The following is a 72,089-nucleotide window of genomic DNA, read 5'->3' on the forward strand; positions in this document are numbered from 1 at the left end:
TGATGAGTGCAGGGAAATAAACACTCAGAAACAAAAGTTATAGTTCTTGAGACGGATTTCAAGGCCTGTGTCTCCAACCTGACTTTCTATCCTCACTCAAATTTGCTACTCCCCACCTGCTACACAAAACATCTAAGAAAATACAGGACCTTTTGAAGAAATGTTTCGATAAAACAGTTTAAACACCATAAACATTTTGCCAACTGTTCTTTTTATATCACTGAAAACTTTATAATGACACTCTATTTTCCAATCACTTATTTTTCACTCAACTATTTCTGACCTTTCTAGTAGCAGCATTTTTATCTACAATTTCCTTAAAAACACCAAGTAGTATTAAATCCCTCATGCACACGTTACCATCTTTATAACTTGTGTTGTCCTCCCCATCCTATAATTCTTTTCCTTTTGAGGAGAAACATGCTTAGCGCTTTCACTCCTATGTTGTTTGTTTAAATATCCCACACTGCTAAATAAAAGATTATTTTTCCAAATGACTTATATTTTTCATAGTTCTCCCTCCCCACCCCCCCCCCTCTCATTTCTGCTTATGATATTACTAGAGGCCTGGTGCATGAAATTCATGCATGGGGGGGTGGGTCCCCTCAGCCCAGCCTGCACCCTCTCCAATTCGGGACCCCTCGGGGGATGTCCGACTGCCGGTTTAGGCCTGATCCCTGGGATTGAGCCTAAACTGGCAGTCGGACATCCCCCTCACAATCCTGGACCACTGGCTCCTAAATGCTCACCTGCCTGATTGCCCCTAAATGTCCCCCCTGCCAGCCTGGTCACCCCCAACTGACCCGCCCACATGCCTGGTTGCCCCCAACTGCCCCTCCCCACTGGCCTGGTCACCTCTAACTGCCCCCCCCCGCTGGACTTGTTGCCCCTTACTGCCCCCCTGCTAGCCTGGTCACCCCCAACTGCCACCTCTGCTGGCCTGGTCACCCCTAACTGCACCCCCTGACAGCATGGTCACCCCCAACTTCCCCCCCCCCCACTGGCCTGGTTGCCTCCAACTGCCCCCCACCAGCCTGGTTGCCCCTTACTGTCCCCCCTGACAGCCTTGTTACCCCCAACTGCCCCCTCTGCTGGCCTGGTTGCCCCACACTGCCCTCCCTGCTGGCCTGGTCACCCCCAACTGCCCCCCTGCCGGCCTGGTCACCCCAAACTGCCCCCCTGCTGGCCCAGTCATCCCACACAGCCTGCTGATCAGTCATTTGGCTGTCCTTCCCTAACGACCCTGCCAGCCTGGTCACCCTACACAGCCTGCTGTTCGGTTGTTACTGTTACTGTGACAGCGTCCTGGAAATTTGCATATTCCTCTATTATTAATATAGATCTCTGCCTGACAATTCCTTGATATTCTTTTCACCTAACTAAATTCTATAGTTTATTCAAGGTGAAGGGTACCAGAACTTGCCATTTCAAAAAGCTTCTTTGGCATGCGGATTATTTTGAGCTAAAGGCAATAGAGCATAATTTCCCCCTTTTGTAGAGGAAATTTGTATTTATAAAGGAAATCTCCATTTGTTCAGAAGTCTCCACACCAGAAAGACAGCTACTCAAGGGAGACAACTCATTGCCTAGGAAACTCTTATCGCTTCCCATAACTTGTCTCTCCCATCCAGAATCTCAACACCTCTTTTCCCTGGTTTAGCCTATGATCCTATCTAATAAAAGAGTAATGTGCAAATTAACCATCACTTCACGATAAAATGGCGGCACCCACAGCCAATAAGGAGGGAATATACAAATTGACGTAACAAAGATGGCGGCACCAGCCAGAGCCACAGAACCGGCTGGAACAGGCGGGAGGCTTGGCTTCCTTGGTCAACCCAGCTGGCTCTGTGGTTGCCACCCAGAAAAAGCCATAGTGGCAGGGCCAAGGTAGAGGTGGTTAGGGGCGATCAGGCCAGGAGGGGAAGGCAGTTGGGGGTGATCAGGCCAGCAGTGGGGGAAGTTGAGGGCAAGCAGGCCTGTAGGGGGCCAGTTGGGGGCAAGCAGGCCAGCAGGGGGGGCAGTTGGAGTGAGCAGGCCAGTAAGGGGGGTCAGTTTGGGGCAAGCATGCCAGCAGGGGGGGCAGTTGGGGCTGAGCAGGCCAGCAGGGGGTGCAGTTGGGGGCGATTAGGCCAATGGAGATTGGGCCTAAACTGGCAGTTGGACATCTCCCAAGAGGTCCCAGATTGGAGAGGGTACAGGCCAGGCTGAGGGACCCCCACCCTGTGCAATAATTTTGTGCACTGAGCCACTAGTGGTATATAAGCATCATTCATTTGACCACCTCATTCTGTCACTTTTTTTGTTTTCAAACTCCCATGCGCATATATATATATATATATATATATATATATATATATATATATGACCTTTCCCCCTGATCTTTATCTGTCTTTTGTCAATTTTATTTTAAGGCCCAGCCATAGAACTTAGGAGGTAGAGAAAGAGGATTTTGTTCCTCCTCTACAAAGCTCCCCCCCCAAAAAAAAAAAAAAAAAAAAAACACCAAAAAAATCTAATGCCCACCCTAAACATTGCTTCCTTTTCAGAGTTTTTCCCTCTTGATGTTTTTAACATGTCACTGTTATAGAAGACTGGAGAAAAACTAAGCAATGCTTAGAGAAATGGAGTTACACTTTATTATTATTACTAGAGGCCTGGTGCATGAAAATTCATGCACTTGGAGGGGGGGTCCCTCAACCCAGCCTGCCCCCTCTCACAGTCTGGGAGCCCTCAGGGGCGGGAGACAACCTGGTGATCAGGGGAAGGCAACACCCCCATCATACCTCTGCTGCTGCCACTGCTGGCCCTGGTTACCTGCACCTCGGGCCAGCCCTGGGCAGCTGGGGGGCTGAGGGGACTGGAGGACTCTGGAGGCAGGTGTGTGAAGTGGCCAGACCCACCTGGGGGCGGGCCCAGCCATGCTGCATGCCTGCCACCCTGGAAGGGCTAAGGGGACTGGGCGACGCCATCTTTGAGGGCGTGACAGTCAATTAGCATATTCCCTCCTTATTGGCTCTGGGTGCTGCCATCTTTGTGAGGGCATGATGGTTAATTAGCATATTCCCTCTTTATTAGATAGGATTATTACGTGCGGGCTCAGAGAAAAATGTCTTTCAAATTTCTGGGCAAAAACATGGAGGAAGCTTTCCCTATTTATATTTTTTCCAGTTCTTTGTCTCCCAAATAAGGGTTTTTCCAGTCCCCTTTGCAAGTTCTTAAAGAGCCCTATGTGCTGGGGTTTTGAGACCTCAACCAAAGGCCTAGCCTGGCGCCAGCACTGATAACTTTGTCTGGGGAAGGTTTATAAACAGGTCTTGCAGGACCAAACAATTAAAGGAGCAGTGGCTAGATTCAGATTGCTAGGCCCCCAAAATGTCTCATTTTCCCCATCACCAGCCCCCTTTGATCCTCAAGCTGATTTTTCAGCCTTGGGGATTCAATAGAAGACTCAAAGCTAGGGAGTAGGGTGTTTAGCTGCTCCAGTTTCTTTTATCTTTATTACCCAAGGGACTGCCTGCCTGTAGTATCTGCTCGGTTAGGTGAAATCCTCACCTGTAGCGACTCCACCCAGGCCCACGCCCTAGGCTTCAAGGCTCACCACAGCAGCCCTCCTACTCGTTGTGACCCAGACTGCATGGGGTTCCGCAGGGACACAGAGGCGCCCTCGTTGCTCCCCTTCTGACCAACCGCCAGTGATGGTGGGGTATGGGCCTGACACTCCAGCGCTAGCTATTTTCAGGGCTACCAAGCAGGATACCAGGCTTTCTCCGTGGCACTCTTATTGGCTTCAAGTCTTCAGAGTTCAGACAGGGCTCTTTAAACATGATATTCCAGCCAAAGTTTTCTGTCAATAAAACCACTATTGGAAACCAGTCTTATTGAATTTATGCAAAGAAATGTATTGTCATGATTTATTTATTAAGTATTGCCAAATTTCGGAGGAATTATATCAAGAAAAAAATATACTGACCTGCTTTAAGATCTTCTGATTTTTCTTGCCAGTCTTTTCTATGGACTCTTCAGAGTAATATTTTTCTAAATGTATTATAACAAAACAGTAACTATTTTTAAATGACAAGAAGAAATTTAAAATGTGTAACCCCCTTCTAGGATAGCTAATATATGGCCATACCAATGGGCTTAGTGTGGGAAACTAGACACTTACCAGTTACTTCTAAAGTCTACTAAAGTCTGTAGACGAACATAGGTCTATAGTAATTAGTGGCAGCTGCATTCAAATCTGCAAGATAATTAAAGGTTAATACAATATTATTAACATAATGAAATATAATATTGGTACTGTGGCCACCGCAGGTAGCCATATCCCTTGCTATTAAACATGACACATGGTAAAGCTATGCAAAACACCTCTGAGGGAGGGCGACTAAATTTCACTATAGACCCTTTTATGCAAAAGTAAACTGTCCTTGACTCTCTGGAGTCAGGTCCATGGATAAGGAACCAATTAAGTTCATCACATAGTTTTCTGTAAGTCACAGTTATCTATTAAGTGCCATTGGCTCCTCTTCACTGGTCACACTGGACATCTGTAGGACTGTGTGTGGAGGACCATCCTTCTTTACTCCAGCTGCAAACGGTCTGTCCAATCTCCCTAGAATGTATTCTGGCACGGGAGAAAGTTGTTTTGCTGTACACAGGCAGCTTAACCCCTATACAACGGGGCTCGCACATCTGCCCAGCAAACTGCAGTCTACAAGTTCAACATGCAGCCTCCAGTCCTCCTAACCTAACAGGGTCTTGGCTAGTCCCTCAGTCAAGACTCCTCCTCTCTGGGAGAGTCTGAAAGTCCTGAGCCACTCTTAGCTCTCTTACTCAGGGAGAATGCCTTCCCTCTTCCCTCTCCAGTTAACCCTGTTTACTGGTTATAGGGCCTTGCCATCCCTGTCTTTCACCACTGCTTGGCTCCTAGTGGCAAGCCAAACACAGCTGGGGCTGCAGGGAGAGACAGTTTGCACATAGCAAAGCACTCCTGCCGTGGTGGCTTGGGCTTCAAGCCCTACTATACTGCCCATCCTCTTTCCAGGCAGCGACCTTGACTTTTCCCACAGGTTTCTTTGTAAGTAAGAACAGGGTATCTGCCCACCCCCGCCAACTGGGTGTCTTTGCCGTGCTGGCTCCCCCTCCTATTGTGAAGGAGAGGAAGACAATTCCCACAGAGAGGAGAAATAGAAACAGCGGGAGTTTCAGAGGAAACTACAGACTGCTTCTGCAGCAGTCCTCCCTCCCAGAGGCTGGGGTCCAACCTGTGGAGAAAAATTACTCTCAGTTGGACTGGAAAAGAAGGCAGAGGATGACAAGGGTGTGCAGGGAAATTTCTTATGGACTGAAAGCCTGGAGGGCCTCCTGAAAGAAAAGACCTTCAATCCAGTCACAGATGCTGTCAGGATCAGGAGTGAGGGAGGAAGGGAAAGACCAAGTTATGTCCTCTAGGAGGATCCTAATAAATAACTGAAAATGGCAAGCCAAACAAGACATACAAGATATATAACCAGGGTAGACGGGGTTCATGAATAGATGATTATAATAATACTAGTTGGATTTCCTTTTAACATTTCTCTTTTTCTTTTTATTATATACATAACTTTTACAAATGTTATACTTTCAAATTAGCCTTTAAACCTTCTTTCTATGTCATATATATATATATATATATATATATATATATATATATATAAAACCATACCTCAGACTTTCTATTATTTTTATTTTCAGTAACTTGTACTGGCCTTCTCTTTCTTTTTTCTTTAAATTGTATTAGAATTCCTTATTCTTAGAAACCTTAATCCTTTAATGCTTACCAAAAAGTAAACAGTCAGCATTTCTTAGATTAACATTTATGAACACACTTTAAATATACTTTTCTTACAAGAAAATACACCTTTAACAAAATAAGAGCAGGCAAATTAAAATGTGTAACATTTTATATTATGTTAGTTTTCTGTTTTGGCCTTCTGTTTTGGCTTATTTTTATGTACACAAATTTTCTGAGCCTTTTAAATAGTTTTATTTAAATTCTTTATTATACCTTAATAACTTTGGGATTTAGTCTTGACTATAGAATTATTTTTTTTTCTAGTAAGGCCAATAAAATATTATGAGATTTTATCTATATGTATTGGAGGGGTTGAGAGAATACAATGGGGCAGAGAAAGATTTATTGTGCTTTGCAGAAAGCTTGTGGCCTTGAGTTCAGCATAGCTCAGATAAGCAAAAATTAAAAAAACAAAAAAAACACAAAAAAAACACAACTATCTCTTCCTGCTCTCCCCACTGATGCCACCCCCTTTCTGCATTAACAATTTACTCTGTCCTTAGCAGGGGAAACAAGGTAAGTGATTTGAGATCCTGTATATTTAGGCTTTTTACACTTAAGGACACATCCTTCTCTCTCTAACAGCTGCTCTCCCTCCCAGATTTTTCCTTCTTCACTCTAAGCCCCTAGAGGATCTCAAATCCTCCTCCTCCTTTACACTTTTGATCTCTCCGACCATCCCCCCATTCCCCAGCCTCAGGCTCCTCCATCTCAGCAGGCTGAGAGCCTACCACCCTACCCAGTGAATCCCATCGCCACCACCCAGTCTCACACCCGCTCTGGAGCAGTTTTTGTCTCTCTTCCTCCCCCAGTCAGGGCGGATGCTGTCCCTAATAGAGACCCATTGTTAATCTATCAGGAAGGGCAGGCAGGTCGCAGGTCTTGGGACCACATGATTCTCTGCTGGCTAGAAGGGCTGAGAAAGGCAGCCCACAAAGCAGTTAATTATGAAAAGTTAGCAGAAATCACCCAGGAAAGTCATAAAAATCTGGCAGTCTTTCTCTCTTGCCTTACACAGGCCATGAGAAAACGCACCAAGCTTAACCCAACAAGCCTTAGCAGGGGAGAAAAGGGTAGTGGTCTAGCCTTTGTTTAAACTTCTCTGGGTTGCAACCTTTACAAATTTTATACCTTTAAATTAACCTTAGAATTTAAAAATTTTTAACCCAATATAACAAAATCATAAATCAGGGAAGAGCAAATTAAAAGTTTTTTACTGTATAAACATAGACAGAAATTTCATTAGTTAAGCGGGCTAATTCCCTCCGTGATAGAGAGCAAGAATGACCTTGAGAAAAAGAATTCTTAGCAGTTGCTTGGGACAGCTGCAGTCTGTCACAGCATTCAGCCTCACCATACACAATTAGGCTTCCCCCTAAAGCGGGGTTTGCCCTATCTTTAAACAAATTAAACAACAGAAAGAGATAGCAAATGCTCTCATATGTACAACCAAATGGAACAAAGTAGCTTTCGCTTCACACAGACTCTCACACTTACATTCATATACCAGACAGTCTGAGTTTTGACTTTTCATGCCTGAACTCAGACTGCACTTCAGCAGACTTGACTCAGTGTTTAAACAGTCCACCCGATTCCTGACTGATTTACCTGAGGAAGTCGTCTGACTTCCTGGGAGGTGATCAAACTCCTCTTCCACTCACTCAGAGTGGGCCTGACTGATTGAGGACCCTACCTTACCGATTCTGTCAAGAGGTCCAGATGTGTCCATCCACTCTCCCCAGATGCCAGCCCGGTCCTGGGCTGAGGTCCCGGAGTGTCTGGAGTCCCCCGGTTCAATTCTGCTAAATCAGCAGAGCAGCGCCTCCTGGAGGCCTATCTGGCACCCCCAGGCCCCAAACCCGGTCCACTCACCAGAGGCCAAAAAGGCCAGCACAGTTGGTTTTGCAGGCAGGGGACCAATAATGTTACAGAAGACCAGAGAAAAAACAAGCAACACTTAGAGAAATGGAGTTACACTTTATTATTATTATTATTATTATTATTATTATTATTATTATTATTATTACGTGCAGGTCCAGAGAAAAATGTCTTTCAAATTTCTGGGCAAAAACATGGAGGAAGCTTTCTCTATTTATAGTTTTTCCAGTTCTTTGTCTCCCAAATAAGGGTTTTTCCAGTCCCCTTTGCAAGTTCTTAAAGAGCCCTATGTGCTGGGGCTTTGAGACCTCAACCAGCACTTATAACTTCGTCTGGGGAAGGTTTATAAACGGGTCTTGCAGGACCAGACAATTAAAGGGGCAATGGCTAGATTCAGATTTCTAGCCCCCACAAATGTCTCATTTTCCCCATCATCACCTCACAAGTGAGTATGAAGTGATAGTTGCTTAATCTCCTCATTATTTCCACTAATAGAGGCTCAAAATTGAAGATCTATTCATAGCAAGATTCTAGAAGTAAAAGTTTTAAGGTTAAAAAGTCCACTTGTGTTACTAATTCATGTTACTCAAATTTCACTCCATTCTCATTTTTATATCCCATTGCCCTTTGTGCCGACTCCCTTGAAACAGTAACATGCACCTTGTCTCTCACTATACACGAAGGAGATGTGACTTTTGAGGCCCTGGCTAATTATCATTCAGGGTTCCTGAATGGGGAAGGAAGGAAGGAAGGAAGGAAGGAAGGAAGGAAGGGAGGGAGGGAGGGAGGGAGGGAGGGAGGGAGGGAGGGAGGGAGGGAGGGAGGGAGGGAGGGAGGGAGAAAAAAGGGATGAAGAAAAAATGGAGAAATGAGAAACTATAAGGGAGGAAAAAGTTTTCCTTGACACTCGTGTGATGTTACTGGATATGAAAATTAAACTGACAAAGATTAACCAAATAAAAACATACAAATATATTTAATATAAGTTTTATGTGACATGAGAGACTTCATAAGGAAAAGAAAACCCAAAAAAACAGTTAGACTGAGGATTTTATGCTAAGTTTGCTGAGGAGTGCAGTCATGGAGGAGTGTGACAGATTAAGGAGTGTGAGGTAAGTGTAGCAATTTGGGAAACTTAGCAAGGCCTGTTTGTCAAGATTCTTCTTGGCATCCCTTTGTCTCTGGAGAGTAGGATTTTCATTCCACTCAGCACAGGGAGGGCACTCTCATATGAGAATTTTCTAGCCGTTTCAGGAGAGAGGGATAAGGATATGGGGAAGGTCAGAATGACCTCCCTGTTTCTGCCATTTTCTCAAACTCCTTCAGTTTAAAATATTCAATATGTCAAGGTGCCACTTTGGAGTCGTGGGTCTTAAACTTCATAAGAACCATTCTATTCAAAATTCTAAATAGCTTATCCATCTAAACTTTGAGTTGAGGGAGAAGTATATAATCAAATTTCCACCCACAAAAAGAGTTAAATTTTTTTCTCTTCCAAGAGGCTTCTGTTTACTACATTGCAGCAAACTTTTGTATATGGAATTGCTCTTAACAGGAGGAAGCCTGCTTCTCCACAAACACTGGTTTATAGATTCTATTTTATTTCTGTGACTGTAAATCAGCTCTGTGAATCACTGTGGATGGTCAATAAACAAGAGCTGAACTGTGAGCTCCCTGAGGACAACTGTCTCTTATTCAGTGATATTTCCCGTGAACCTCATAAATACTAAATGGGCAAGATTACCCATATTTAATTGAGAATACATTGTTGTTAATTCTCTTAAGACCAATGGAGCATATGCTCTTTCAATGTCCATTCACACGACAAATTGTGGAAAGGAGAACACATCTCCAAATTGCTAATTTGATTCTTTTTGCTAGTAAATGCATGGACAAAGCCTAAGAAAACACTCTCCTTTGAGTGCTGTTTGCCTCAGATCAATAATATGCAGAAAATACAATCACAAGACAAATGAATATTATATTGCCTTTGACCACAGCACAAAAAGAAATAGATTTCTTTTGTCAAAAACAAAACAAAACAACAACAAAACTTTTGTCAAAAACAAAACAAAACAAAACAACAAAACAAAAAAACAACTACTCTCAGTTCAAACGCTTTGCTTTTAGAAGGCTGTGTTAGGTGCCTCCCATAGTTGTTTCTATCATATACTAGCAATGGCTAAGACTGAGATGTTCTCAAATGAGAATGAATGTTTAGGAAGCACAGACCTACATGCCCTTATGATTTGTTAATTTATTAAAAAACATTGTATTTTCTGGAAAAACAAAGTGAGGACTCTGACATGCTCCTAATGTTTTGTGGTTTGTTTGTCAAATTGACTCAGAGCCTCCCTCACTTTTTGCTTTCTTACCCTATACCATGATTTAATCTCAGGTTTAGTTTAAATGATTAATTGCTGAGCACAGGAGACTTGGTTGGAAAGTTTGTAAGGAGGACATTCTGAACATGAAAGTTTGGCTGAAGTCAGCTGCCCCTAATTGTTCCTTGACCTTTCCAAACAAGTCTGTGTATGTGCAGACCCTCGGGTGTTTACTGGAATCTTTATGCTTAATCTTTAGGTGTCCTTGCTTAAAGGACACTGCAGACACATGTGTCCTCCCAACATTATTTACCCTACTGACTGTATCTAAAGGATAAACTATCTCAAACTGCTGTTACAATAAAAGCCTGAAGAGGCAGGCGATTGAGGCTGTTTGGTTCCTTTATCCAGACAGTCCCTTAGCCCTCTCTTTCACAGCAATCGTGTGTCAGAGTAATCATTCATCCATTGCTCAGGGTCTGCTGGTCAGCCTCAGCAAATTGTCTTAGAAAGCTCATAAATAAGTTTTAAGGTTTATTAAAACATCAAATATAAGTGAATCACTCTCCTGGATGCTTTACATATTCTATCCAATTAAGCCCTTAAACAATCCTTCTGTGGCTTTTGCTTTTATTACTATTTGAACTCAAAGAAATTAAGAGTTGAGATCAAGCAACTGCACCTCCCTGCACCCAATTCCTAGTCAAACAAATCAGAAGTCATGTATTGGAAGCCCCATCAGAGTTTATGATCTTCCCCTTATACCAGACCTTACCTCCATGGTACCTTCAAATGGCATCTTACCTAATAATAGACAAACATGTAAGTTGACCGTACCTTCGCTATACCCATAGCAAATCAGAGTGACTATGCAAATTAACCCAAACAAGATGGCAGTTAATTTGCATACATAGGCGCCCAGCGCCTGTGTCCCAGGAACATCCTGGCACCCAGGTCACTGTGAGGTAAGGCCTGGGCAGGAGTGGACCCCCAGCAATCGATCGCAGGGAGCTGGGTCTCCGCTCCTGCTCAAGGCCAAAGGAGCGGACACCCTTCGATTGCAGGGAGCAGGAGCGGACCCCCAGCAATGAATCACAGGGAGCTAGGGGTCCGCTCCTGCCCAAGGCCGAAAGCCTCCAGCAGAGGCTTTTGGCCTGGGGCAGAAGCAGACCCCCTGTGATAGATCGCAGGGAGCTGGGGCTCTGCTCCTGCCCTAGAGGCTTTAGGCCTGGGCAGGGCCCAGCCTGCGATTGGTGTGAACTATAGAGGAAACACCTTTTCTGACTGCACATTGGCTAAGCTCCCTGTATGCCACTGGTAATATTCTTAGTAACTTGGGTAATAAGAATCCAAAAAGGTGATCTAGGGTTTTTCCACCACACTTCTGGAGAAAAAAAACAAGGTCCACTGCTGGAGGGCTAAGAAATGTCATATCCTGCCCTAGCTGGTTTGACTCAGTGGATAATGCCTCGGCCTGCCGACAGCAGGGTCTGGGTTGGATTCTGATCAAGGGCATGTACCTAGGTTGCAGGCTCCTCCCTTGCCAGGGCCCAGATCAGGGCTCATGCAGGAGGCAACCAATCAAAGTGTTCCTCTCATTTTGATGTTTCTCTCTGTCTTTCCCTTTCTCTTCCACATTCTCTAAAAGTCAATGGAAACATATCCTCAGGTGAGGATAAAAAAAATAAAGAAATGCTTATCCTATGAAAGACACATCTTGAAAATGCCTAAAGAAAGTTGTCATTTTTTTTTTCGTGAAGGGATTGGAGTCCGTATTGATGAAAACACCTTAGTGGCTGCGGTGACTGGCAGTGGCTGCAGCAGCGGGGTGATGGGGCTGGCTCCTTCCCCTGATCAGCCCGGTTGCCTCCCACAAAGGGAGGCCAGACTGTGGCTTAGGCCCGCTCCCCATGGTGAGTGGGCCTAAGCCATCAGTAGGACATCCCCTGAGGGCTCCCAGTATGTGAGAGGGGGCAGGTTGGGCTGAGGGACCCCCCACCCTCAGTGCATGAATTTCGTGCACCGGGCCCCTAGTCCTTTTATAAAGCATGGTCAAGCTAGTGATTTTTCTTCACCTAACCCCATCCCCAAGAAGAATTCCAAAAGGTATGAGAGCAATTTGCCTTATTCCTTCAATCTCTCAGTTGAACTAACCTCAAAATAAGTCCAACCAAGAACTTGGTTTATTCAAAAGCTCTGTGCCAGCTGAGGAATTATATGACCTGAGTTCCATCCACCCCTGACTCTAATTGGCTGTGTAACCTACACCAAATGGCTCAACTTCTCTTAGCCTCATGTCCCTCATTTTTAAATGAGAAGGTTAATCATCCATTGCAATAGGATATTTCCATTTGATTTACAATGGAAATCCTAAGAGAGTAGGTGTATTTTGTAACTTTCTAAAATTAGCATTTAATCAGTAAATTGCAAAGTAAAGGCATTGCCTACAATCTTAAAAAAAAAAAAAAGTATAGTCTCTCAAGTGAAATTTAATGTCATTTGGATTATGTTCCCCAAAATATCCCTTTTTTAAAAAATATAATTATTTAAAAAGAAAAACTCATTAACATGTTTTTGTTTTTTCAGCTGGCATTTAAAATGTTCTGCTTCTATGCTGTAATGCCTATAACTGAAGCCTACCAAAAGAGAGTGGATTCCTTAAGATGTTCCAAGCACAGCAGCACTTTAGCTATCAGAAAATAATAAATCGGGAATGACAGATAGTGCTGACTATGGTGAGTTCATGGTGAGAATGGTAAGGGCTTAGCAGCTTCCCATTAAATTAATGAGAATCCCCGGGCTTTTGGGACAGCAGGAGTGAGCAATATAATGGAGACAGCTAAACACCATTCTACCACCCTGGGAATGAAAGGCAAAATTGAAAGAACACCCAATTCAGTTAAGTGTTTGGCTTTCCATGAAATTTACCCCCTAAATCGGGCTGTTATTGCATTATTCCCTCAGTTTGGTTCTTAAGATCAGAAGCAGCTAAAACAACCTTTTAAAGGTATTTTGTGTTGTTTACACCTTATTTCCTGAGTACATAAGAAATAAAAATACAAGAAATCCCTTCAGATTTCTAAAACTGTCTAATAAAGGTATCTTTTAAAATTGAATTCATAAAGTGGGATTTTTAAAATGGTTTTCTTGCTTTTATCACCAGCAATTCTTTGGTCTACTATATAAAGGAGGGTATAGCAATTAAAGATAAACCAACCAACCAACTAGACTCTCATTGTGGGCTCTATCCTGAGAGTTAGGAACTGGGCAAGTTGTGCTACAAGCAAACTGTGCAGCCAGGAAACACGCACTCCTCTCCCATGGCCTCATTCACTTTGTTGGTGTGATGCTTGATTTGATCAGATGATGAATAAGTTTTTCCAGCACTTTAAAATACTCTGCTCTCTTTTTGAAAATAAAGAGAGAGAGATGGTTAATGAGCAGGTAGCTGATACTATTGTTGAAAACAAATATTTCAGGATTTATATATTGAGGGCATAGATTTTTTCTATAAATAGGAAGAGTATTCTCTACTATCTATTTTGCTATTACTGAAAATACAAACTGTAATCCATGAGAACACCATTTACGTATTAAAAAGGAGGCACCCAGAATCTCTTCACATTGCTGTTGCTGATATTCCTCACCATGTTCAGTCAACATCGATCAACTCATCTTGACACAGCTTTTTTTTCCTGATTTACTTTAGTCCATCATTTTCCTCTCTTAACTCCTGAGAAAAAAATCCTTAGAAATTATTTGAAATAGGTCATTTCTTATAATCTTTTTAAACATAGATCATGCAGTGACTGCATTTCCATTTAGTAGATTAATCCTCTATGTCTTTTCTAATTTCTTAGACTGCCTTGTCTTCTCATTAACATCTTACCCAGAGAATGGAAGTTTAAAGAAAGCTGTTGAAGACTGAAGATAATTTATAGGTTCAGATTAAAATTTTAAAATTATTGAAACCTATAACATTTACATTCAGATATACAAAAGGGTTTGTTAAATCTGTGTGACTTCTCAAAGAACTCAAGCCCCAGGGAAATAATAACAAGAAATTGTAACATGCAAAGTTTCTCTGTAGTTTTTTATAAAAGTCTAAAAGAAAGGAAATAGCAACCTTAATACCTACTACTTGCCAAGCATTTTACATGTATTAGCTTGTTTTATCTCATACTAGAAGCCTGGTGCACAAATTCGTGCATGAGTGGGGTCCCTCAGCGTGGCCTGCAGGGATTGGGCTGAAAACAGCAGTCCAATGCCGCCTGCCACTCCTGCCTGCCTCTCCCGCTTATCCTGGCCCCACTGTGCCTGCTGCAGGCTAGCACCCTGTCAGTCCTGATCAGGAGAGGCTCACGCTGCTGCAGCAGGGCTCGCCAGCCATGAGCCCTGCATCTGGTGCCCATCCCAAGGGGGGTATGGAGGGAGCCAGGGCACGATCAGCCCTCTGGGCAGACAGTGGGACACCCTTGCCAGCCCAGGATGTGGATACGTCCCGCTGACATTCGCGCTGGTTTTCGGGAGCCACCTGGCAGCTGCTTTTATATTGTTTCTTCCTTATGGAGCATCTAGGGAGGAGAAGAGGCCACGGTGCCCAAGGCCAACTTCCAGAAGGCCAGTGGGGATGTCAGGATTGTGCTGGTGGCGCCGGTCGATCAGTGCCTGGCCTGTTCTCTGGAGATTGGACCTGCAGGACTACTAAGGGAGTGAGTGGCTGCTGCCAGGCTGGTGGGCCACCAGGCCACTGGAATGGGTTGGTCAGATTAGCAGCACTCCCACTGTGGGAGTGCACTGACCACCAGGGGGCAAGCTCCTGCATTGAGCGTCTATCCCTTGGTGGTCAGTGCATGTCATAGCCACCAGTCGACCAATTGTTTGGTCACTTTTTTATATATATAGACTAGAGGCCCAGTGCATGAAATTCATGCATGGGGTGGGGGGGTCCCCTCAGCCCAGCCTGCACCGTCTCCAATCTGGGACCCCTCTAACAATCCAGGACTGCTGACTCCCAACTGCTCGCCTGCCTGCCTGCCTGATTGTCCCTAACCACTTCTGCCTGCCAGCTTGATCACCCCCTAACCACTCCCCTGCCAGCCTGATCCATGCCTAACTGCTCCCCTGTCGGCCCGATTGCCTCCAACTGCCCTCCCCTGCAGGCCTTGTCCCTCCCAACTACACTACCCTACAGGCCGGGTTGCCCTCAACTGCCCTCCTCTGCCGGCCCAGTCACCCCTAACTGCCTTCCCCTGAAGGCTGGTTCCCCCCCAACTGCCCTCCCCTGAAGGCCTGGTCCCTCCCAACTGCCCTCCCCTGCCGGCCTGGTCCCCCACAACTGCCCCCCTCTGCCAGCCCAGTCACCCCCAACTACCCTCCCCTGCAGGCCTGATCACCCCCAACTGCCCTCCCTTGCAGACCTGGTCTCTCCCAACTGTCCTCCCCTGCAGGCCTGATCACCCACAACTGCCCTCCCCTGCTGGTGGCAGCCATCTTGTGTCCACATGGAGGCGGCCATCTTGTGTGTTGGAGTGATGGTCAATATGCATATTACCTCTTTATTATATATGGAGGATTAGCCCTAAGAGTTTTTACTGTAAGTTCTGATTTAAATAAAGAAACTGAACCTAAGCAAAGCAAAGTAATGAATACATGGCCTTACAGCTAGTTAACAACAGAATCAGAATTTCCACTTTGGTCTTTTATGGTTCTAAAACTGTTACTCTTTTTTTCACTGTATATCACTGCTTCTTTTGCAAAAACCTATTAGGTAATCCCCTTTTTATTTTTCTTTTCACTTTTCTTTCTCTCTCCCTGTTTAAGCTCAAGGTGAAGGTTTTCATTTCAGCTCTTTCCCACCTGTCAAGAGTCTGAAACTAATAACAAACTGTCATTTTATTATTAAAGTTAGCATTAATTTACAACTATGTGGCATTAGCTCTTGCAAACATCTTCCTATTTAATATATGTTAGGGTTAGGTACTATAATAATTGTTCACAGATTTGAAAACTGTGGTTCAAGGAGATTTAGCAAATTGTCTATGGTAAAACTGATAGATTTTCTGAAGAAAAAAATTCAATTCTGCAAGAAAAGGTCAATGGGGGAAAATGGAGACATATATAATACTTTCAACAATAAATCATTTAAATTTAAAAAATTTAATTCTGTATCTGTCTCTTAGGTACTATGAAGAAATCTAAGACTAAGGAAGGAATGTAAGGTAACATTTATTTTATTTCAGTTAGGAGGGATGTAATTATATTCAATTAACATTTTTAATTGGTTGTCTATATTTACTCTAAAAAAGTCCCTCTAACATTTTGCTCTTCACAAAACTACTTGTTCTATACCTAATAGAAACAAAAAAGAACCATCAAACCAAATGCCACTGATATGATACACTACTGCCATCCAGTGGCCATCAAAGAAAAGAAATTGCAAATGATTCATGGATGTAAATGACCATTAGTGCATTTATTTAAATATGAAATAAAATGTTGAGATTGAAGGAAAATGTTTGAGTAGTAAAGTTCAATTTTATGACCTATCTTGGATATGAGCCTTCTCAAAGTAAATAAACTGGCTCTGTGTGTTATGATATAACTAGAGGCCCAATGCATGAAATTTGTGCACGAGTAGGCCTTCCTTCCCCTGGCTGCTGGCACTGGCTTCCCTCTGGCACCTGAGACTCAGGCTTCCCTCGCAGCCCTGGCTTTGTTCAGAAGGTCATCTGGAAGGACGTCTGGTCTAATTAGTATATTACGCTTTTATTATTATAGATGTTAGTATTAGAGGCCTTTAAACAATTTTTAAACATAAATAAAAGGAACACATTTTGTGCAATTGCAAATTTTTCTTTCAATTTTGTAAACTTTTTGGTACAACACATTTTTATTAGCATGTTTCAAAAACGTTTGAAATGGCATGTGTGAATGCAGAGTGGAGCTTGGTGATTGATACATATACTGGTTTTTGGTCCTCAGGGCATGGATGCTACTACTGAACACAGCATCTTGAGTTTGTTCAGAATTAAAAATAAGGAAATCAGAGGCATGTAGATTAATGTGCACACTTTAATTTTTTATTATTTGTTGGATTTTTGTTTCTATGTTTGTTCATTTTTCTTCCTTATCTGTTGGCTTATTTAAACCACTGATGCCAAAGACATATGTTCATAACAAAGGGCAGAAGCTAGAGTGGTTGGATTCAAATATGTTTAGAATCATAAGTTTAAGAAGATCAAAATTACAACTACACTACAGAATAACCACCTGTCAAGAGTCTGAAACTAAGAACTACCTGAAATTGAGCTGAATGGAAGTCCTACAACTAGGGAATTAAAGAAGTCACATCAAGACGCTAGGAGAAGTGGAGGCACAGAACAGGCTGGTCTCACACCAAGGTGTGGTAGATGAAAATTGGGAGGGATATTTTGGCTCCAGAGGTTCCCCCCCTAGGGGTGAGGGGTCCCAACCCCAAACCAGGCCTCCAGAAAAGGATTCTAGTGGCAGGAAGAGAAGTCCCCATAACTTCTGGCTGTGAAAACCAGTGAGGTTCAAGGCAGAGGGAGAAGGAAGCTGCTGGAATCCCAGGCAGTTCCTTTTAAAGGATCCACATTTGGACTTACTCTGACTCGCTCCCTCTAAGCTCCAGCCCAGGGCAGCAGCTCAAAAGGTACCAGGGACATACAGGAAGACACTGAATTGTCTGGCATCATGAGAGAGCTGGAGGGGCAGCTTTCTCCCAGACAGAGTGCTGGCAGAGGTCATTGTTCCTTTTCTGAGACCTTCCCCATAGACCCTGTAGGCAGGTGCCATATCTGTTTCCGTCACCAGGTTCAAATTGCTTTCCCCACCCTGGTGATTCTCTGAGACTCTGCCTTACTCAATCTACAAGCCTACCCAACTGATTTTACTGGTTTTTCCATACAAATGGTCTGTCTTAGCTCATGATTCAAACTTTCTTAAAATCTTTCAAACAAGAAGCATCTGGACTCAACATGTCCGGTACCTCAGAGTAAGCAGCACTAGACCTGGCACTAGCAGTAACTAACCTTGGTTAGCAGCTTGGCCTTGCCTGGGCATCTCCAAGCCCAGCACAAGTAGCAGCCATCAGCAGATCTCTTAGTAGCTTATGCGGGGTAGCCCTGGGCAGAACACAGCTGGTGGCTGACCTTGACCTGCACCTCCCCAGAGGTCCCAGAGCTAGCTTACTCAGTAGACAGTTTCAGAACACATCAAAGTACTACCCAACCACCTCCACAAGCAACATATTTAAGGAGAAGATTCAGTATGCACCAGAGCCCCCTGAAGTAGATCTGGCTCCATGGAGTGGGCCCCTGCACAGCTGATCCTACAGAATGGTGGTGGCCAGTGGTCACAACCAGTCCCTGCAGCCAATCAGCCTTGGTATAAATCCCTTCCATAGACATGCCAACAGCAATCAATGCTCAACTGCAGCAGGAGGGTGAATACATGGGGCAGTGGGGGGCCCACACCTGGAGTGTTGAGCTTGGGTGATCATGGAGGCTTGCCACCTACCACATTGGGGCACTCTAATAAGTGCAAGAAACATAGCAGTTCTACCTAATACACAGAAGCAAACACAGGGAGGCTGCCAACATGAGGAGACAAAGAAACATTAAAAAACAAAATTCCAGAAAAAGAACTAAACAAGATGGAGATAAACAATCTACTACATTCAGAGTTCAAAACACTGATTATAAGGAGGTTCAATGAATTTAGTAATAATTTTTTTAAAAAATATATTTTATTGATTTTTTCCAGAGAGGAAGGGAGAGGGATAGAGAGCTAGAAACATCGATGAGAGAGAATCATTGACCAGCTGCCTCCTGCACACCCCCTACCAGGGATGTGCCCGCAGCCAATGTACATGCCCTTGACCGGAATCGAACTTGGGACCTTTCAGTCCGCAGACCGACGCTCTATCCATTGAGCCAAACCGGTTTCGGCATTAGTAATAATTTTAACAGCATAAAAAATGACATGGAAACCATAATAAATAATCAGTCAGAAAGGGAAAATATACTTTCTGAAATAAAGAATAATTACAGAGAATCAACAGTACAGCAGATGAAGATGAGAATCAAATCAGTAATTCGGAATGTAAGGAAGCAAAAAACACCCAATCAGAACAGCAAAAAGGAAACAAAACAAAAAAATGAGGATACTATAAGGAGACTCTGGGACAACTTAAAGTGTACCAACATTGTGTCATGGGAGTGCTAGAAGGAGAGAGAGAGAGAAAAAAAATTGAAACCCATTTGAATAAATAATAACAGTAAGCTTTCCTTACCTGATGAAGAAAATATACATACAAGTTTAGGAAGTTTAGGGAGTCCCAAACAAGATGAATCCAAAGAGGTCCACACCAAGACATTGTATAATTAAAATGTCAAAGGTTAAAGATAAAGAACGAATCTTAAAAACAGCAAGAGAAAAACAGTTATCTACAAGAGAGTTCCCATAAAACTTTCAGGTGATTTCTCAACAGAAACTTTTCAGGCCAGAAGGGATTGGCAAGAAATATTCAAAGTGATATAAAACAGGGACCTATAACTAAGAAGATTACCCAGTAAAGCTATCATTAAAAATATAAAGATATTCTCAGACAAGAAAAATCCAAAGGAATTCATTTATCACCACCAAACCAGTATTACATGAAATGTTAAAGGATCTTCTTTAAGAAGTAAAATGATTTAAAATGTGAACAATAAAATGGCAATAAATACATATCTATCAACAATTTAATCTAAAACACAAAATAATGAATAAGCAGAACAGAAACAAACTCATAGGTACAGTGAACATTTTGACAGTTGTTAGATGGGAGAAGTGTTGGGGGAATTGTGAAAAAGGTGAAGGGATTAAGAAGTGCAAATTGATTGTTACAGAATAGTCAAAGGGATGTAAAGTACAGCATAAGGAATATAGTCAATAATAGTTTAATATCTATGTATGGCATCAGACGGGTGTGAGATATTTCAGGATGATGACTTAGTAAGTTACATAATATCTAATCACTGGGTTGTACACCTGAAATTAATTATTGTATGTCAACTGAAAATTAACAAATGATTTAAATGGAAAAAAGGAATCATAAGGTGGAAGAACCTCTGATGACCTTATTTACCAAATATTTATTGAGTTTATTGAAGAAGTGCTGCACATGTAGTAAATACAGCACAGTCTTTCCTTCAAAGTAATTACTGTTCACTACAGAAATACAAATATACAAATACAATGCAATATTCACAATGTTAGGAACAGACGAGGAACTGTCTCCTTATTCATAAGAAGCCAGCAAGTGCTTCACACATGGTAAAGACTCAATTGTTGTTAGATGTTGGATGAATGACTCAAGTAGTGTAATTAAGGTAAGCACAAGGTGATAATAGACCTCTGACTATAATTTGAGAGGTTACTGGAGGCTCTGGAAGGGGAAACTAGGCTAAGGTGTGATTAGTCATAAGTAATCAAAATAGGAGGGTGGAATAAAATGTTTCATACAGAGATCAGTAGATGGAAAGGTCTTGAGTTGACACTAGAATTATCTAATTCAAGTCATTCAAAAAGTAAGAAAACTACAGTTAAATAACGATAAAAGTCACATGATGTGAAGTGTCACAACCAAGTTTAAACTGGGTCTTCCAATGTCCTCTCTAATTTTCTTTGATCTTATTAGTGCAACTATGAATGAACTTTTCTTGGTGGGGGTGGGCTTCATATGTGATTGTAGTAAAAATAGAAATAAACTAAAGAAAAAGTCATGTTAAAGAAAGAATCTACAGAACTCAACTTGTTGGGGAGCACAGGAGACTTGGTAGAAAAGCTTGTAAGGAGGATATTCTGAGAAAAGGGAAGTGTGTGGGAAGCTGTCTGCCCTGTTTATCAGAATTCTGACTTGGAGTGTCAAAGGTGGCACCCCTAATTATTCCTTGACCTTTCCAAACAAGTCTGTGCATGTTCAGACCCCCAGGTGTTTACTGAGTCTTTATGTTTAATCCCTGGATGCCCTTGCCTAGAGGACAATGCAAACACATGTGTCCTCCCAAGATTATTCACCCTACTGATTGTATCTAAAGATAAAAATTCCAATAAAGGCTAACAAGGCAGGCAATTGGAGCTGCACAGCTCCTTCAGCCAGGCCATCCCTTAGCCCTATCCCCCACAGTGAAACTGTGTCAGAGTAATCTGTTCATCTGTCATTCGGGGGCTGCTGGCCGGCCCCAACAAGGTGGTGCCCTGTGTGAGGAGCCCCACCATCTATAATAATAAAAGCATAATATGCTAATTAGACTGGACTGGACGTTCTTCCGGGTGTCCTTCCAGACGACCTTCTGAATGAAGCCAAGGGAAGCCTGGGTCCTGGGTGCCAGAGGGAAGCTGGTGCTGGCAGCCGGGGAAAGGAAGGCCTACTCTTGCATGAATTTCATGCATCAGGCCTCTAGTCAACTAATAATTGGACACAGATGAACACTGAGGGTGTTATGCTTACAAGTAAAGGGACAAAGAAATAAGAAGAAGCAAAAATGAACTGAACCATCAGCTGAACCTTTAGTGTTTTGTCTGTTAGCTGTACACCAATTCATTAATGTTGTTATTGTTTATATATTCTTGTACAGAATAACAGTAAACTTTCCTACTGGACAGAATTTCATTGTTGATGACAATGGAAACTAAGTTTTCTACATAGTTAAACAATTTAATTTAAACTGACTCAAGATTAAACTAGTTGTAAGAAAGTCCACATAGGAGTACTTGAAAGATAAAACAGAGTGATTAGATCAGAGGGCAAATCACTACCATCATCACCAAATTCTTAAGGAGCATCTTCTGAGAGCTGGATATTCTTTCCTTCACAGACTATTTTGCTCTGGATTTTGCCTTATGTGAACCTAGTTTCTGTAGGATGTGGTCTTATAAAGGAAAAGAATCATCTACTACAGTGACTGAAACGTTAGCATGCATTAAAAACATCTGGAGGCTTTGTAAAGACACTGCTGAGCCCCATCCCTCAACCGTATCCTGGTTCAGTAGGTCTTACAAGGGGGCAAGAATTTGCAGGTAACAAAAATTTGCTGATGCTGCCGGTTGGTAGACCACACTATGGGATCCATGGATCTACTAATTTACTAGCATCTCTGAGCACATATTGGCAAGGAGATGACACGCTGCTTTGGGAGAAGAGAAATTCATATCACAGATGCTTCTTGGAATACAAATGCACAGAAAGACTGATTTTGTCCCTAGTTAAATAGGGATTTGTTCATTGATTTTTTTTTTAAAGTAGGACTTGGAGCACTTTTAACTCAAAATCCTTTTTCCAGATTTACTTTCAGATTATAACATTTGTATGTGGGGAAAGCGTCTAGAAATAAAAATAGCTCAAGGAAATAGTTATTCCTTGATGTTTATTACTATAAATTTTGTATATTAAAGTTTGCATGTGTGAAATATTTAATCATTCAAACCTCAATTATCAATAGAACTGCTTCTCCAAATCTGCAACATTCTTACTTTCAGTATGAAACTAATAATTTAGAGTTTGAGGAAAGGCAATTTAAGGTGAGATATTAAAAACTGGAACATTTTTCCCATTTTTTTAGTTTGATGTCTTAAAATTTATAATTAAAAGCAAACGTATTGTGCCATTTTCTCTAATGGGAAGGTTGGAGGCATGAGAACTGTCTTGACCACTTCAAAGGAGCTGCTAAGACCCACTTGCCAGGGTCCATGATCAAACCTGGATTCCATAAAACTGAATTTCAGATGGGTGGTAAGTTAAGCCATACCTCAGAAACTGAATTTGTTTCTCATAAAGCTTTAGTGATAAAACTTGAGATAGTCCATAAGTTGAACTGACCCCAATTCTTCTACTAGTCAGAACTACCCAAGTGACTCCCTATCAATGATTTGAGGTCCTATCTTCAAACAACTTAAGGATCAATTTGATGCCAGCTGAGTGAGTGATCAGATACAGCTGTTTTCTTCTTTTTGTTCCTTAGGTACGGAAAGTTGTTTTGATTACATTGCTCATTACATGGTACACTTCATTCTTGCAAAATGTCTCTTGTTTTTTATTCTTCCTTTCCATCACTACTCTTATTTCCTTCATGGAATGTGGCAAGTGCTACAAACCAGGACTTTTCTTTCTTATCTTTTTTTCCCCCCTCTTTGAAGATCTGGTTTTCATCAACATATCAACAGTTCTAATCCTAGGTGTCTTTACTTGTATTTTGAAAAAATCTCTACACCTCACAAAACCTCAAATCTCCATCAGAAGAATGAGGAATATGATGGTTAATTTTATGTGTGCACTTGACTGAGTTACAGGATGCTCAAGTGTTTGGTTAAACATTATTCTAGGTGTTTCTGTAGGGGTGTTTATGGATGAGATTGATGCTTAAATCAACAGACTGTGGAAAGCAGATTGCCCTCCATAATGTGGGTGAGCCTCGTCATATCAGTTGAAGGCCTGTGTAGAACAAGCAAGAGAAAAACATCAGTGTGAGAGGGACACTTCAATTGGTTGCCTCCTGCATGAGCCCTGACCTGGGAGGAGCCTGCAACCTAGGTACATGCCCTTGATCAGAATCGAACCTGGACCCTACGGTTGGCAGGCCGAGGCATCATCCACTGAGCCAAACCCACTAGGGCAGGATATGACACTTCTTAGCCCTCCAGCAACGGACCTTCGTTTTTTCCTCCAGGAGTGAGGTGGAAAAACCCTAGATCACCTTTTTTGATTCTTATTACCCAAGTTACCAAGAACATTACCAGTGGCATACAGGGAGCTTAGCCAAGGAGCCGTCAGAAAAGGTATTTCCTCTGCAGCCCCCTGGCTCCGCTCTGGCCCTGCTCAAGCCTCTGCCTGTCTTCAAATTGAAAATTTTAAACTTGTCAGCCTCCATAGTCACCTGAGCCAATTTTTAAAAAATAAATCTGTTTAAATTATCTACACTAATAAAAGAGAAAGATGAAAATTGACTATACCTCTGCGACACCCATCAGCCAATCAGAGTGAGATGGCAGGGTTAATTTGCATACACAGGCACCCAGCGGCCTGGGTCCCAGGAACATCCTCAGGACCCAAGCCACTCTGAGCCTATAGGCCCTCGCGTAGGCCTGAGCTGCCAGGGTCCCAGAATGCCCCTGGCCACTCCTGGCCTACGGGCCTTGGCTTGAGCAGGGCCGGAGTGGAGCTGGGGGGCCCTGCCCAAGCTGCAACACAGGCTGGATCGGAGCTGGGGGGCCCTGCCCTGCCCAAGCCATGGCGGAGGCTTGCACAGGGCCTGAGCGGAGCCAGGGTGGGGAGGGGCATCTCTTCACGGATGCTATAGAACAAACCCAATACTGTTTTTCTTTAAAAGATGGCAAAAAAAAAAAAAAAATGACACAAGGAAAATATACAGGCTGGGTTTGGACAACAAGATTAATGTTTCCATAATAATGGTTAATTCTTGAATAATAATGGACCACATTCCAAGGTTGCCTCACAGGTCCCCAGGGGCACTCCTCTTTTTATAAATTAATAAAAATAAAATAATACTTTAACATTAAAGCCACTGGAAGCCAGTAAGTTATCTCTGTTACAGAATTTGCCAAAGTAAGTGCCTTGAATAATAAAAATTGGCTTTAAAATCTCAAAATTGTTAAGACATAAATAAATAGATGTAACTAAAATAAAGAATTTATAATAAAGCTTTTCAGTAATAATTATAAATATATTAATAGTGAAAGTCCAGTCACTCAAGAGGAGACTGACTGCACTGTCTTAGAGGAAAGAGCCAGTCGCATTTCCTGCAGCAGCAACCTTAGATGTTATCTCTAAGGGAAAATGTGTCAGTTTTAAAATTCAAACGGCTACAGGTCTGCTCCCTCCTTCCCCTGCCTTTTCATCAGCCTTCCACGTGACAGGCGGGGATACTAGCCAACCTCATATGCCTAAACAAATTTTTCCAAAGTCTTTGGTAACTTAAAACTTTAGTTTGCTGAATTAAATAATAAAAATTATTAAATATCTAGATATTTTAAAATGACAAAATACTGAAATATTAACCTGAGTTTGCCTGATATGAAACATCTAGAAGATATAATTGAATCTATTAATTAAATATGTCTTGTACTTTATTTGAAATATATCCTTAAAAATATAAATATATTACTAATCTAAGAAATGCTAAGTATTTAATTTGCTAGCTAAAATTTGAGGCTTCTAAGAGTTTAAAGTTCAAATTAAGTTGAGAGAAATTATATGGTTGTGATAACAAAATACATAAAGTATAGAAATTCATCTTTGAGAAAAATAATTCTTGTATTTTCTCTAGAAAAATTAGTAGTTCAAAATATATTGTAGTCCTAATGTGTACTACATGTGGTAAAATTTCAACCTAGGATATAATATTTTATTGGCCTGATTTTAAAAAAGGATTAATTTTATGGTCTGAACCAAATTTTTAATATAAAAACCGGTTTAAATTTAATTGATGTCTTTTAGAATAGTTACAAAAGGTGTGTTGATAAATGTCAATCTAAAAAAAATGCTGGCTGTTTACTTTTAATTATCATTGGAAAACTAAGGTTTAAATATTGTATAGTTTTAATAATAGAAGGTAGGACATACATTTTAAAGGAAAAGGAGGAAAAAGATCTATACAAATTGCTGAAGGTATATACAAGTTAATGACAGAAAGAAAGAATATTAGAGTAGAAATGAATTTTTGAAGGACATAAAAATAAGGTTTGAAGACTAATTTAAAAGTATGAAATTTATGAAGGTTATATATATGATGAGAAGGAAAAAAGAAGTTTTGAAAGAAATAAATTAATTCTAAAGTTAACTATCTGCAAAAGTTGTAAAAGGGTCATAAAATCTCAGGGAAGTTTAAACAAAGGCTAGACCACTACCCTTATCTCCCACCAAGGACAGAGTAAATGGTTAATTCAGAAAAGGAGGGCAAAACAAGGTTGCATACATAATGCCTCAGACTGACTGCTCTTCAGATAGGCTGAGGGAGCCAGGGGGGTGGCATCTGTACTTCATAGGTCAAATGTATAAGTTTACTTACTTTACTTTTTCAATAAAGACACATGCTTTGATTACTTGATGGATTGGCTTTTTAAAAAATAATCAAGGTCTTATATAAATTCATTTATATGAGAAGCTAATATTATATGAGCAATTGGTTCTAACAAAGTCCAGAGTAAAATTTGTATACATATGCAAATGAGCACTAGCCAAAAAGAATGCTGTTTAAAAGTAAATTTAAGCTTAATAAAAAGGAGAAATTTTAAAATCTCTTCTGCTACTATTTACAAAGTAAACTAAAAGTTATTACTCAAGCATTAAATCTCACCATTAATGAGACACCATAAGAAAAAAGAGAGTTACTTTTACTTGAAATGTATGTGTTGCAGTATTGGCCAGCATACCTCTCTCTTACTGATTTTTGTGAAAAGCAATCAAGTTTGTTGTACTGTTTAAAAGAAAGTAAAAGGAATTAACTTAAGGCCTTAAATGACTTTCAAAAATTATTAGGGGACATTAATTGGTTAAGACCTTATCTAAAAATCTCTATGGGAGAAATGACAAATTTATTAAATATACTTAGGAATCCTAAGAAACTTCTTATTAAGTGTATACACAAAGACCTACAGAAGATGGCGGCAAAGTTAAACAACTAACCTGCCGCCTCGCACAACAATTTCAAAAATACAACTAAAAAACAAAACGTCTACCACCCAGAACCACGGGAAAGCTGGCTGAGTGGTAGATTTACAACTAAGAAGAGAAGGGAGCGCAAACACTGGAGAGCTGAGGTACGGAGGCGCGCGAAGCGGGCTGGCGGCAGGTGACTGGGCGCACAGCTTTTCTTCAAACCGAAGGGAGACAAACTCCCGATCACTCTGAACTCCAGTTTCTGGGGACACGCGGGGGACCCAGACGCCTACGGGGAGAAGCTGGACTCTCGGCCATCGGTCAGAGAGTGAGAGTGACTTTTCTGCAGAGGTGCGCCCAGCAATCAGGGTTTGCTGTGCTGGAGCATGGGACACGGGGACTTGGAAATGCGGAAAGGCAGAGACGGCTGAAGGCAGCCATGGGTGTTGGCCACGCCCCAGCCTAGTGACGCCCTGAGACCCCGACCCGCCCTGAGACCCTGCCCCGCACATTCTACAAACCCGCCCAGGCTCCACACAGCGGCTTTTACATATAAATGGCCTGTTCTGTGGAAGCTCAACCAAATTAACTGCAGCTCCAGTCAGACTGCTCCAAAACCACCTAAGCAAAAAGGAGAAAACTGTAGCTCTTGCTGTAGCTCCTGCTGGGAGGCCTCAGACCTGCACCCCATTGGAGATCCAGACACTAGGGTATCTAGTGGTTGGTGTGGACGACACCAGGTTTCAACCACTCTCATAAGGGACACATTCAAGAGGCAGACTCAGTGAGCACCAAAGCCCTACTGTGTCTCCAGCACAGCAATTCTTCCGTTATAGACACAGCAGGTCCTCACAGCCAATTGGCCTGGAGGTCAATTCCTCCCAGCATACCAACAGCAATAAAGGATTTTAACTACACCAAGACTTTCCACTCAGCCTACAAAGGGGTGTACCAAGAGCGACCACCTAGAGTGATTGGGGAAGCTGAGCTACCGGGCCCTATAGGTCACTGACCACACAAAGCCACTCCATCAACACAGGGAGGCAGCCAAAATGCAGAGACACCGAAGTATGTCATGAGTAGGAGAGATAGAGGAAAGCAAACTAATGGATGACACAGTGTTCAGAACCACATTTATAAGGTTACTCAAGAATCTTCTAAAAACTGCTGAGAAACTTGAAGAGACCTTCAAGGACCTGATTGAGAATACCAAAAAAATGAAAAAGGACCAGTCAGAAATTATGCATACACTGTCTGAAATAAAGAATATACAGACCCTCAAGTGTAGACCACCGTACCTGAAGAGTCAAACCAAAGATCTGGAATATGAGGAAGAAAAAACACCCAACCAGAGAGGCGGAAAGAAAGAAGAATCCAAAAGTGTGAGGATAGCGTAAGGAGCCTCTGAGATGGCTTTAAGCGTACCAATATCTGAATTTTGGGGTACCAGAAGAAGAGAGAGAGCAAGATACTGAAAACTTATTTGAAGAAATAATGACAGAAAACTTCCCCCACCTGGTGAAAGAAATAGACTTACAAGTTCAGGAAGTGCACAGAACCCCAAACAAGAGGAATCCAAAGAGGACCACACCAAGACACATCATAATTAAAATGCCAAGGGCAAAAGACAAAGAGAGAATCTTACAAGCAGCAAGAGAAAAACAGTTAGTTACCTACAAGGGAGCACCCATACGACTGTCAGCTGATTTCTCAACAGAAACTGTGCAGGCCAGATGGGAATGGCAAGAAATATTCAAAGAGATGAATAGCAAGAACCTACAACCAAGACTACTCTACCCAGCAAAGTTATCATTCAGAATTGAAGGGCAGATAAAGAGCTTCACAGATAAGAAAAAGCTAAAGGAGTTCATCTCCAGCAAACCAGTATTATATGAAATGCTGAAAGGTATTCTTTAAAAAGAGGAAAAAGAAGAAAAAAGTAAAGATAAAAATTATGAACAACAAATACATATCTATCAACAAGTGATCCTAAAAATCAAGTGAATTAAAAATCTGAGGAACAGAATAAACTGGTGAACATAATAGAATCAGAGGCATAGAATGGGAGTGGATTGATAATTCTCAGGGGGAAAAGGGTGTCTGTGTGGGGGGTACGGGAAGAGACTGGACAAAAATCATACACCTATGGATAAGGACAATGCGGGGGGAGGTAAAGCCAGAGGGGGGTGAGAACCAGGTGGTGGGGAGATATGGGGAGGGGAAAAGGAGAAACAATTGTAATAATCTGAACAATAAAGATTTATTAAAAAATAAAAAATAAAGTATCTCTACCCATCTGTTCATTAAAAAAAAAAAAAAAGACCTACAGAATTATTTTCTAATTTTGTGGCTCTCATGTAACAGCAGTTTGCAACCATCTAAAAGAAATATATAAATGCCAAGTGGTTTGGGGCCATCTAGTAAATCCTATCTTCCCTAAACCAAGGACACTTAAAAGTAAATAATTTGCATTTTGCCTCCCTAAACAAAGCTTATGTTTATATATTCAAAAAGACTGATAGCAGAAATCCAATTAGTGTCATTTACTGTCCACACCCAAAAACAAATAAAGTTAGAAAATAAATCTTATTTCAGACTGATTTAAATTGGCAAATTAGACTAAGTGGATATTCAGGGGAACTTAGTTGTCACCTACTAAAAATACAAATTACTACAATTTTTATATTACACTTGTAATATTATCATAATAAAAAATACTAGGCAGGAACCTATTCCTGGAGCATTAACTGTTTTTACTGATGGTTCATCTAATGGTAAAGCTGCTTATCATGCAATGAATTCAGACCGAGTCATCCAGACCAGTCACACTTCTGTACAAAGAATTTAATTAGAAGCTATCAAGGCTACATTGCAGAAATTCCAAAAGCCTTTTAATATTGTTTCTAATCTGCCTATACTGCTGGCCTGGTAAATATAATTGAGACTGCTCAATTAAAATGGTTCAGTGACCAAAGTCTATTTATACTATTGAAACAGGTCCTGGTCCTTTAACAAAAGGAAATACATATCCCGATCAATTAGTTAATTTATTAAAACAGGCCACAGAATCTCATCAGCTTTTACACCAGCCTGCCAAAATATTGTACAGCAGGCAAAACAGATTATCAAGGAATGTCCCCCTTGCATGTTACATCTGCCTCAAGGGCCTCTAAAATCCCAACTTGAAAAACAAAAAGGGGGAATAGTAGAGAAATCTCCTGTAAGTAAACTACATCAAGCCTTAATTACTTTAAATTTTTTCACATGTAATGCTGATGGCAAGACACACTTGGAATTACACTGGTGTCAGAATAAGCCAAAGGAAAATGGTCTGGTTAAATCAAAAGATCTCAAGTCTGGTTTATGGAAGGGTCCTTTTATTAACAATTTGGTCGAGGATATGCTTGTGTATTTCCAGAAAACTCCTCCAAGCCCGGGTGGATTCCTGCAACATGAATCTGAGAGAGGACCTTGCACCCCGAGCTTCACCCATACCTGTAGCTGCAGACAGTCGACTGCTCCAGTCACAGATAGCAGTGGCCCCAGGCAACATGCTGAAGATAAGGAATGGGAGGAGAACAAGACAGAGGAGAAACAGTCCAGAAATGACCTGGGGGATGGTGAAGAAGCCTTGCCATGCTAGCAGTCATCAGTTGTGCAATGGTGCAGGTTGACCTGGACAAAGCCAAAGGTCATAACTGCATTGTCATTGCCCACAGTTTGCCCACCATCCAGAACTTGCATATCATTGCTGTCATGTCACAGGGGACAGTGATTGGGAAGAGGACTCAAAGAAGTGATGGCCCAGAAAGGAGCCTACTGCAAACTAGTTCCTTTGATGCCTGGCAGCAATTTTAAAAGGACATGAAAGAACTCTGTCTCATTCTTGTTCTTATATGTTTATTTCTAGTCTGCATATGTGGAATGAAAAGTCTTAAAAGGACTCAAGCCCTGCAAATGGCATACACCTTTCTAAATTTATTAAGAAAACAAAAAGGGAGAAATGCTGGAGGCTAAGACGAACAATAGTTAGCATATCAATGCAATATTCAGCAGGGCTGAAAATCAGCATAATATTTCCCTGCTGTTGGCCAAATAGCTCAAAGCAATCCCCTAACCTGATAATCCTTTTACTGTTTACCATACTTTACCTTTGATATGCCTGTATGCATTCCTAAAGGACAAATGTCTATTCAAGTGAATACAATGGGACCCAATTGTCAGAGAACCTCTCCACTAGAGAAAGGTTTTCCGCCTGGCCCCCATGCCTTCTAAATTCATATTTCTTGTCTAGTGTATTCCTTTGTGCATGGCCCCTTTTCCATATCCTGAACCCTAGCCACAAATGGATCCGGCATTCACAATTACCATCATGAATCTTTCAAAATCCCCTTATCTGCTCATAGACATGCCCTATTATTCATGAGGTCTACATTATTATATTTGTGAAATAATTGGGTTTCAAGTTTTATTTTATATGCATTAAAAGTCATAACTATTAAAAACTGAGGAAAGAAAAACACAACATACCAGTTAAAAATTTCTCAGTAAAACACATTGAATAAAATTAATATTCAGAAAATTTTATGGGCTCCAAAGAGTTATGAATAATCTTTAACTTAATCAAAGTGATCTCTCTAACAAGTACTAGATCTCCCATTGTATATAAAGCACTCAAATAAATTCAGAGAAAGATACTAAAAGCTTTAACCTTGTCTCAAGAAAGTTTGTAATCCAGGCTGGCAAACAAGGTCATCTTGCCTGATACACTTGCTAATCCATGGTGAGTAGAAACACTATGTGTGTCACAAAGAGAATAAATAAAATGATATTCCAGAAAAGGCAGTGACCAAGTGGAGAGTAGAAGACATCATGGAGGGACTTGGCTTTGAGCTGGACCTTTAATGTGGGTAGAAGAAGAATAAACAACCTTGAGGTAGGGAGGCTTTTTAAGTCAGAAGAAAGCCTCAGCTAGAGGCTCAAAGTCAATCAATAAATAATTTTAATTTAGGCTCAGTAAAATGAGGTAATGTTAAAACTAACAGTATCTGCATTACAGTATGTAACCTAGATTATGTAACACTTAGCTTTGCTTTTCAATGTGGTGGTCATTGTGTACAACCACATTTAAGAAAGACAAGGAAGGATATAAAAGAGTTGAGAAATGGGATAGACTCTACTTCTGGTCAGGTGGGGCTGCATATTTTGAGCCAAAATTACTACTACAGACAAGGAGAAAAGATGAATACAATATAATAGCCATTGGCTAGATGGCATTGGAAAGCTCATAAAATGGGTGGAAAAGTATCAGGTCAAGATCTACACAGGAGATAAAAGCTCAAAAAGGTGACACCAGATTTGGGGCAATTTCCCTTGAAAACATTAGCTACTAAGAGGCTTACTAGCACTTTTGACAGCCTCCCAGGAATAAAGACACCAAAGGTGGACTCCTGGCTCCTGAGTTGAGGTCAAGTAAAAACTGGCCCAGCTTCAGAGCATCTAAATCTTTGAAATTGAGTTATGGTGTCCCAGGGCCTCAAGCATTTTAGAAATCTTGCTTTTAATTCTATTTCATTTTCCTTTCAGCTGAGTGTTCCTACTACTGGATACAGAATCTTTATGAGAAAAGACATCTATGAAAGTACTAAGATAATATTAATTGACTCACCGTGTTCGCTGCAAAGGGAATTTTATTTATCACACTAAAATATTCAGAGCAAAGTGTTGCATCTTTATTCATTACAAAAAACAAATGAAAAGAAAACCTTTCTATTGACTCCAACCTGGGACATTCATATAGGTGGTTTTCTTTTGTAACCTTCTTTATTTAACAATCTGTTTAGATGAGTTGTTTATAAGATGTAGAATAAAAATAAGTCTAAGTATCACATGAATTATCAAGTCATATCAGAAGGAAACAATCCAGTTTCTGAAGAAATCATACAGTTAGCCTTGTGCTATTAGTTTTGACAAAGTTTGATTTTTATGAGATAGGGATGTTTTCAGAAGTCTCAAGATAGAACTAAGAGTAGGCTCTGCTAAGCAACAGAAGTGACTTGTAACACATGACAGTTAGTATGTAGGTTTATAATCTGTTACTCAAAATATCCTAGTATATCTTTCTATTTAATTCGTTTTTCTGATTCTCAAATATGTCAGAACAAAATGTTCTCATTCTTTCATTTTTGGGGACACAATTCTCTTTTGTATAATTTTAATTGGCACTTGTCTACTCTGTTCTTTACAGTTTTTTTTTTTTATAAGTGGGCTGCTATATTACATAATCAAGTAAAGCAGGAGCCACCAGATGCTAAGTTGCAGAGAAGAATGGGTTAATGTATTCAAGTGTATTTGGTGGTGAATTTTCTATGCCTGACTCTTCAGTACAATGTATTAAAAAGGAACCTATAACGAAGATATTCAAATTCATTTCAAATATTTAATAAAATCAATTAAGAATGATGACCATTTAAAAAACTGCAGGCAATCATAACCAGATAAGATATAAAATGTTATTTCCCTCCAAAACTTCTATGTTAATTAATTTTATGGCTCAACTTGACTAGACTATGGTGCCCAGCTGTTTGGTTAAACCAGTGATGGCGAACCTATGACACGCATGTCAGTACTGACACGCGTAGCCATTTCTGATGACACGCGGCCGCATGCCCAGGATGAAACATTTGCTGCTCCTGAGGATGAAACATTTGCGACTAGAGTCTTGGAGTTAGTTTTTTCCTCAAAGTGACACACTACCCGAATTATGCTCAGTTTTTTGGCGAAGTTTGACACACCGAGCTCAAAAGGTTGCCCATCACTGGGTTAAACAATCATATGGGTGTTGCTGTAAAGATATTTTTTAGATGCTATTAACATTTGAGTTAGTAGACTTTGAGTAAAGCAGTTTATCCTCCATAATGTGGGTGGGCCTCATCCAGTTGAAGGCTTTAAGAGGAAATACTTAAGGTTTCCTAAAATAGAAGGAATTCTGTCTCCAAACAGCAATATAGAAATTCTATCTAAATTTCTAACCTCTGAATTCAAAATTACAACATCAGGAGAATTTCAAGCTTTTCAGTCTACCCTATAGATTTCAGATTTGCCTTCTCCCACAATCACATGAGCCAATATTTAAAAATAAGTATTTTTCTCTATATGCACATGTATATATCCTATTGATCCTGTTTCTCTGAAGAACTATAATACACCTTACAAGTTATACAGTGGAGTTACATGTAATAAATTTCAAATGTTTTTATAATGTTTTTATACAGGTGGAGAGTAATCACTTACCACAGGCAATTTATTATGTACTAGGGGCCCGGTGCACGAAATTCGTGCACTGGTGGGAGGGGGGGGGTAGGGGGGGTGTGCCCCTCAGCCCAATCTGCACCCTCTTCAATCTGGAACCCCTCAGGGGATAGTCCAACTTCCAGCAGTCGGACATCCCTCTCACAATCTGGAACCGCTGGCTCCTAACCACTCACCTGCCTGCCTGCCTGATTGTCCCTAACCCCACTGCCTGCCTGCCTGCTCGCCCCTACCTTGATCTCCTGCCAGCCTGATTGCCCCTACCTTGCCCTCCCCTATCAGCCTGATCACCCCAAACTGCCTGTGCCTTGGCCCCCCGTCTGGCCTCCCTCTGGAGGCACCACCCCCATAACCCCAATGCTGCTGCCACTGCAGGTGGTTATGGCTGCCTGAGCCTTGGCCTCTGTAGCCACTGCGGCTTTGTCTGGAAAGATGTCCAGAAGACAACCACTCTAATTAGCATATTACCCTTTTATTAGTATGGATTTGGGGACCATTACAACCACGCAGAACTTGAAGAAAACACATGGCCCTGGTCAGTTTGGCTTAATAGAGAGAGCATCGGCCTGTGGACTGAAGAGTCCAGGTTTGATTCTGATCAGGGGCACACATGCCTGGGTTTTGGGCTCAATCCCCAGTAAGGGGCCTGTGGGCGGCAGCTGATCAGTGTGATCAGTGATTCTTTTTTTTTTTTTTAAATATATTTTATTGATTTTTCACAGAGAGGAAGGGAGAGGGATAGAGAGCTAGAAACATCGATGAGAGAGAAACATCTACCAGCTGCTTCCTGCACACCCCCCACCGGGGTATGTGCCCTCAACCAATGTACATGCCCTTAACCAGAATCGAACCTGGGACCTTCCAGTCCACAGACCAACGCTTTATCCACTGAGCCAAACCGGTTTCGGCTGATCAGTGATTCTTATCATTGATGTTTCTATCTCTCTCTCCCTCTCCCTTTCTGAAATTTTAAAAATATATATATATTTTTAAAGAAAACACATGATCTTCACTTTGGGCTTTGTCATCTTACAATATCCTTTGTGCAGTGTTTTAACTTCCCTCAACTTTCCTTTACCCACCTTTAAAGTGCAATCTATTTTGGGGAAGATGATCAGGAAAGTGATTCCAGTGGGTAGAAGTTTTTTTTGGAGGGGATGGGTCATGAAGATATTTAAAAATTGAGCATGGTGATGGTTGTACCACTCTGAATTTACTTTAAAAAACCAGTTCATTGTACACTTTAGGTGACATGTACAGTATATGGGTTATATCTCAACAAAGCTGTTCTTTTATTTCTTTTTAAATAAAGACCAGTCTTATAATCAGTTGCAGGTGTTTTCAGAGGCCCCTCAAGATTTGCTTACCATGTCCCAAATCACGGCTGTGATTCCCAGTTGCCTCCAGTCCTGGTGGATCTGGATGGTGTGGTTTGCAAAGGAGAAGGTGGCAAGAGGCTTAGGGAATTTCGGCAACCCCATTCCCCCGGTCTCCTCATAGGGCACCAGGGCCATTCCCACTGTGCCAGCTCTGCTCCCTTTAACCTGTTGGGCAAAAGAATCCTGCTTGCTCTGGCCAGAAAGTGCATTCCTTCTTAGCTGGCCCCGATGCTTTTTTTAAGGTCGTTTTATGGATTCAAAAGAATAAACAGAGATGTGGAATGCTTTTGTCAAGGCAGACACCCGGGGAGCGCCGGGCTGGGCCCAGACAGCCCCCCGGGTGGCGATCGCCATGCGGACACCCGGGGAGCGCCGGGCTCGGCCCGGACACGCCCCCGGGGTGGCGATCGCCCCCGGGACACCCACGGAGCGCCGGGCTCGGCCCGGACACGCCCCCCGGGTGGCGATCGCCATGCTGACACCCGGGGAGCGCCGGGCTCGACCCGGACAGCCCCCCGGGTGGCGATCGCCATGCGGACACCCAGGGAGCGCCGGGCTCGGCCCGGACACCCCCCCGGGTGGCGATCGCCCGGGGACACCCACGGAGCGCCGGGCTCGGCCGGACACGCCCCCCGGGTGGCGATCGCCCCCGGGACACCCACGGAGCGCCGGGCTCGGCCCGGACACGCCCCCCGGGTGGCGATCGCCATGCGGACACCCGGGGAGCGCCGGGCTCGGCCCGGACACCCCCCCCGGGTGGCGATTGCCATGCGGACACCCGGGGAGCGCCGGGCTCGGCCCGGACACGGCCCGGGTGGCGATCGCCCCCGGGACACCCACGGAGCGCCGGGCTCGGCCGGACACGCCCCCCGGGTGGCGATCACCATGCTGACACCCTGCTGACACCCGGGGAGCGCCGGGCTCGGCCCGGACACGCCCCCCGGGTGGCGATCGCCCCCGGGACACCCACGGAGCGCCGGGCTCGGCCCGGACACGCCCCCCGCCCCCCGGGTGGCGATCGCCATGCGGATCCCCGGAACTTACAGGATTGGGCGCCGCCATCTTGGTCTTCCCAACGGCCGGATGGGCCACCCGGAGTCCCGCCCCCAGCCTCTGGCAGGCCCAATCATGGGCATAGCGGAGGTGCGGTCAATTTGCATGTTTCTCTATTATAAGGTAAGATACTTGTTTCAGATTCTCTATGAGGATATGTTCTTTTGACTCTCTTAGACTTTTTTCCTCAGTCTTATCCTACTTTGTTGCTTTCATACTAATCCTTAAAAAGCATTAAAGTTAATTATTTTCCCTCCAGGATTAATGAAAGAGTTATAATTAGGTATCTAATGGCCCCTAGTGGATTTCAAGTCAATGATTTTATTTCCTTTATGAAAACAACTTTGCCATTAATTTTTTTTGAAACATAGTAAATTGCAATGTATTTAAATCTATGGAAAGAAATACTGCCTGTTCTATAAAACAGTTCCCAGAATATTATTATTAAAGGTAATTTACCAAAGGCATGAGTATTAGGGCCTTCTTAAGGACAACGTCTACTGGTGGGAGGGGACAAAAATAATTTATTGAAAAACAAAACAGTTAGTTAGGAATGGAGAAGTCTAGAAGAGAAAGTGTTTAATGAGTGTATGAAGACAGATTTTTATATTCTTACTAGAGGCCCAGGGCATGAAATTCGTGCATGGGGGAGGTGCCCTCAGCCCAGCCTGCACCCTCTCCAATCTGGGACACCTCGAGGGATGTCCGACTGCCCCTTTCGGACATCCCTCTCACAATCCAGGACTGCTGGCTCCCAACTGCTCACCTGCCTACCTTCCTGATTGCCCCTAACCACTTCTGCCTGCCAGCCTGATCACCCCCTAACCACTCCCCTGCCAGCCTGATTGATGCCTAACTGCTCCCCTGCCAGCCTGTTTACCTCTAACTGCCCTCCCTTGCAAGCCTGGTCACCCCTAACTGCCCTTCCCTGCAGGCCTGGTCGCCCCCAACTTCCCTCCCCTACAGGCTTGATCGCTCCCAACTGCCCTCCCTTGCAGGCCTGGTCCCTCCCAACTGCCCTCCACTGCTGGCCATCTTGTGGTGGCCATCTTGTGTCCACATGGGGGCAGGATCTTTGACCACATGGGGGCAGCCATCTTGTGTCTTGGAGTGATAGTCAATCTGCATATTACTCTTTTATTAGATAGGATAGAGGCCTGGTGCATGGGTGGGAGTCGGCTGGTCTCCCCTTAAGGGTGTCCCAGATCAGGGTGGGGGTTCCCTTGGGGTGTGGGGCGGCCTGGGCGAGGGGCCTGTGGTGGTTTTCAGGCGGGCCACGCCCCTGGTGACCCAAGCGGAGGCCCTGGTATCTGGGGTTTATTTATCTCCTACAATTGAAAGTTTGTAGACTGGAGCAGAGCCAAGCCTTCTGCTTGCTCTATGGCAGCAGCCATTTCTGGTCGGGTTTATTCACCTTCTATAATTGAAACTTTGTAGCCTTAAGCAGAGGCCTTGGCCAGCCAGGATGTGTGGAAAGCTTGGCTTCCTCCATCGCCGGCGGCAACCCTAGTCTCTTGTTCTTTCCAGCTCCATGGCTGCTGCCATTTCTGTTTGGATTTATGTATCTTCTATCATTGAAACTTTGTAGCCTTGAGTGAAGGCCTAGGCTGGCAAGGGCAGGTGGAAAGCTTGGCTTTCTCCGTTGCCGGGGAAACCCAAGCCTCCCTCCTGCTCTCTGTGGCCATAGCCATCTTGGTTGGGTTTATTTGCATATTTGCTCCTGATTGGCTGGTGGGTGTGGTTTGTGGGCATGGCTTGTGGGTGTAGCGGAGTGATGGTTAATTTGCATATTACTCTTTTATTAGATAGGACTAAAGACCTGGTGCATGAAATTCATGCATGGGGTGTGGGGCGGGGGGGAGCTGTCCCTCAGCCTGGCCTGAATCCTCTCCAATCTGGGACCCCTCAGAGGATGTCCAACTGCTGGTTTAGGCCCGATCAAGCCTAAACTGGCAGTCAGACATCGCTCTCACAATCTGGGACCACTGGCTCCTAACCGCTTGCCTGCCTGCCTATCTGCTTGATTGCCTCTAACCACTTCTGCCTGCCAGCATGATTGTCCCTAACTGCTCCCCTGCCAGCCTGATAGACACCTAACTGCTCCCTGCCAGCCCGATCACCCCCAACTGCCCTCTCCTGCCAGCCTGATTGCCCCCAACTGCCCTCCCCTGCCGGCCTGATCGCCCACAACTGACCTCCCCTACCGCAACCTGCCTCCTCTGCCAGGACCTGCCTCCTTTGCGCTGTGTGGAGCCATGGGGCCCCCCCAGGCCTCACTGCATGGAGCAGCCGCCAGGCCCCACCTCCACTGTGTGCATGGCCATCTTGTGGCAGCCATATTGTGGTGGCCATCTTGTGGAGGCCATCTTGTGGCAGCCACCTTGTGATGACGTCGCACACAAGGTCACGAGGACCACCTAGGCTTTTATTAGTATAGATGTTCAACTCTCTCATCCCACTGTGGCCAAATGGAAGAAAAGATATGGATATTAAACAATAGGAAGAATTCTAAAAAGTACATGTCAAGTTGTTCCTTAATTGTTTATCATAACCTAGTGAGACTGAATATACCACTGATTGTTTGTGGTGGAAAATAAAGTAAGTGCAGGCATCTAAGATATGTAAGAACCAAAAAGATAACTGTTAACAAATGTCCAAAATTCCATAGTCCATTAAAATAGTAATTTTTCAAATGTGTTTCTTTATATAGTCATTTGGAGATGGTAATTGACTATATTAGTTTCTTCAAAACACACATGAGAAGATTTTAACAAAGTTATATAAGTACCTATCTTCACAGTATGCCACGAGAGAATTTTATCTTAACAACTGTTATCAGTGATCTGAAAATGTTTAAGCCTTGAATGAGCACCCTAAAATCTGTTCTCATACATACCCTCTAGAATTTTCCAATGTATGTAAGTGTTTGATTCCTTTTCATGGATACATTGACCCAATTGACAAGGCTTTATTTGTTTATCTCCTTTGCTGTACTGACACCTAACTCTAGTTATAGGTTTGGATAAAGTAGGGATGGGGAGAGAGATGTCGGTAATGGGTTTCCTCTTTAAGAGATTCACTAAAATATATTTTTTAGGATTTTAAAAAATTGATTTTTTAAATTTTTTTTATTGATTTCAGAGAGGAAGGGAGAGGGAGAGATAAAAACAACAGAATCATTGATGAGTTGTCCCCTGCGTGTCCCCTACTGGGGATCGTGCCCACAACATGGGCATGTGCCTTTGACTGGAATTGAACCCAGTACCCTTCAGTTTGCAGGTGCACACTCTATCCACTGTGCCAAACCAGTGAGGGCTAAAAAAAAATGATTTTTGAGAGAGAAGGAGGGAGAGGGAAAGAGAAAGAGAAACATCCATCAGCTGCCTCCTGCACACCCCCTACTGGGAATCAAACCCACAACCCAGGCATGTGCCCTGGCCTGAAATAAAACTGCCAACCTTTTGGTGCACAGGATGATGCCCAATCAACTGAGCCACACCAGCCAGGACAATAGAATAATCTTTAATCAAATGACAAAAAATCATGAAAGATGAAAAGGGAATCTGCTTCTGAAGGCAAAGGATGCTTAGTGGAATATGGGAGAAAGCCACCTCCATATTCTATTTCTCATTATTGAAGTTAGATATTTAAATTAGTAATTCCCTTTCTCTCATATTGTCATTTAATCAGAAGAAGCTGCGATGTCCTTGAATTCCTGCTACCATACTTTGGTGGCAGCAATGCTGTCTCTCAGTGTTTGTTTCCAGGTGAACACAGAATGATTGAATTAGGAGTTTCACAACCAGTGCATGGGTGACTAAATTCCATATCAGAATATTATAGGACTTTTAAGTGAATACATCCAGACCAAATCATCAGTCCCATTTTGTCCATTTTTCCCAGGATATTTTTGCTTGTGTTTGTCTAAGAATCAATTAGCACATTGTTTTACAATAAGTAGCATAAATATATTGTGGCTAGCTTAAGGTGAAAGGTGGTAGAATTATAGATAAATAAATATTGATATATTTAAGGATACATATGCAATTATCTATACTAATAAAAGGGTAATATGCTAATTAGACCGGACATCTTCTGGACGTCCTTCTGGACAAAGCCATGGTGGCAGGGCTGAGGCAGAGGCAGTTAGGGGTGATCAGGCCAGCAGGGGAGAGCAGTTAGGGTGATTAGGCTGGCAGGGGAGCAGTTAGGGGCAATAGGGCAGGCAGGCAGAGGGGTTTATGGGTAATCAGTCAAGCAGGCAGAGTGGTTAGGGGTGACCAGGCAGGCAGGCAGGTGAGCAGTTAGGAGCCAGTGGTCCCAGATTGCTAGAGGGATCCCGGATTGGAGAGGTTGCAGTCTGGGCTGAGGGAACCGCCCCCATCCCCATGCATAAGTTTTGTGCACCAGGCCTCTAGTATGTATATATAAGGACATATATGCATATATACATTCATATATGTGTGTGCATGTTTGATATATATATATGTATGTATAGATATAGATATAGATATAGATATAGATATAGATATAGATATACACTGAGTGGCCAGATTATTATGATTTCTGAATGCATAATAATCTGGCCACTCTAATATATATATATTAGAGGCCCAAAGCATGAATTCGTGAATGGGTGGGGTCCGGCCAGCCTGGCCAGGGGAAGGGGACATGGGCAGTTGGCCAGCCTGCCTGCTGGTCGAACTCCTGGTCGAGGGGACAATTTGCATATTAGCCTTTTATTATATAGACTATACACAGAGTGGCCAGATTATTATGTGTTCAGAGATCATAGTAATCTGACCACTCAGTGTATATGTGTGTATATCTACTCAGAATGAATTTCTTCTATCCTGTATGGATCACAGAGTAAAGATTCCAAGTCACATGTGGAAAAATCAATTGGGGAATTAAATAATTATCACTACCTGACTGTCAGTGTGTGTCCTGTTCTCCTGCCTTATGTAGCAGGAAATAAGATACTGCCTCCCAACAAGATTATACGCCATGGGAAATTACCCACAAACAGTATAATAGACAGCCTCAAAATGCACATGGGTACTAAAGCTTAGGTGTCTTTGTGGCCAGCATAACTCCCCATTGAATAAAATGCACTCTAGCATAGCTAACTTGTATATGCCTCTGAAAATTTTGAGTTACCTCTATCCTGGACATGTCTTGGTCTTTTTTTTTTCTCCTAGCAAGGAACAAAACCAAGTTTTTTAACTGTAACTGTTCAGTCATGATGAACGTATTAGCTTGCATTGATTTGCAAGGCAGCAGTCAAATGGCTGTCACAATAGCAAAAGCCAAGTCTCCTTTGATCATAGAGTCATCAATAAGATTCAGTCACTGGTGTCTAGCATGCAATAATTACTTTTCTACTACAGAAAGACATCTTAATTGAATTTGTATTTCCTGTTTCCCAGGCATTTTGAGTGGGAGAAGGGTAGACCTTCCCTGCCATCAAATACAGTGGCTTACATCATCTTAATTTGATTGGTGCCTTACATCCTTCAAATCCTGACTGTCTGCATTCCAAGCTGTGGGGTGTGGCAAACAGCCCAGTTGCTTTACTTCCAGAAACTGCTTGATAAGGTTTTGAAGTGAGAGCACTATGATCTCTGTGCTTCGGGTGTTATTTTCTTTTTTTTTTTCTTTTTTTTTTTCTTCGGGTGTTATTTTCATTGAATATGTGATTGAAGCACATTTGTTTACTTGGTTTTGACATTTCCAGACACTTGTTCTTTATTTGTTCCAATTAAAATTGCAGAAACAAATGGTTGATACATTAAAGGATAATAAAAGATAATATATTAAGTACCAAATGAGTAGTGCAGGTAACAAAAGATGTAAGAAAGAACTTTAGTAGTGGTAACCCCTCCTACAAATTCTGTTTTCAGGAGAATAGGTTGTTTTCTTATGTGTTCAGGTATAACTAAACAAAACATTATTTTGATTTGTGCTACTCCTAAATAAATGTGTCTGCCTTTATTACCAGGGGAAGATACTTGCCTGTAAACTTATTCTGATCTTTCTAGAAATATGTGTTCAAATCCAACTCTGAGTAAAGCCTTAGCCCTGAAGCTGAATCTACTGCATGTTCTCCCATAGTTGCCCTCCTTAAATGTGTATAACTTGGCATTGCACGTCAAGTTATGATCTTAGGGAAAAGATCCACAGATTGCCATATACAAGGAAAAAATGTCTCAGATATTGTGAGAATAAACAAGTCATCTTTTCTGTCAAAGTACAGTTTAGACAGCCTCCACTTTGGACTGCGTGACTTGGCAGCCTCCATGTTGGCCACATGGCTTGCAGCTCCACTGGGGGCCACCACCTTGAAATAGCAAAGGCCAACCCCTCCCTTTGAATTAGCCAATTGCGAAAGACTGTGCGCCTGAGCTCCAATCAAGAGCAAAGGACAGGTCACGTGTGTCAGGGATTATAAACCCGAGGAGCCCGCCTGCTCGGTGTGCGTGCACTTCCAAACCATGTGCATGCGCACTCTTCTACGTAGAAGTAAAGATGTTTGCCTTGCTGCCTGGCTCCTGAGTATGTTTTATATTCTACCAGAACCACTGGCTTGGGGGGAGGGGCAGGGCTTGCCTTATTTTTAACAATATGACATATGGAGCATTAAGATTTTTGCCTAAAGTTGGATAGGAACTGCATCTGTTTTCAGAGCATATCGCCATCTGGTAGTTAATTATTCTTATTAAATGGTTGCTTTTTGGGGACTACCTGTGTTCACATCTTAAGCAGAACTGTAGAGTTATACAAGGAGAGAAAGAAACAGTTTTTTAATAAACAGGTGTGACAGGATTTTTCAGTATGAACTCCAGGGTAGCTTCTCTATAGCCCCTCTGGGTGAGTTTTGTGAGTGTGAAAGAATGAACAGTGAAGTTCTGCTGGACTGGCTCATGGTCAATCTCTAGAACCTAATATGTTGTTTGATATACACTAACTTTAGGGGATTCCCAAGTGCCAACCACTACACTAAACAGATTATGGGCACATGGGAAGAGAATTCTTCAACTCGAGGCAGAAATCTCCATGAGAACCAGTGCTGGGAAGGAAAACCTGAACTACAGTTGAATTGCGGGTGGCTCCGAGAGATAAAATTCCAGAGGAACCCGTCATGTGGAAGCCCCCACAATTCTGTGAATACTGCCTCCTGGAGCTCTCCCAGGTGTTTGCCATGACTAGAAGAGAAAAACCTCCTTGGCTTCCAGGAGCCCCACTGTGAAATAAACCACATCATTCTTTTGATGTTAACAAGGTCTGTCCTCGGGAGAAACTTTAACAAGAGCCTACCTGCTACAATTTCATCACAGCCTGTCTGACCAGAGAGAAGGGAAGTAACCAACCCTAGTTCACTCTAGCCATCTTGTTTCACCTAAGAAACCCGAATTAGATTCAAAGCCACATATAGAATGAAAATAAATGGATAGATAAAAATATACCGTACTAATACGAATTAAAAGAAAAGAGAAAGTCGCAACATTAATTTCATGTAAAGCAGGCTTTAGAGTAAGCAAAGTTATCAGGGGTAAAGAAAGGCCTTTATATCATTGTAACAACCTGGTTATTATTTCACAGGAAAGGAGTAAAGGGGAGACCAGATAATATAGGTATGCCATTTATACAGCTTTGACAAAAAGCTGCACTTAACAGTTCCCTGCTGATCGCCAGGGGAAGGGACTGGACAAAGGCAGTTTAGATGCACGTCCAGTAAGGTCTGAGTGACATGGGAGGGTGCCTATCTGTCTGCCTGTCAATCATCCCTGGAAGGGAGTCATTCACCAGAATGGCCACTGCAAGCATGGGAAACCTATACATTAAAACTTCTAAACAAAGAATCACACTCTCTTTATTCTCTCTCTTCTCCCCTCCCCGCTCCAGGTTCCTGTGACTCCTGTGGCAGGAGATGCACTCCCTGCGCCCATGTGGCTCACAGCCATGTGGGAGACCCACAATGGACTAATGGACTTCAATTAGCTTGGATACTTAACTACACTCGGCTACAACATGGAATGAAAGCTCTGAATACTGGCCTTGCTTTTGGCTCTACTGAAACAACCAGCTGCACCTCCTTCAGGACTGACTTAAGGGACATGGACTTTGGAACCTGAGAAATGTAACTTCACACAAATAAAGCCTTTTACCACATCTCATTTCCCATGGAGGCTTCTGAAAATTCTTATTTCAGCAATACCCCAGGAACCTCACTCCCATGAGTGACAGAGGAGTTTAATTCTCCAGCAACAGCCTAACATAATGATAAAGTTGTCAATTCTCCAGGAAGACACAATAATTCTTAATACATATGAACCTAACAACAGAACATTAAAATATATGGGGCAAAAATGACACAATTGCAGGGAGAAATAAATAGTTCACTGTTATTTTTGGAAACTTTAATATTCCTATCTCAGAAACAGTAGAAACAACAGGCAGAAAATCAGTAAGACACAGCTGAATACAACACCATCAATCAACTAGTTGATATCTAAAGACTATTTCATCTAACAACAGTAGAATACACATTCTTCCTAAGCTCACATAAAATATTCACCAAGACAGACCACATTCTGGTTCATAACACATCACTTAACAAATTTAAAACAGATATTGTACAATATCTATACTCAGACCACAGTGGAATTCAACCACAGATCAATAACAAGAAGATGCCATTTACCACTGCAACAAAACAAAAAAATTAAGATACTTAGAAATAAACTTAACCAAGGAGGTAAATGTTTGACAAAGGACACAAGAGCATACATTGGAGTACAGACAGTCTCTTCAATAAATGGTGTTGGGAAAATTAGACAGGTACATGCAAAATAAATGAAATTATACCACCAACTTACACCATACACAAAAACAAATTCAAAATGTCTAATGGACTTAAATGTAAGACGAGAAACCATCAAAATCCTACAAGACTCCATAGGCAGCAAAATAGCAGACATACTAGTATATCATAACAATATCTTTACCAACACAGCTCCTAGGGCAATGGAGACTAAGGAGAAAATAAACAAATGGGATTACATAAAAATAAAAAGCTTCTGCACAGCAAAAGAAACCATCAACAAAACAACAAGAAAGCCCACTGCATGGGAGAACATATTTGCCAATGATATTTCAGATAAGGGTTTAATCTCCAAAATGTACAGAGCACTCATACAACTTAACAAAAGGAAGATAAATGATCCAATCAAAAAATGGGCAAAGGACCTAAGTAGACACTTTTCGAAAGAGGACATACAAAAGGCTGAGAGACATATGAAAACATGCTCAAAGTCACTAATCATCCAAGAGATGCAAATCACAATAACAATGAGATACCATCTCACACCTGTCAGAATGGCTATCATCAACAAATCAACAAATGACAAGTGCTGGCGAGGATGTGGAGAAAAAGGAACCCTCATGCACTGCTGGTGGGAATGCAGACTGGTGCAGCCACTGTGGAAGACAGCATGGAGTTTCCTCAAAAAGTTAAAAATGGCACTTCCATTTGACCCAGTAATACCACTTCTAGGACTATATCCCAAGAACCCAGAAACACCAATCAGAAAGGATATATGCACCCCTATATTCATAGCAGCACAATTTACAATAGCTAAGATTTGGAAACAGCCTAAGTACCCCTCAGCAGATGAGTCGATTAAAAAACTGTGGTACATCTACACAGTGGAATACTACATCACTATAAAAAAGAAGGAACTTTTACCATTTGCAACATGGATGGAACTGGAGAGCATTATGCTAAGCGAAATAAGCCAGTCAGAGAAAGATAAATATCACATGATCTCACTCATATGTGGGATATAATGATCAACATAAATTGATGAACAAAAATAGATCCAGAGACAAATGGCAGGGAAGGTGGGGGTGGGGGGTTAGAGAACAACCAAAGGACTTGTATGCATGCATATTTGCATAACCAATGAACACAGACACTGGGGCAGTGGGGGCTTGCCCAGGGTGGGAATGGTTGGGGGAGGGGGTGTCTATTGGGAAAAAAGGAGACATATGTAAAATTTAAGACAATAAAAAAAAAAAAAAACAGAAGAATAAAAACCAGATCTCCCATTTTAAAAAGCACCTCACAATTTGGGATTTTGTTGTTCTCATAGGGTAAAATTTCTGCCAAATGGATGACAAGTTGTTGTCTAGGCTTAATGGGAAGCCTCTGAGGGAGTATGCAGGGATTAATGCATAGATACTGCATCACATTTGAGCTCATATACTCTTTGAAATAGAAAGAATCAAAATTTCAAGGCCTTTATTAATATTTCTCAATAACTAACATATATTCATAGGCATCCAATATAAGTTTGTGGCATTAACCCTAGAAATGAGAATACTTTTAAAGGAGATACTTAAATTATTTTCAATGCCTTTTTACTTTATTAACTTATTGAAAATCCAAAATAATATGTCAATGAAATTAAAACATACTTATGTTACAGATAGATAAAATGAGCTTCCAAATATTAAGAAAATGGGAAGTATAGGAACCAAGACTTACTGAGCATATTCTGAACAATGACAAAGATTCTTCACTTGACCAAACTGAAGTCAGGGTCCTAAACTTCTGCATTCACCTGTGCACTTCCTTGAACATTTAGTTCTAGCAAGAAAGCTGCTAAGTCAGTTAGTATAGCAAGAATTCCTCATACCCCATGTCTGATTATCCTGGATATCTCATGGGGTTACTGATCCTTCACTGAGACAGGCCAGTAAGCCAGGACAAGTGGAATAGGGAAACTGAGACTGAGAGCTGAGCAAACTGCAGAGTAATTTACAGCAGACACAGAAGGTCACTTCCCTAGAGGGAACATCTGGGCCTCAGTTGTATTTCAGCTCTAGACCCAGAAAAGCAGCAAAACCAGATGGGGGACACCAGGACCAGCTATGATGACTGATGACCCCTGTTCTGAACACTGACCAATCAGTGGAGACTACAGTCCTGGAGAAGCACACCTAGAAAAATGATGAATATTCTGCTGAGACCCTCCCCTAAGATTCCAGTTCTATAGCAAGGAAGAGATAAAAACTTTAAGACAAAGGATCTAGCATATGCTCTCCCTCTGGGGAGCAGCCTCCGCCATTCCCTTTCCCCTCTTCTTCCTTCACTTCTTCCTCCACAGGCATGCATCTCCTAAACTTTAAGGGACTCCATGAGACTTGCAACCAGGGGAGTAATGGGCAGTAGCAGCTCATCCCAGGCTAACCCCTGAACCTGTTCCCAAGGACCCCTTTCTCTGACTTGCCAGAGAGCTAAGGCAGCCCAGCCTCGACTCTTCTGTTGCTTCTTCTATGATAAGCCCTTTCTTGTTTTACTGTCCCCAGCTTTAATAAACATTCCCCCATATGTTCGGGTTGCAAATTTTTTTCTGCACGGGGTCAAGAACCCACACACTACTGTCTGGCCCTAGGCAGAGCCACCAAGGGACAGGTCCCCTTTCCAGTAACACCCCTCCCCCCACCAGGTGATGTCTGATCACTCTGGCCTATCCTCAACAAAATCCTGTCGGGTTGGTTTAGCCAGAATCTCCTTTACTCTGATGTTTCTTTAGTAATTTGTCATCCACTGACCAACACCCCCACTCTGTTTCTTGACTATAAATTTCCTCTTCCTGAAATTTATTTTAAATAAGCTCAGTTCTATAGGAATTTCTCTTTTTCACTATTGTAATAGTTCTGAATAACATCTAGTTTTACCATGTTAACTATTGTCCAGCTCTGGTTTTATTTGACCCAAAAATTTTAGGTCCTTTTGCATACTTTTATCATTAAATCCTTACAGCAACCATAGTGTTTTATTATTCTCATTTCAAGTTTAGAAACTGAAAGGTAGAGAGATTAAGATTTATTAAAAATCAAATAACTATTTAGTGCTGAAGATAGAACTCAAATCCAGGGGTTCTGTGAACTTTTTAAAGTCTTATTTATTGCAAAATTTGTGTCATCTTTAATTTTTTTCTAGGGTTTTAAAATTTTCCCCAAATATAGAAAACAGAGGAGCTGTTATGTTAAACAAGCAGTTTTTACAATATAGGAGATATAGATAGCTTCCTGTTTTAAGATATCATAAGTTTATCTTAGCATGAACACATTTTGGAGAGAAGCCATCATCATTATACAAAGGAGTTCCCAGAACTGAGCCAAACAAAGCCCTTGAAAACAGAATCATGGGAACCTTCACTTCACATTCTCTGGGGAAGAAAGTGAAGAATCTTCATCCCACATGGCAATGCTCCCTGCTGACCCTCCCTTCTTTGGGAAGGATCATACCACATTCCTAGAATGTTTGCGGTCATTATGAGAGATTGGCTGCATTCCCATCCACATCAAGAAAATAGTATTCAAATCCAGCTAGCTGGAGATTACAAACTAACCCTTTATAACATAGAGCTCTCTTCAATTCTTGAATTTACAAAATAGCCTTCAATGTAACCTTATAGCAATAGCCTATCATTGATTTCTATGGAAATTCATCTTATTTCATTGTTGATAATAATGATTTATTATCTGTTAACTTCACAATAGCCAGGTTAAGTAATTTAAGGAATTGACTCCTAAGCGTAAGAATGAGGCATTTTGCCTCCAATCTGAGGAGGAAGGTTTGCAAAGAGACATACTTGTAGAACCTAGGTTGGCTCAGACATGTCTCTGGCTTGTTAGAATTTGTGTTTTCAAAGTCAAGAGAACCCATTCTATGCATTTTTAAATATCACATTTTAGCTGTCTATCTCCTTAAACATATTATTTCTGTCTAGTATTCAGATGTACATAATTGTGGATTTGAACCATGACCAGTATAGAGGAGGAAAAGGAAATTCTCTCTATCTTCTTACTTCCTGTGGCTGGGCCTGAGAATTAAACTGACAAAAACAGATTAACACAAGGAAAGCATACAACTTTTATTTAATATTTTTATGTGTACATGAGAGCCTTCATAGTGTTAGAGGTGAAACTGCACCAGGTATAACTCAGTACTTGAGTTTGGCAAAGAAAGAATTCAGAGCTAAGGAACTTGAATTGAAGGAGAAAGTTTATTTAGAATATCACAGAGTTAGAAAGAAGTGTGCCAGCTGAGCTGTGTGGGCTCAGGAAACAAGTTACAAAGGCAAAAGAAGGATCCTTGGAGCTTAGGAAAAAGAAAGCGCAAAGGTACACACCTCAAGAAAAGAAAAAGGGGGAAGGGCATGAGTGTACTCCAGAGAGAAAAAGAAGGTGCACAGGGTCTTGTATTCTGAAGGTTTTTCTCCCCTCTCTAAAGATGGGAATTTTAGGGGAAGTCCCAGGGGAGGATCTCAATAGAATATTAATCAGCTTTCCCAGGTGTGTCCTTTCAGGGTCACAGTCTCTATTGATTGATTGGCACTAGGGGTGTGGGTCATTAATAATGGTATTTGGTCCTGATGTCAGACATGGCATCCCTCCATCTGGTTTTGCTGCTTTGTTGGACCTAGAGCTAAAATACAACTGAGGCCTAAATGTCATCTTTAGTTTGACCAAAACTCTAACTCTGGTCAGCAGACCCAAGGCTTTATTCTTTTTCCTTTTCTTATTTTTTAAATTTTATTTTATTGTTTAAAGTATTACAAATAGTTCATATGCCTCTCCTTTTCCCCCATTTACCTCCCCCTAGCCTCTCCTACCCTCCCCCCCCACCCCGGCACATGCCTTCACACCCCCTCCAGTGTCTGGTGTCCATTGGTTATGCTTATATGCATGCATACAAATCCTTCAGTTGATCTCTTACCCACCCCCCCCAACACTCCCCAGCCTTCCTGCTATAGTTTGACAGTCTGTTCCATGCTTCTTTGTCTCTGTATCTATTTTTATTCATCAGTTTATAATGTTCTTTACTAATATATTCCACAAATGAGTGAGATCATGTGGTATTTATCTTTCTCTGGCTGGCTTATTTCACTTAGCATAATGCTCTCTAGTTCCATCCATGCTGTTGCAAATGGTAAGAATTCCTTCTTTTTTATAGCAGCATCATATTCCATGGTGTAGCTATACCACTGTTTTCTAATTCACTCATCTGCTGATGGGCATTTAAGCTGTTTCCAAATCTTAACCATTGTAAGTTGTGCTGCTATGAACATAGGGGTGCATATATCCTTTCTGTTTGGTGTTTCTGTTTTCTTGGGATATATTCCTAGAAGTGGTATTACTGGGTCAAATCGCAGTTCTATTTTTAATTTTTTGAGGAAATGCTGTACTGTTTTCCACAGTGGCTGCACCAGTCTGCATTCCCACCAGCAGTGAAGGAGGGTTCTTTTTTCTCTGCATCCTCTCCAGCACTTAGTGTTTGTTGATATGTTGATGATAGCCATTCTGACAAGTGTGAGATGGTACCTCATTGTTGTTTTGATTTGCATCTCTCAGATGATTAGTGACTTTGAGCATGTTTTCATATGTCTCTTGGCTTTCTGTATGTCCTCTTTCAAAAAGTATCTACTTAGGTCCTTTGACCATTTTTTGATTGGATTGTTTATCTTCCTTTTATTAAGTTGTATGAGTTCCCTGTAAATGTTGTAAATTAAACCCTTATCAGAGATAACATTGGCAAATATGTTCTCCCATGCAGTGGGCTTCCTCGTTGTTTTGTTGATGGTGTTTTTTGCTGTGCAGAAGCTTTTTATTCTGATGTAGTCCCATTTGTTTATTTTCTCCTTGGTTTCCATTTCCCTAGGAGCTGTATCGGTAGAGATATTGCTACGACAAATGTCTGCTATTTTGGTCCTATGGCTTCTTCTAAGATTTTTATGGTTTCCCGTCTTACATTTAAGTCCTTTATCCATTTTGTGTTTATTTTTGTGTATGGTGTAAGTTGGTGGTCTAGTTTCATTTTTTGCAAGTACTTGTCCAGTTTTCCCAACACCATGTATTGAAGAGACTGTCTTGACTCCATTGTATGTTCTTGCCTCCTTTGTCAAATATTATTTGAGCATAATGGCTTGTGTCAATTTCTGGGCTCTCTGTTCTGTTCCACTGGTCTATATGTGTGTTCTTGTGCCAATACCAAGCAGTTTTGAGAATAGTGGCTTTGTAGTATAGCTTGATATCTGGTATTGTGGTCCCTCCAATATTGTTCTTCTTTCTCAAGATTGCTGTGGCTATTCAGGGTATTTTTTTATTCCAGATGAGTTTTTGGAGAGTTTGTTCTAAGTTTTTGAAGTATGCCATTGGTATTTTTACTTGATACAGGCCGTAATCTCATTGTCCTGAAGGCTTAATGCTTAAGGGAGTGGTTGTACAAGGGCTTGTATGGGAGTCATATGAGGCTGTTCTCTAGCATCTCTAAGGGGGTCTACCATGTGACTAGTGACATGTTAGGGAAGAACATAGCAGGGGTCTAAACCACATGGCCAGCTATGTGCTAAGGGATGAAAGGTCAGCCTGGGGTGAGGTCCTAACCTACAATTTTCCTTTGCTAGACATTCAGGGCTTTCTACCCTGGGTGACCTTCCATATCTGGCCTATCACTCTTGCTCTGGTCATGCCTATCTAACTTCTCACTACAATGGGGAAAAAAAAAAAAACACTCAAAGAAACAATTATGTGTAAGAGCTTATATACTTTTCTTTCTAATCAAAGAATGATAAATTTATGAAGAAATTACAAGACAAAGTGCAAGGGTTTAAGCTTCTAAGGGTGGTAAATTGTGGGAAAGAGACTAGGATACATATTAGAAAAACCAATGGAAGACAGACATTATTTTAGTTGGTTTCTTCATACAGATCTATTTGACTTTAACTTCCAGACTTTAGTGATAAGAATGTTCAAAAGTTGGTACAGGGAGGGCACCTTTCTTATGGGAAATTTTATGACCTGCTTTTAGATAGAAAAGGAAAGTCAGAGAGTCCTTTTTGCATCTGCTGTTTCTCAAATGCCTTCAAAGCAAAATAATCAATATGCCAAAGAAGCTTATTTTGGAGTGGCATGTTCTAAATCTTTTTGCCATCATTAGCAGTAAAGGATGTATGTACTTTTAGACTTTGGAATCTCAGAAATTATAACAAAACAAAATTCTAAGATTCCATTTAACACATGCACACCATCAACTAACAGAAGTCACGGTTGTGGGCGGGGAGCGTGGGGACTAGGGATTTTGCATAAACCTCCAATTTACCAGTAGGTTTTGCTTTAATGACCACCTTAGAGTTAAAAAGTTCAAACAAGTGTTGGTTGCATACAACTTATAATAAAGGAGAACTTTGCAGAGAGGAGATGTGTCCAATAGCAAAGAGAAGAAAAAAAGATTTTCACATAATTCTCAACATGTGAAAAGTTGGTCAAAGGCCTAGTAAGAAAATGCCAAGATGACAAAAATGTTCTGGAGAACTATATTTCATATAAAAAAATGAGCACATTGAAAGGATGAACATGGTAAATGCTATGATGTGTACAGTTGGGGATTTATATAAACTCCAACAAGCAGAATTGTGAAAAGACCCTTGGAGGCAGACCACTATACCTTTAAGTCTTCTTGATCCCAATTCCAATCTAAAGCTACAAATGTGACCTTGAGTAGGTGACCAAAACATCTGCCATTAGATGGTCAAAGCACATAATTTTCTTCATGATAAATGCAAAGTTCTTCATTCCTCTGACAGTGTTCAATTTCAGAAATTTGTTTTAAGGAAAATAAGTTGATGAGCAGATAAGGCATTTGAATACATAAAGGAATAATGTAAAGAACACAATATTATTAAATGAATTGTTCACAGAATATGCTATACAACTATAAAAACATATAACCAAAACAATGACCAGGGTCAGTGGCTACTTTCCTGGTACTTGATTCAGGTACAGATGTTTTATAATCAATGAACTCAATTATGAACAAGGCCTGAAGCTCAGTATTAAGATAATTGTCTTGTCTGATAATTGATTCATATTACTGGGAATTACCTGCTTGATCATCTTTTAAAGAGGCACTTGACCACTGGGAGTTTCTGAGTTAAAGGATGTCAAGAAACTTTTTACACAGCACAGTGACCTTGGGAAAACAGAGGTAGCCCTCTCCCTTGTACTTCAACTTTCTCCATTTTCATAGAAATCTATCAAATAAAAATTATGAATGAAATTTTAACATGTTTTTTTTCCAAACTTTCAATTGACCCCATTAAGGTTGGTGTGAAGAAATATTCACATGACCATATAAAGTCAACATCGGACACAACCCACCATCTGTCCATGAGAAGTGGACTGGGAGATTGTTCATTCCTGAACAGGCATGTCTTGGCACTTAGGGGCAGAAACTGGGTCATTTATTGAAAGAAAGTACTTTATTTTTTTAAATATATGTTATTGACTTTTTACAAAGAGGAAGGGAGAGGGATAAAGAGTTAGAAACATCAATGAGAGAGAAACATCGATCAGCTGCCTCCTGCACACCCCTTACTGGGGACATGCCCGCAACCAAGGTACATGCCCTTGACCGGAATCGAACCTGGGACCCCTGAGTCCGCAGGCTGACGCTCTATCCACTGAGCCAAACCGGTTAGGGCGAACCAAAATACTTTATGTTGGACACTTGAAGTCCTTTTCTTATTAATGTAAAATAGGTCATCTGAAGGAGGGCAATTTTAATAAAAAGTGTGGTGCTTATTACAGACTCTACATGATGATTACCATTAAATCATGTATTTGACTTTGTCTTAGGGTCTTGAAATCTGTTTATGTCCTTTTGATACAGGTCCTAGTGACTCTCCACTTTGTATGAGAGAGTGAACTTTATATGTTTCTTTTGGCTTTGCTTCATTTTTTGAATTGATATCAGAGACAAGAAGGGAGAGGGAGAGGGAGAGAGAGATAAAAACATCAATGATGAAATAGAATCACCTACTGGCTGCCTCCTGCACACCCCCTACTGGGGTTTGAGCCCATAGCCAGGGTATGTGCTCTGATCAGGAATCAAACCCTGACTTCCTGGTTCATGAGTCAACACTCAACCATTGAGCCACACTTGCCAGGCAAGAGAGTGAACTTTATATAAATTAATCAAATTCAAATAAGTTTGGCTTGTATTTTTGATAGTAATAGTATATGTGACTTTAACAAGGGCATGAACTAGCTCTTAAAAAAATCCCCTAATAGCTTTTTTTATACAGTCTTTTAATTTTCTTAAAAATCTAATTTTCCTCATGACATTTTTGGTTATTACAATATCTACTTTGAATACAAGATTTAGCTCTCCGTTGAGGGTAATACTTCAAATCATCAACAGCATTTAGCACTCCTTAAAAGTTATCACAAAACATAAAAATTAAGAGAAAAAGACAAAAAGTAGAGATGGAAGTCCTGAGTGGTAACCTACAATCACTCACCAAGTAAGGGACTGTCTCAATTTACATTATGTGATCAAATTCACACCTCAACAAATTAAAGATGACTCCATCCTATCTAATAATAGACAAATATGCAAATTGACCATACCTCCGACACACCCACAAGCCACACCCACAAGCCACGCCCACCATCCAATCAGAGCGAGTATGCAAATTAACCCAAACCAAGATGGCTACAGCCACAGAGAGCAAGGTTTCCTAGGTAACAGAGGAAGCCAAGCTTTCCACCTGCCTTTGCCAGGCCTAAGCCTCCACTCAAGCTACAAAGTTTCAATTATAGAAGGTAAACAAATTCAAGCAAATGGCGGCAGAATGGAGCTTGAGAGAGCAGGCCAGGGTTGCCGCCGGCAACAGGGGAAGCAAAGCTTTCCGCACACCCTGGCCGGGCCCACCCGCTTAAGGCAACAAAGTTTCAATTATAACCCCAACACAAATGGCTTCGGGCCTCGGAGGGAGCCCCAGGCTTGGCTCTGCTCCAGGCTACAAAGTTTCAATTGTAGAAGGAAAATAAATTCCAGATACCAGGGCCTCCGCTTGCGTTGCCAGGGGGCGTGGCCTGCCTGCAAACCACCACAGGCCCTTCGCTCAGGCCGCCCCACACCCCAAGGGAACCCCCACCTGATCCGGGACGCCCTTCAGGGCAAACCAGCGGCCCCCACCCCTGTACCAGGCCTCTATCCTATCTAATAAAAGAGCACTATGCAGATTGATCATCACTGCAACACACAATATAGCTGCCCCCATGTGGTCAAAGATCCTGCCCCCATGTGGACACAAGATGGCTGGCACAAGATGGCCAGCAGGAGAGGGCAGTTGGGAGGCACCCAGCCTGCAAGGGAGGGCAGTTGAGAAGGACCAGGCCTGCAAGGGAGGGCAGTTGGAGGTGATCAACCCTGCAGGAGAGGGCAGTTAAGGGTAACCAGGCCGGCAGAGGAGGGAAGTTGGGGGCAAACAGACTGGCAGCGGAGTGGTTAGGGGGTGATCAGGCTGGCAGGCAGAAGCAGTTAGGGGCAATCAGGAAGGCAGGCAGGCAAGCAGTTGGGAGCCAGAAATCCTGGATTGTGAGAGGGATGTCCCAGATTGGAGAGGGTACAGGCTGGGCTGAGGGACAACCCCCCTCCATGCACGAATTTCGTGCACCGGGCCTCTAGTATGATTATATGTAGAATGGTCAAAATTATCTTAACTGCTGAGACTCTACTTGATAGTCATCCATGCTGGACAATAGATAAGATACTTTTGCTTCCTTACATGCTTGTCTGAGATCACTATGAAGCATGCCAGAGTGTCTTCTGTGTGATTGGTATCCTACATCTCCCTCACCTTTGTCTAATACAATTAGCACAACCACCTCGGTTCTATAAACTTGATCCAATGTTCTTAAACTTGCTATCTTTATTTTATCTACATCTATCAATTTAGGCCAAAAGTGTTTGTTGCTGCTGTGGTTTTTGTTGTTTGTTTTATTTTTGTGCATTGTATCTCCCAGTTTTCCAACATGAACATCTACCTGCCTGTATTTCATCCTTGCCACCGTGGTCCATCAAGATGACAATAGATTGATTCAATAAGTCTATGAGACTAGGGGCTAGGGTTTATGAGGTCTTCACTTTTTACATTGTCTGCTCACTAACAGTGTGCTACTGTACAGGTTACTTAAACATTCTTTGCCTTACTTAAATTAGTCATGGAATAGAAAAAAACACTATTCTACAAGGTTAGGAGGGTCAAGTGAGAAAGGATTTATCTGCTCACAGATAAGAAGTTTTGATTTAAGACAACAGCAGAACTATAAGTTTCTGTGGATAACAGTGGAAACAATACTCTTCCTATTTACTTTGGAGAAGAGTTAAGGTCAGGATGGGATGATCCCAATATTCACTATGTTTGAGAGAAAGCATTTTTCAGGAAAAGGGAGTTGTTATCTTCTCAGATTAAACAGAAATTCTTGGTACATAGCTAGCAAGCTCCCATCCTGGTATAAATGTATCAGGAAAGGTAATTGTTAAAAGAACTCAATTTAAAAAGCAAAATGATCATTTGTAAACAGTTATTGCATTTACTTTGACATAGCTCAATGAATAATTTTTCTGAATCAGTCACACTTGTTCACATAGTACTAAATAAATCTCTGACAAATTATCTTGATTGTACTTTCTGTAACCATGTTGAGAAGAAAGTTAATTTCTAATACTACCTCAAATTTAGTCTGTTGGTATATTTTAATTAAAGAATTACCTAATTCACATCTGCTCTCTTCTTTCCCTAACTTTTCATTTCCATTTTTACATCACTAATATGTATTGCCTGCTTCCAAAAGGTTTGGCATTCCCTAATGTTCATTTGCATTTTGTTCAGATGAAAGAACAAAGAATGGAGAAGAGGCTTTATTTTGCGAACTTGATGGTCTTTTTGGAATAATCAAAGCTCTTTCTAATGATATATTTGGGAAGAAACATGTTCTAAGCATAAAGGAATATCTAAGCACAGTTATTGTCCTTGATTGCAAGAGGGCTTTACTGGACTCAGATTAAAGCCTTCAGGTAGAATAAGTCAAGTATGGACTGCTCATAGCATATATTCCCCCCAAATGTTATGCAAATAGTAGTATCATGTTAGAAATTCCTATTATTTATGTACCAGAAACCCAAGGTTGATTGATAGGACTTGGGCATTGGAAGTTTCCAGATGACATTTAAGGGGCCTACATGGACAAATAGAAAGACTCATGGATTTAAAACAATATGGGACAAACTAGGTACAGATGTCCAGTTAAAATACTCACTAACTCTGTGATCTGGGATAAACCTCGTTATCTCCATTTCTTTACCTGTAATTTGAGATTGATGGGCCTTCATCAAACTACCATTGTGAACATTAATACATAAAAAATATTTCATAAGGTGTTAAACCCTAAAAACTACAGGGTTTTAGTAGTTGTGATACATTATTGTCATTAGCAGTAGAAATATCATTATCATTGTATTGCACCATGCTAGCAAGGCATATATTTTGAAAACACTTGCCAAAGGCAGACAAGGAAATCAGGTGAGAATTTCTACTTATAATAAGAAAGTTTCTAAAAAAACAAATATGGTGTAGCAGTCATAAGGATGCATCTCATAATGCAAGATTTTAGTATTTGTCTAACATCAGATATAAAGATTAGTCTTTCATTTGAAAATCAGCAGTGCCCTAATTGGTTTGGATCAGTGGATAAAGCATTGGCCTGTGGACCCAGGGTCCTGGATTCAATTCCAGTCAAGGGCACATACCTCAGTTGCAGGCTCCTCCCCACCCAGGCCCTTGGTCAGGGCATCTGCAGGAGGCAACCAATAGATGTGTTTCTCTCACATGGAGGTTTCTCTCTCTGTTTCCCTCTCTCTTCCACTCTCTCTAAAAATAAATGGAAAAATATCCTTGGGTGAGGATTTAAAAAAAAAAGAAAAAGAAAATCAGTAATAAAAAAAAAAAATCACTGGCTTCTATCATTTACTCTCCTGATATTGAAAATTACCAAATAAAATGTTTATTTTTCAAAAGGTATATTTTATCTGGCTAAATGTAGTGATAATACAGCTTGAATGTGTAAGATTTTTTCCAAGGCAACTTATTTTTATGGATTTTCTTCTTAATAATCCTTAGAATGAAAGAGAGGAAATATAATTTTTTTCACAAAAGCTTTTTTTCATTAATTATATTTTGGATACAATTTAAAGGGGAAAATGTTTAGACTAAAATATTTTAGCTATAAAGTTAAATACAAATAACACTAAGAATAAATATTCTATAGTTATAGCAAATGCACAACCACAAAACCAAACAAGATTTCAAGTTAAATACAACCCCCCAAAATTTTTTTAATAATTAAATTTGCAATGACAGATGTTAGTAAGTTTAATAGAAAAATGCTGCCTTAGATCTAGTTCTAGATGTGATCTGTTTCTAAATTTTTACATAAATACTAAATATGTAATAATTGTCTATTCACATATATGTATTATATATATAGGAAGCAAAATAATTTTAATACATTACTAGCTCAGAATAATGTCTATTTAGATGGAGGATTAAAAATGGCAGTGGAGTAAGTGGATGCTGTATGGACACACTCCCAGAACCAATCTGGAATTACAACTAAAATACAGAAAAAACTTCCTGAATAATCAAATGAAGACTCGCTGGAGAGAACCTGGTAACCAAGGATAGAAAGTAGAGACCGCATAGAAACTGGTAGAAAGGGTGGAGGCACAAAAGGGCTTGCCAGGTTCCTACAGACAGCAACTGAAGTTCTGGGGAGATATCTCAGCTGTGGGGTTTTGCCACTGAGAACTCTTGGGTCTAATCACCAAGCTGGGCAGCCCAGCAGAGAGTGCCAGAACTGAGAAGGGTACCCACATAACATCTGGCTGTGAAAAGCAGCAGGGTTGCTGTCTGGAAATGCAGGCACCCTCTTAAAGGGATAACACACAACATTTTGAGTGCAACTGCTCACCTTGGGCTTTGACAGAGGTAGGGCAGAGTGAACTGGAGCTATGAGAGCAGAAGCCAGGGTTGGGGGCTTTGGGGTTAGAGCTCAGAAGGCAGATACCCTGGCTTCCTGTGCTGAATCATTCCCTCACACTGCAAAAGTCAATCTCACACAGACAATTGCTATCTAGGCAGTTTTACTGGGGTGGGGGTGGGGGGGGGCCGGAAGTGGGGGGAGAGATAGTTGACTCACTCTGTGGAGTTTCTGAGACCCATTAAGAGACTGAGAATAACAGTCAGCCTCCAGGTGGAAGCAATTGCCCCAGACTTTTGGAAAAATTTGTACCACACATGGGGATCTGGGGATGAATGCCTGAGGGCAATTCAAGACAAAAAAGATCTTATCAATCTGTAGACAGGGGTGGTCTCTGGAGGCTTTGAATCTTTGCCTGATCTAATTAGTCAGAAAAAAATGTTTGATGCTCTTCTGCACTAGAAGTTGAAAGGCATAATAGATCTGCCTAATACACAGTCACAAACCCAAACAGGCAGCCAAAATGAGAAGACAAAGAAACAACCCCCAAATGAAAGAACAATAAAATTCTCCAGAAGAAGAGATAAATGAAGCAGAGATAAGAAACTTATCTGAAACAGAATTCAGAATAATGATGGTAAAGATGCTCAACAGCACGAAAAAAGATATACTAACTATGAAAAACAGAAATAAAGAATGACATAGCACAAATAAATAACACATTGAAAGGAAAACAGCAGATTAGGGGAAGCTGAGGATCAGATCAGTGAATTAGAAGACAGAGTGGAAAAAAATAAATCAGAGGACAAAAGTGAAGAAAAAAAACAATTAAAAAAGAGGAGGACAGCTTAAGAAAGCTGTGGGACATCATGAAACATAACAATATTAGAATAGCAGGTATGCTAGAGGAGGCAGAAAGTGAGAAAGGCATAGAGAAGGTGTTTGAAGAAATAATGGCAGAAAACTTCCCTAACCTGGTGAAGGAAAAGTCTCATGCAAGTTCAAGAGGAACAAAGAGTCACAAGCAAGAAGAACCCAAACAAGCCCATGCCCAGATGCATCATAAGTAAAATGCCAAAAAGTAAAGACAAACAGAGAATCTTAAAGGCAACAAGAGAAAAGAAAACTGTTAGCTACAAAGAAATTTCCATAAATCTGACACCTGATTTATCATCAGATACTCTACAGGCCAGAAGGAAATAGCATGAAGTACTGAAAGTAATGGAAGGCAAGGATCTGATACCATGATTACTATATCCAGCAAGGCTATCATTCAAAGCAGATAGTCAAATATAAAGCTTCCCAGACAAAAAAAAAAAAAAAAAAAAGGCTAAAAGAGGACATCACCATTACAAGAAATGCTAAAGGGAATACTGTAATGTGAAAAAGAAACAGAGAGAAAAATACAGCCATACAGAATTAAAATGGCAATAAATAAGTAACTATCAATAATAACCCTAAATGTAAATGGAGAAAATGCTCCAATCGAAAGGCAAAGGGTAGTTAAATGGATACAAGAACATGACCCTACTATATGCTGACTTCAAGAGACCCACCTCAAAACAAAAGACACACAGGATGCGAGTGAAGGGATGGAAAAATTTTCCATGGAAATTAAAAAGAAAAAAAAAAAAAGCTGGAGTAGCAATACTCATATCTGTCAAAAGAGACTTTAAAATGAAGGCCATCACAAGAGACAACCAAGGCCACTACATAATACTAAAGGGATTGATCCAACAAGAAGATAAAACCCTGGTAAACATACATGCACCCCATATAGGAGCACCTAAATATGTATGTATATATATATATACATATTTAGGTGCTCCTATATTGTTATTAAACAACTAGAGGTCCGGTGCACAAATCTGTGCACCAGTGGGGTCCCTTGGCCTGGCCTGCGGGATCAGGCCGAAACTATCTCTCTGACATCCCCCAAGGGGTCCCAGATTGCGAGAGGGTGCAGGCCAGGCCAAAGGACCCCACCAGTGCACAATCAGGGTCGGGGAGGGACACGGTAGGTTGGCCAGCCGGGGAAGGACTGCGACAGGGCTCCAGGCCAGTCTGGCCCATCTCACTCAGTCCTAATTGGCCAGACCCCAGCAGCAAGCTTAACTACTAGTCAGATTGTCTGCCCCCTGATGGTCAGTGCACATCATAGCGACTGGTCAACCGGTCGACTCTGCCCCCAGGTAGTCAGTGCAAGTCATAGCGACTGGTCGACCAGTTGACTATCTGCCCCCTAGTGGTCAGTGCACATCATAGTGAGTGGTTGAACGGCCTTAGCATATCATTAGCATATTACACTTTGATTGTTTGAACAGACGACTGAACAACCAGACACTTAGCATATTAGGCTTTTATTATATAGGATGAGTGGGTTATCAATGAGATCAAGAAAGAAATCAAAAACTTTCTGGAAACAAATGAAACTAAACACACAACAACCCAAAATCTCTGGGACACAGCAAAAGCAGTCCTGAGAAGGAAATTCATAGTACTACAGGTATACCTCAAAAAACAAGAAAAATCAAGCAATAAAGTATTTAAACCTACAACTTAAAGAACTAGAAAGATAACAACAAGAAAATCATTGAGTCAGTAGAAGAAAGGAAATAATAAAGATTAGAGCAGAAATAAATAACATAGAGACTAAAAACAAAAAAAAAATCAATGAAACCAAGAGCTGGTTTTTTTTAAAGGATAAACAATATTGATGAACCGTTAACCAGACTATTCAAGAGACAAAGAGAGAGTACCCGAATAAACAAAGTAAGAAACAAAAGTGGAGAACTAACAACTGACACAACAGAAATACAAAGGATTGTAAGAAAATAATATGACACTACAATTTAAAGAACTAAAAAGAGAACAACAAGAAAATCCCAGAGCAAGTACAAGGAAGGAAATGATAAAGACTGGAGCAGAAATAAATGACATAGAGACTAAAATATATATATGTATATATATAAAAAATCAAGAGCTGGTTCTTTGAAAGAATAAACCAGATGGGTGAACCATTAGCCAGATTCATCAAGAAACAAAGAGAGAAGGGCCCAAATAAATAAAATTAGAAACAAAAGCAGAGAGGAACCACTGGCAGCACAGAAATACAAAGGATTATAAGAAAATAATATGAACAACTATATGCCAACAAGCTGGACAGTGTGGATGAAATGGACAAATTCCTAGAAAATACAATCTCCCAAAACTGAATCAGGAATAATCAGAAAACCTAAATAGGCCAATAACAACTGATGAAATAGAAGCAGTAATCAAAAAACTCTCAGCAAACAAAAGTCCTGGTCTGGAAAGCTTCACAGAGGAGTTTTACCAAACATTCAAAGAACTAACACCTATACTTCTCAAACTATTCCAAAAAACTCAAGAGGAAGGAAAACTTCCAAGTGCTTTTTATGAGGCCAGCAGTATCCTAATTCCAAAACCAGACAAAGAACCTCTAAAGAGAGCGAATTACAGGCCAATATTCCCAATGAACATATATGCTAAAATCCTCAAAATAATATTAACAAATCAGATCAAGCAATATATTAAAAAGATCATAAACCATGAAAAAGTGGAATTTATTCCAGGGATGCAAGGCTGGTACAATATTTGCAAAACAATAAATGTGATACATCACATAAACAAATTGAAGACAAAAATAGCATTCAAAAAACTCTCAGCAAAGTGGGAATAGATGGAGCATATCTTAACATGATAAAGGTCATATATTACAAACCTACAACCAACATCATACTCAATGGGCCAGAAACTCAAACCATTTCCCCTACGAACAGGAAAATACAGGGATGTCTGATTTCACTACTCTTATTCAACATAGTATTGCAAGTCGTAGCCACAGTGATCAGACAAGAAGAAGAAATAAAAGGCATCAAAATTGGAAAATATGAAGTAAAACTCTCATTATTCACAAATGACATGATATTGTACAAAGAAAACCCTAAAGATTCCAAAAGAAACTACTAGATTTAATAAATGAATTTGGCAATGTAGCAGGACACAAAATCAACACCCCAAAATTGATGGCTTTTTATACACCAGTAATGAATTCTCAAAAAGAGAAACTAAACAAACAATCCCATTTACTATTTCAACAAAAAGAATTAAAATACTTAGGAATAAACTTAACCAAGGAGGCAAAAGACCTGTACTCAGAAATGTACAGGATGTTGAAAAAACAGATAGAAAATATAAGCAAGAATCATCATTAAAATGTTCATACTACCCAAGGCAATCTACAGATTCAGTACAATCCCTATTAAAATACCAATAACATATTTCACAGATCTAGAACAAATACTCCAAAAATTCATATGGAACCAAAAAAGACCCCAAATGCTGCAGGATTCTTGAGAAAGAAGAACAAAGTTGGAGAAATCACAATACCAGATTTCAAGTTATGCTACAAAGCCACTGAGCTCAAAACAGCCTGGTACAGGCACAAGAACAGCCATATAGATCAATGAGATAGAACAGAGGCCCCAGAAATCAACCCAAGCCATTATGCTCAATTAATATTTGACCAAAAAGGCAAGACCATACAACAGAATCAAGAGAATCTCTTTAATAAATGGTGTTTGGAAAATTGGGCAGATACATGCAAAAAAAATGAAACTAGACCACCAACTAACATAATACACAGGAATAAATTCAACATGTATAAAAGACTTAAATGTAAGTCATGAAACCATAAAAATCTTAGAAGAAACCATAGGTAGCAACATCTAAGACATATCTCATAGCAATATGTTTATGGATACATCTCCTAGGGCAAAGGAAACTAAGGAGAAAAAAAAATGGGACTACATAAATATAAAAAGGTTCTGCACAGCAAGAGAAACCATCAACAAAATGAAAAGGGAGCCCACTGTATGAGAGAACATATTTGGCAATGATACATCTGATAAAGGATTAAAAAATATATAAGGAACTCATACAACTTAACAAAAGGAAGACAAACAATATAATTAAAAAATAGGCAAAGGACCTAAATAGACACTTCTCCAAAGGGGGCATACAGATGGCCAAGAGACATGTGAAAAAATGCTCAAAGTCACTGATCATCAGAGAGATGCAAATTAAAATGACAACGAGATATCACCTCACACTTATCAGAATGGCTACCATCAACAAATCAACAAATGACAAGTGCTTATGAGGATGTGGAGAAAAGTGAACCTTAGTACACTGTTGGTGGGAATGCAGACTGGTGTAGCCATTATGGAAAACAGTATGGAGTTGCCTCAAAAAATTAAATATGGAACTCCCATTTGACCCAGTGATCCCATTTCTAGGAATATATCCTAAGAGACCTGAAATACCAATCAGAAAGAATATATGCATCCCTATGTCCATAACTGCACAATTTACAATAGCTCAGATCTTATAGCAGCCCAAGTGTCCATCAGAGGATGAATGGATAAAAAAGCTGTGGTACATTTATACCATAGAATATGATGCTGCAATAAAAAAAGAAGAATCTCTTACCCTTTGAGACAGCATGGAGGGATCTGGAGAGAATCATGCTAAGTGAAATAAGTCAGTTAGAGAAAGATACTAGTTGTACCAGTTAATAATGTGGATTTTTTTTCAATAGATGGAGTTACACATATGTTGATATATATGCAATTTGATATGTATGCTATCTTGTTGTATTGACAGCAAGCTTCAAAACTTCATATGCCAAAAAATGAGCATTTACAGGAAGTTTTAATTCATTACTTTATTTTGAAGAAAAAGTTATTGTATACTTCGGGAAGCTTATGGTGAACATGCTCCATCTCAAGATACCTGTGAACACTGGTTTGAACACTTTAAAAGTGATGATTTCAATGTGAAAGACAAAGACGTCCAGGTCAACCGAACAAGTTTGAAGACCAACAATTACAAGCATTATTGGATAAAGATGCGTGTCAAACTCAAAGAAATCTTGCAGAAAGATTAAATGTTGTTCAGCAAACAATTTCCGATCATGTACAAGAAATGGGAAAGATTTTATTTTTTTTTAAATATTTTTATTGATTTTTTACAGAGAGGAAGGGAGAGGGACAGAGAGCTAGAAACATCGATGAGAGAGAAACATCGACCAGCTGCCTCCTGCACACCCCCCACCGGGGATGTGCCTGCAACCAATGCACATGCCCTTGACAGGAATCAAACCTGGGATCTTTGGGTCCGCAGGCCGACGCTCTATCCACTGAGCCAAACCGGTTTCGGCAAAATGGGAAAGATTTTAAAGGAAGGAAAATGGGTGCCACATCAACTGAACGAAAGACGAATGGAAAACCGAAAAATCATCAGTAAAATGTTGCTTCAACGGCATGAAAGAAAGTCTTTTTTGCATTGAATTGTGACTGGCAATGAAAAGTGGATTTATTTTGAGAATCCCAAACACACAAAATCAGGGGGTGATACAGGTCAACTATCAACATCGACTGCAAGGCCAAATCGCTTAGGAAAAAAGACAATGCTCTGCGTTTGGTGGGGTCAGGAAGGTGTGGTACACGTATTATGAACTTCTAAAACTAGGTAAAACCATTAATATTGATTGCTCCCTACAACAAATAATCAAGTTTATCCACGCTTTGATAGTGAAACCACCAGAATGTTCCATAAGACACAGCAAAGTAATTTTGCCTCATGATGACGCACCATCACACACTTCAAAACCAGTTAAAGTCACGTTAAAAGATCTTGCCTGGGAAGTATTAACCCACCTGCCATATTCATCAGACCTTGCTCCTTCAGATTACCACTTGTTCTGATCGATAGCACATGCACTTTCTGAGCAGCACTTCAAAACGTACAAAGAAGTGGAAAATTGGGTCTCTGAATGGTTTGCCTCAAAACAAGAAAAGTTCTATTGGGACAGTATCCACAAATTACCTGAAAGATGGGGGAAATGTGTAGCTAGCGGTGAACATTACTTTGAATAAAGCACTTTTTATGTTTCTCTTGAAATGATCATGTTTCCTTTGATTAGAAAATCCACCATTATTAACTGGTACACTTAGTATCACATGATCTGACTCATATGTGGTATCTAATTAACAAAATAAACTGATGAACAGAGTGGATGCAAAGACATGGAAGCAAGGAATAGAGTGCGGAACCTCAGAGGAAAGGAGGGGGAGGGTTGGTGGATGGGAGGTAATCATCCAAAGACCTTGTATGCATATATACATAACACATGGACATAGATAATAGGGTGGTGAAGGCTGGGGGTGAGTGCAGGGATGGCTGGAGGTGATCAATGGGAGAAAAAGAGAGACATATGTAATACTTTCAACAAGAAAGATTTCTTAAACAAAAAAAAGAGTAATGACAATTTAGCCAAAAAAAAAAAAAATCTTCAAGTACCAATCTAACACATGAAAAATGAGCAAAGCTGTTGTGTTTACTTAACATATTGATGTTTTGTCAAAACTAACATTAAATATTTCTAAAATAAAATTTTTATTTTTGAAAGTATTACATATGTCCCCAACCGCCTCCCATTGAATCCTTCTAGCCTGTCCCCATCCCCCAAAACAGGCCTTCACCAACCTATTGTCTGTGTCCATGGGTTATGCATATATGCATAGAAGTTCTTTGGTTGATCTCTTTCCACCCACTCACCCTCCTACCTTCCCTCTGAGATCCTGCTATCTGTTCTATGCTTCTATGTCTCTGGATCTATTTTGTTCATCTGTTTATTTTGTTCATTAGATTCTACATATGAGTGAGATCATGTGATACTTGTGTCTCTCTCTGACTGGCTTATTTCGCTTAGCATGATACTCTCCAGATCCCTCTATGCTGTCTCAAAGTGTAAGAGATCCTTTGTTTTTACTGCTGCGTAGTATTCCATGGTATAAATGTACCACAACATTTTATCCACTCATCTACTGATGGGCACTTGGGCTGTTTCCAGATCATAGCTACTGTAAATTGTGCTTCTATGAACATAGGGATGAATATATTATTTCTAATTGGTGTTTCTGGTGTCTTAGGACATGTTCCTAGAAGTGGGATCACTGGGTCAAATGGCAGTTCCATATTTAATTTTTTGAGGAAACTCTCCATACTGTTCCCTTCCTCTACATCCTTGCCAGCAACTTGTCATTTGTTAATGGTAGCCATTCTGACAAGTGTGAGGTGATAACTCATTGTCATTTTAATTTGTATCTCTCTGACGATTAGTGACTTTGAGCATTTTTTCGCATGTCTCTTGGCCTTCTGTATGTCCCCTTTGGAAAAGTGTCTATTTAGGTCCTTTGCCTATTTTTTAATTATATTGTTTGTCTTCCTTTTGTTAAGTTATATGAGTTCCTTATATATTTTTTATATTAAACCTTTATCAGATGTATGTTCTCCCATACAGTGGGCTCCCTTTTCATTTTGTTCATGGTTTATTTTGCTGTGCAGCTTTTTATTTTGATGTAGTCTCATTTTTAATTTTCTCCTTGGTTTCCTTTGCCCTAGGACTATGGTCGGCAAACTGCGGCTCATGAGCCACATGCGGCTCCTTGGCCCCTTGAGTGTGGCTCTTCCACCAAATACCACAGCCTGGGTGAGTCTATTTTGAAGAAGTGGCATTAGAAGAAGTTTTAAGTTTAAAAAATTTGGTTCTCAAAAGAAATTTCAATCGTTGTACTGTTGATATTTGGCTTTGTTGACTAATGAGTTTGCCGACCACTGCCCTAGGAGATGTATCTGTATACATATTGCTACAGAAAATGTCTGAGATGTTGCTGCCTATGGTTTCTTCTTGGACTTTTATGGTTTCATGACTTTCATTTAAGTCTTTTATCCATTTTGAATTTATTCTTGTATATGGTGTAAGTTGGTGGTCTAGTTTCATTTTTTTGCATGTATCTGTCCAATTTTCCAAACACTGCTTATTGAAGAGACTATCTTGACTCCATTGTATGCTCTTGTCAAATATTAATTGAGCTTAATAGCTTGGGTCAGTTTCTGGGGTCTCTGTTCTGTTCCATTGATCTATATGTCTGTTCTTGTGACAGTACCAGGCTGTTTTGAGTATAGTGGCTTTGTAGTATAACTTGATATCTGGTATTGTGATTTCTCCAACTTTGTTCTTTCTCAAGATTGCTGCAGCTATTTGGTGTCTTCTTTGATTACATATAAATTTTTGGAGTATTTGTTCTAGATTTGTGAAATATGGTGTTGGTATTTTAATAGGGATTGCATTGAATCTGTAAATTGCCTTGGATAGTGTGGCATTTTAATGATGTTATTTCTACCAATCTTCATATTCTTCCAATTATTTATATCTTCTTTTATCTCTTTTTTCAACCTGTAATTTTCCAAGTATAAGTCTTTTACTTCCTACACATTAAACATTTTTGTATTTTATTTATTGCTACCAATTTAAAAAGCAAGTTTTTTTCATATTTAATGCTCATTTACTGTTGCTGAATTATTGCACATTGGTCTTAGAAACATTTGCATAAAACAGTCATTTGCCAGTGAATACGGTGTGGTTTTACCCATTGATTCAATTATTGTCTATTTTAAATGCTGTGAAACTATCCTTATGTGGTGATTTAGCTTCCACTTTGCACAAACATACAATCATACCTCAACGAAAACATACAATCATATCCCAACAAAGGGCACTGACGTGACTGGGTAGTCCATTATAATGTGGGCATCTAGATGATGCAGAACTTGTTGAAAGCAGTTTGAGACCTTTAAGTGGGATTTAATGACCTCAATCTGAAATACTGTGGTCTAAAGTACATTCTAATTTGTGCTTATTTCTGAGGCAAATATATATATAGTTTCATAGTATAGTTTTCTTTCACTATGAAATTAAAATATGGCCAAGACAACAGAAGAACAGAGTGATTGAGATATATTATCTTAGAAAAAGAGAACACAATTAATTAACCTAGACATAACTAGAGTAAGAGATAATAGCTGGTGAAAAGATAACATACAATTTAAATAAAGTAGAGAAAACTGACAGCCATTGGTCTGTTGCTAGAACAACAACCTTTGAGGAGTTGAGGCAAAAAAAAAAAATGCTGTAATGAGGTTAAGGGAGAGATTTTGAAAGTATACACACATATTTTAACTCTCCTCATTTGTTTTAACAGGTTACTAGGAAAAACTACAGAAAAACAAAACAAAACAGAAAACAAAGTGCTTTCCTTCACTAGAAAATCAGTCAGTCCCTGAAAATCATCACACAAGTTATACAGAATAATGCAGACATATAGAGGCATTTTTCTTTTAAAATACATCCCAAAGAAGACTTAATGTGTGAAGTCTTGGGGAAACCTATCCTATCTAATAAAAGAGTAATATGCAAATTGACCATCACTCCAACACACAAGATGGCTGCCCCCATGTGGTCAAAGATGGCTGCCCCCATGTGGACACAATATGGCCGCCACAAGATGGCCAGCAGGGGAGGGCAGTTGGGAGGGACCAGGCCTGCAAGGGAGGGCAGTTGTGGGCGATCAGGCCAGCAAGAGAGGGCAGTTGGGAGGGACCAGGCCTGCAAGGGATGGCAGTTGTGGGTGATCAAGCCTGCAGGGGAGGGCAGTTAGGGGTGACCAGGCCAGCAGAGGAGGGAAGTTGGGGGCGACGGGGCCTGCAGGGGAGAGCAGTTGGTGAGGACCAGGCCTGCAGGGGAGGGCAGTTATGGGTGACCAAGCCTGCAGTGGAGGGCAGTTAGGGGCAATCAGGCTGGCAGAGGAGCAGTTAGGCATCAATCAGGCTAGCAGTGGAGTGGTTAGGGGGTGATCAGATTGGCAGGCAGAAGCCATTAGGGGCAATCAGGAAGGCAGGCAGGCGAGCAGTTGGGAGCCAGCAGTCCTGGATTATGAGAGGGATGTCCGACTGCCCATTTAGGCCCGATCCCAGGAGAGGGTGCAGGCTGGGCTGAGGGACACACAGCCTCCCGCCCCCGTGCATGAATTTCATGCACCGGGCCTCTAGTGTGTTTATATTGTCACAAGAGTGACAGCAGCCACGGTACAGCTAGTCACCTTTATTTACCATCTCAGTCTGAATGGTCTTTTAGAAATAGCTCAGTAATGAGCAGGCAGTTTTTAGAACCAACTCAGATTCAATTGATTATATTGACTGAGAAAATAGGAGGACCCAAGGAATGAGCTAAGGCCCTTACATTCTATCACATTTTCTTTTTAAATCACTATTGTCAATAAAAGATTATTATTTTGTTGTACCTTTTTCCCAGTGATCAAATCAGTTGGTCAAAAACTGAGGTATATGATATTTATTCTTCCATGAATTTGCTATTTTAAAGATCTCAGTTCTTGAGTATGGTTTTTTAAAAAATCAATGTGAAGAGCATGAGTTCTCATGTTGGAGATGAATGTATTCTTACTATGTTTTATAATATTACTTGTAGTTTTTTGGATAATGATTTTTGGTAGTAATACCCTTTTCCTTTATATATGAAAAATAATTATTGAACCATTCTTATTCTAAAGTTTCTTTAACTCTTCAATTCATATGAATTTTCAGTTGTGTGTGATATAGGTTCACATCCTGTTTTGCACCTCTCCTTCCATCTTGGAACTTTTGACCTCTCAGTTCTCTATTTTTCCACAAGATCTTAGCAGGCCTCTGGCTTATTTCAGCTGATAAGGATATCAATTCTTCCAGCTTTAGTTTTCAACAAGGGGTGCTGGAAAAACAATCAGTTCAGACCCAAAGGACTGGGTATATAATTTAAAAGATTATTTCAATTGCAAAGGATAAGTATTTCCATGTACTTGGACTAGAGCTCCTACCTCCAAATCCTAATTCTACCAACTAGTCCTCAGCCAAATTATAAACAAGTTATTTTTTACTTACTTGGTCTCTTCCTGAAAATATGTGTTTATAGAACTCCTACGTGTAATATGTTAGCATTCGGAAACTACTCAAAACCTTAAGTCTAATTTAGATAATTTCAATCATAAGACATTATAATGTTAAAAGCTTTAAAAATGACCCATCCAAGTAGAAAATGGATATTTTCTTTGTTTCGATGCATTCTTGAAATTCACCACTTTGGTAAATATCTGCAGGTAGTCTTTTAATTAAAACTACTAGATTACTTCTACTTTCCTGTGTGTGTGTGTGTGTGTGTGTGTGTGTGTGTGTGTGTGTGTGTGTGTTGTGTGCGAGCACACCCACTGAGGAAGCTATCCAACTTTATCCATTGATATTTGGTTGAATCTGGAAGCCCATCCTATATAATAAAAGGCTAATATGCAAATTGTCTCCTCAACTGGGAGTTCAACAGGGGTTCAACCAGGGGACGGGGCTGGCCAGCCAAACACCTGCAGCCCCTTCCCCCAGCTTGTCACGGCCCTGATAGGCATACCCCACCCCTATCAGGGGCGGGACTGGCCAGTTAATCAGCAGCAGCCCCTCCCCCTGGCTGGCCTGGCCCCATGAGCCCCAATCAGGGTGGGCTGGCCAGACCCCACCCATGCACAAATTCATGCACTGGGCCTCTAGTTTACCTATATTTAATTAAAGCAATGTACTCAAACTATCATGAGATATTTGAAATAGATTTTTTCTAAAACTCTAGAATCCAAAAATGCTGGGTAGAGTTCCAGAATATTTCAGCACCTCTTCTCTAAATAACACATGACTAGAAACCAAGGTGACAACAGAATAAATGGATCTGAATGGTGGCCAGCCTCAGAGATAAATTTCTGATTTACCTCATG

Source organism: Eptesicus fuscus, chromosome 3 (genome assembly GCF_027574615.1).
Source record: "Eptesicus fuscus isolate TK198812 chromosome 3, DD_ASM_mEF_20220401, whole genome shotgun sequence".
Classification (NCBI taxonomy): domain Eukaryota; kingdom Metazoa; phylum Chordata; class Mammalia; order Chiroptera; family Vespertilionidae; genus Eptesicus; species Eptesicus fuscus.